At 34.0% G+C, this 72,089-nt stretch overlaps 4 protein-coding genes and 1 non-coding gene across 10 annotated transcripts; all 5 read right to left on the reverse strand.

The window, feature by feature from the left end:
• Window positions 1-11,345: 11,345 nt before the first annotated feature.
• LOC113743119 (small nucleolar RNA R71) lies at window positions 11,346-11,452 on the reverse strand. Its single transcript, XR_003461004.1, has one exon. It is a non-coding gene; the product is annotated as a small nucleolar RNA R71 (small nucleolar RNA).
• A 15,624-nt stretch (window positions 11,453-27,076) lies between these two features.
• LOC113741080 (cytosolic sulfotransferase 12-like) lies at window positions 27,077-34,188 on the reverse strand. 2 transcript variants are annotated; one of them, XM_027268565.2, is made up of 3 exons: window positions 33,620-34,188; window positions 29,984-30,039; window positions 27,077-28,311 (listed from the first exon to the last, which is right to left on the reverse strand). In XM_027268565.2, exon 3 carries the CDS (start codon window positions 28,283-28,285, stop codon window positions 27,227-27,229), a length of 1,059 nt encoding a protein of 352 aa, XP_027124366.1. In that variant the 5' UTR covers window positions 28,286-28,311; window positions 29,984-30,039; window positions 33,620-34,188; the 3' UTR covers window positions 27,077-27,226. The 2 variants fall into 2 exon arrangements, with proteins under 2 accessions (XP_027124366.1, XP_071904070.1); XM_072047969.1 differs by having other exon boundaries at window positions 27,077-28,203; window positions 33,620-34,181.
• Window positions 33,470-33,952, reverse strand: LOC113741081 (cytosolic sulfotransferase 13). The gene has a single exon (XM_027268566.1). It carries the CDS (start codon window positions 33,950-33,952, stop codon window positions 33,470-33,472), a length of 483 nt encoding a protein of 160 aa, XP_027124367.1.
• Window positions 34,189-43,451: 9,263 nt separating the features above from the next.
• On the reverse strand, window positions 43,452-49,744 carry LOC113742694 (cytosolic sulfotransferase 7-like). Of its 2 annotated transcripts, none has more exons than XM_027270601.2 (2): window positions 49,589-49,744; window positions 43,452-44,762 (listed from the first exon to the last, which is right to left on the reverse strand). In XM_027270601.2, the coding sequence occupies exons 1-2, from the start codon at window positions 49,614-49,616 to the stop codon at window positions 43,771-43,773; spliced, it is 1,020 nt and encodes a 339-aa protein (XP_027126402.1). In that variant the 5' UTR covers window positions 49,617-49,744; the 3' UTR covers window positions 43,452-43,770. The 2 variants fall into 2 exon arrangements, with proteins under 2 accessions (XP_027126402.1, XP_027126403.1); XM_027270602.2 differs by having other exon boundaries at window positions 43,605-44,720; window positions 49,589-49,739.
• Window positions 49,745-62,036: 12,292 nt separating this feature from the next.
• LOC113741203 (uncharacterized) lies at window positions 62,037-67,747 on the reverse strand. Of its 4 annotated transcripts, none has more exons than XM_027268692.2 (5): window positions 67,595-67,747; window positions 66,134-66,349; window positions 64,728-64,966; window positions 63,858-64,006; window positions 62,037-62,530 (listed from the first exon to the last, which is right to left on the reverse strand). In XM_027268692.2, the coding sequence occupies exons 2-5, from the start codon at window positions 66,310-66,312 to the stop codon at window positions 62,294-62,296; spliced, it is 804 nt and encodes a 267-aa protein (XP_027124493.1). In that variant the 5' UTR covers window positions 66,313-66,349; window positions 67,595-67,747; the 3' UTR covers window positions 62,037-62,293. The 4 variants fall into 4 exon arrangements, with proteins under 4 accessions (XP_027124493.1, XP_027124495.1, XP_027124492.1 ...); XM_027268694.2 differs by having other exon boundaries at window positions 66,134-66,305; window positions 67,595-67,745; XM_027268691.2 differs by having other exon boundaries at window positions 67,477-67,604.
• Window positions 67,748-72,089: the final 4,342 nt, after the last annotated feature.

Below are 72,089 nucleotides of genomic sequence, written 5' to 3' on the forward strand. Positions count from 1 at the left end.
AAGAGATGAAGGTTGTTGTTGATGACCTCTCTGTCTCTTCCGATGTATGTCTCCTTGATAAAAAAAGCCCACCTAGAGACGCTCAATTAAAAGAAAATAATTTCAGTAACTTGCGGGGTAAGTTGTTTTCCGCCCTTTTGAAGGAAAATATTTTCCCCTGCAAATATTTTCCCCACTTAATTAAGAGCCAAACAGCGGAAAATGTAGAAAATATTTTCCGGAAAATATTTTACATCCAAACAAACACACCCTAGGCCTCTAAAGTTTGCAAAGGAAAATATACATTTAAAATTCTGGGAAACAAATGATTCTGATAGCAAAATATTAGTCCTGGTTAAATTGTACAGTACAACACTTCTAGTACGTTACGAGCTACTCATTCCTGCCCTCCAAAGAACAAAATGTAGGACGAATACACTTTAGTTCTAAACTTGAAATCATTATAACCTATTAAAAAGCAGAGATTGAACGCAAATCTTGAAAGCTTTACCCAAACTATGATCGGATGACTAAAGCCCGGTCTTTAATCCATGGACAAGCCAATTTCTATGACGAGCTTTGCTTCTGATATGAAGAAATTAGCTACCAGGGTTTCCTCTTCGACTGGGGAAGAAAGTGGAGCAAGAGGGTAATAAAAGACACCATGTCTATGAATTTTTATTCTAGAAAGAAAGATCCCAAGAATGCTAATTAATTAGTTAATACAATAATTAAACCTATTCTTTTGGCTTTAGTGTTTTGTCATTAGGTAAAAAGGAATAAAAAATTCTGCAAATAAGTTGTTAAGAGTTCCCACTTAAAAAAATGAAAAATGCGTTTTTAAGTGATGGGACAATAATCCATCAATTGTCCTCTTTCATGCAAAATTGAATAAATTGGACACTAAATTTATTCTGCACAATATATTACAAACTAATCACACAAATGTATAGATTGGTACTAAAACTACAATTCTCCCATTAAAAGAAAATTACCAAAGCTATTCAATCTTTTTGTGTCGCTGTAATCAAAAAATTAAAATTTTTAGTTCACGTTGAAAACCATATACTAGATTAAAACTTTTTTTCCTTGTTATTCTACATGACAATCAAGATAACTAAATGACAACAATAACACCATTATGAGAATAAAATTTGAAAGTGAATCACATTGAAAATATTTTTAAAAAGAGTGTTATTTTAGGAAAAAAAAAAAAAAAAAAAAACTACCCAATCGTCCCCATCACCTAAATAGTTTGCAATCCAAACAAGATTACACCACCTCATAGCGCAGCCATAAACCTGGATTCTGCAGGTTCACTGATCACTACAAGTCTAGAGGTGGCAAATCAACCCATTTAACTAAATTTATCCATACCCGCCTATGAATAGATGGGTATGGGTATCTTAAATTTTTGTATATGGGTATAAATGAGTTACCCAAGTATTATTGGGTAACCCATCAAATCCAATTAACCCATTTAGAATTCTCTTCCCCCAAAGTCTCTTCTTTTCCCCCACCTTTTTTTTTTCAAATTTTTTATTTTGTTACGATGTTAACTAGTTTTGTTTCATTATTATTATTATTATTTGTTGGTTTTATCTTATTATTTTATTTTCTCTTAGTTTGTTAACTTGCTCATTTTTTAGCATTACCAATTTATGATAAATTTTATAAATATATTTATTTCAATATTTAAAAAAATATTTATTTCAATACATATAAATATATATTAATATACATATTATAAAATAAAATTGAAATAAAAAATATTATATATATAAATAAATAAATATTAATATATAGAAATAGAGCCAGTATATATTTAAAAAAATCCCAAAAATAAATTTTTTTTTTAAGATTTGGGAATCAAATGTGGGATTCATCAAAACCCTCCAATCTATTTGGGTATTGAGAGTGACTGATTTTTCATGAATCATTCCAAGATTTCAAAACCTATACCCATTACCCAAGCAACAATTTTGGGGTTCAATCCAATTCTTGATTTCTATACCCTCCAACCAAGCACCCCCTTAGTCTTCTAACTTGGAAGGGAGAAAAAAATTTAAAAAAAATGAACACACGACTTTTCTGCAAAGTTCCCGCACCATAGATGGACTCCCAACAAAAGCTAGAAAAGACTTAAAATGTGCCGTCCAACAAAATTTGATTGAAAAAAGGGCCAAATTTTTACTTCTTGTTACAAATAAACCCTAAAAGCCCTGTGAATCTTAGACTGTAAAACAAAACTTACACAGAACATCTAACAAATTCGTGTACATCAAAACCCATCAAACAGAAGAACCCTGAAACTATAGGTGCAGGTGGACCATAGTGATCACTAGAATTCTAATTACATAAACCCAGATAATAATTCAATTTTGGGGAAAAAACCCAAGAAACAAGAAGAAATCCAGAAACAATGAAAACCAAACGGAAGTAGAGAAAACCCAGATTCTTTTTTTTTCAGAAAAATAAAAAAAAAACCTTGGTTCTTGACAATTTCGGTAGAATTTCGATGAAGAAACAGATAAACAGATTAATTCAACTATCATACCGCAAAAATTTCCACAGAAATTGGCGCCTCGAGCGTTCGAGAAGCTTTCTGCTGTTACCTGCTCTGCTAATTCAGCAATTAACCGAAAATCGAATGGATTGGAGGTTGGAGAGTGCGTGGTGCTTGTGCCTTTTGGGCAAAACCCGGTTTTTGTTTTTCTTTCCTTTTTTACAGCGTCGGCTCCAATCGCGAAGCTACTAGAATTTGGTCCTTGGCACGTTAATTTGGGTATCCTGCTATTTAGTATTTGCCCCTCTTGAAGTTGTGATGATTAGTGTTTTGCCCCAAAAATTTGCACCAAGGGGCTTCATACCCTCAAAATGCAATGTAGTTTACCAAACTAAACATCTAGATAACCTAATGGATATTGGACGGTACTTTTTTTTTTTTCGAGTAGGAGATCGATGAGATTTAAGAAGTGAAAAGGGAAAGGAAGAATTTCAATCTAAGATAAAACTCTAAATCATGAACACCTCAACTTTGGTTTTCGAGAAGGAGATGAGTGAGATTTAAGAAGTAAGAAGGAAATGAAAGAATTTGAATCTAGGATAAGACTCTAAATCACGAGCACCTCAACTTTAGTCACTAAATCAAAGTTTCTTCCGTAAATACTAGATAGTATTTTTTTTAATCAGCAAACCCCTTGCATGGGAAGGGGATGCCAGTCCCAAATTTTATTAATCTCAAAAAACATTCAAGTACATTGGGGAGGGGGGCAAAAACCTATCCTCCATTATATGAAAGACTAGCCAGCCGACATCTCTAACGAGTCTTAACATAGGGGAAAACTTATACTATCCTGATGAATGACAGTTTTACGAGTCAGCAGCCATGTTGGCTTCTCTAAAAACTTGAATTAGAGAACTTTGCATCCTGTTAAACTTGGGATGTTCAATAATGAGTTACAAAAAGGCCATTGGCTCTGTTTGGATTCTCCGTTTTTTGAAAAATAATTTTTTCATATACAATGTTACAGTATATCTTATTCTTTCATCTATCACCACTACCCACCACTACCACCATCCCCTTCTTTCTCCTCTTTTCTCTCCCTCCCTCTTCCTCCTTCCCCTCTTTCCTCTCCTCCCCTATTCCTCCTCCCCTCCTCTCTTCCGTTTCCCATCCCCTTTCCTAGCACACCCATCGAGGCCATATATTAGAGGAGGGGAGGGGAGGGGAGAGGTGGGGTGTGGCAGGAAAGGGGAGGAGAGAAGGGTAAGAGAAGGAGGAGGAAGAAAGAGAGAGAGGAAGAGGAGGAGGAGGAAGGGGGTGGTGGCGGTTAGGCTTGCTCACGACTCGGGAAGGGGGTGGTGGCGGTTAGGCTTGCTCACGACTCGAGAAGGGGGTGGTGGCGGTTAGGCTTGCTCACGACTCGAGCTGCTCGCGAGCAGCTCGAGTGAAAGCTCGACTCGAGCTCGATCAACACGAGCTCGAGTAGAGCTCGAGCCGTTCGTTAATACAAACGAGGCGAGCTCAAGTCTTCGTTTCTTAGGCTCGATAGCTCGACGAGCCGCTCGTTAGGCTCTAGTAAATGCGAACATATAAAAATACCCCTGAATCAATTAAAATTTACAACTTATTCTGTTTCTCACTTCCTTTATTAGGTTACCTAATTTTCCTTCCTCACTTTCTCCAATCGAACTTCTTCCTCGACCGAGTGTCCCAGCTGCCAAACTCCTAATTCGTACTTCCGCCACCACCATCTCTGCTAGCTCCACCTCCACCACTTCCGCCAGCTCCACTTCAGCAACCTCCATGCAGCACAAGAAGCTGAGTTTCTTTGCTTTCTTTCATCACAAAAAATGAAAAAGTCAAAGCAGCAGACCTGCGCAGGGCTTCTTCCTTCAATAGCGGAGAGCAGGGCCAAAGCTCTACTTTGTCTCACCACCTGGAGAGGCTTCGTCACCCGGTCTCAGATATCTAGCCGATGTCTTCTCACTCTGTCTTGCTTTTCTTATTTTCCTTCTCTTTAACAACGAAGTTGCAATGTCCAATTTGCCTATTTTTGATGTGCTAGGAAAAGTTCTAGGTCCGGGGCGGGCTGATGGCTCTGGTGAATATGAGTGGAAGGAATTTAGAATCATCTTCAAAGAAGTTAGGCAAACCAAGTAGTGGCAGACAAATCAAATAGTGGACTATTTTTTTGCTGGTTTCTTTTGCTGGACTATCTTTTGTTTCTTTTGCAGACAAACTCAAGCTGACTTCGAGCTCGAGCTCCTAACAAGTTAGAAATCGAGCTAAATTCGAGTGAAACGCGAGCCAGAAAATCGAGCGAAACTCGAGTTGCTCGCGAGCCAGAATTCGAGCTAGACTTGCGAGCCATAAGCGAGTCGATCTCGAACTTGTCTTTTCCTAAATCGAGCCGAGCTCGAGCTTCATTTTACGAGCTCGAGCTCGAACTCAAGCTGGCATATAAATAAGCCTAACTCGACTCGATAATTTTAAAATTCGACTCGGCTCGACTCGTTTGCACCCCTAGTGGCGGTGGTCAGTGATGGTGATGGGTGGTAGTGCTGATTTTTCAAAAATATTCTAAAAATTTTTAAATTTTAAAAATACTCCAAAATATATGCCAAAAACATCCACAGTAAAAGTTTTTCATATATGTTGCTATAATAAAATATTTCAAAAATATTCCTGACTCATTGAAATTTAGCCTTGTTCCTCTCACACCATGAAAACCACAATACAACAAATGGCATCGCACATCTAGTGTGCGTCAATGAGATCATGGGTATAGAGTGAAACCAAGATTTCAATAAAGTCAAGACAGAAGAAAAGGCCTGCTCAGGATTTCCGAACACTTTTTAGAGTGATTCCATACTTGAGTTGCCAACCGGCTATCTTCTAATAAATGCCAAACTGACTCAGCAGAAGAACAACACAAACATCTTGAAGCTAAAACCATCCCTCAGTCTTGAAGATTGTCATCAATGGGCGAAAAATTGTGCGAACTCTCCAAACAAAAAAGGACAACTTCAAGGCACCAATGGATTCCATAAAGCCTTATAAACTAAGGAGGTATACTTTTTTGCCGAACATTTTCCCAGGTGGAGGAGGTTGAAAAATTCCCATCAGAAGACAAATACCAGACCTCCTATCACTCTAATTTTGCTGGAAAGCTAGATTAGAAACCAAAATCACAAGATCTTAAGGTAACCACTTGCAAAAACGGCTCCGTTTGGATTGGCCATTTTTTTAAAAACAAGTTTTTCAAATACAATACTACAGTAATACACAATAACTCAAAAAACATTCCATCTATACAATATATCAAATATTTCAAAAAAAATTTATAGTAAAAATTTTTCATATACACTGTTACAGTAAAATTTTTCAAAAACACCCCCCAAAAACAATTAATCCAAACAGAGAAAGGAATACCTTTATTGACAAAAATTTAACTACTTATAGAAAAAGTGGATTATGTTTTATTAAATCCTCTAATGTTAAAAATCATGATGTTATGTGTAATTATTGTTGTCAATATGATTATTTGAAAAATAATTGTAATGTGAAAAGAAATGTTAACTTAGAAATGCAAATTATTTGGGTATTGAAAAATACCATTAACCCCTTTGGACCCAAGAAGAAATGGGCACCAAAAATAATTTCTCTTGTATAGCTACACCTTGAAGAAATTAACCAAGTGAAGACTAAAAGATGCCACAAAATGTTACTTGGTGTCAAAAGTATGAAGAATTTGAAAGATTGAAAAGAGTGGAAAGGTATAAGAAGAAAGAGTGGTAATGAGGTCTATCTTAGATTACAAAGGTGATAAACTCTTAAATAAATATAAATTCTGTCCATAGAGAAGATGGCAAGGAATGGGTTTGCTCTGGAAGTCATGGGTGGGGCCAGAAATAGAACAGTCAATGGGGCCGGACTCGCCCGAACTAGACTCGTTTGGCTCGAGAAAAGCCCATTGAATCCGACCACTCAATGAGTCAGTTTGAGTTTGGACCTAAAAAATAGACCCGAATTAAATATTAGCCAAGTTCGGGTCTCATTAGGTTCAAACCCGATATAGACCTGATTTTTTAATTATCTATATATATAATTATATATATAATATAGTTATATATCCAAATATATTATTACTAATTACTAAATATATACAAATTACAAAATACAAAAATACATCTGAAAACTCTCTACTAGCTTTCTTGTGAGCCAATATTGGTATTGCATAACTGAAGTTTTAACTTTTCTTATTAGTTGAGTAAATTTTTGTGTTGGTATAATATTGGTTGATTTTTTTTGGTCTAGAATTTCTAGCAAAAACACAAATCATCAAACATGTTTGGATTCAAGTCACAAGGCTATAAAGAAGTTCAAACCTTTGAAAACGTATTGGCTTATAACAGCATGTTTTATTACTATTTTTCGTTTACTTTGAGCAAATTAAATATAAATATTGTTGAAAAATTCTTGGTTTATATACTGTTTAAGAACTACTACTTGTTCATGTTTAGTTTTAATGTTGTAGCCTTGTGAATGTTAAATTAGTTTTACAACTTAATAGTTATAGTAATTATATTAAGAAAATTGAGGGGTAACAAGTGAGTTTGGACTAAGTTCGAATAAGGCTCAAAACTCGAATATTTTGTGAGTTGAGTATAATTTTCATATTTATTAATCCGAAACTCATGGTTCGGAACCCGAAAGTGTTACAAATTAAATGAGTTGAGCCTGAATTTATGAAAACCCAACTCATATGGCCTGATTGACAGGTCTAGCTAGAAAGGAGGAAAGTAGCAGGTGGCAGGTTAAAGGGCTAGGAAAATGGTTAGAGGGGGTTATATTTACTTAATGATATTAATTTTACTTAAGAAAAATATTAAATTTACATTTAATTATCATTTTATGAGATTAAATTTAGTTAACAATATTAGTTTCAGATTTCTACTTTATTTATTAAACTTATTCAACAATGTTGTCAATATTTTAGTTCATAAATTTAGGAAAGCTACAGGTGAACGCATTTTCACTAAGTTATTTTACTGTCACAGGCATAGGATATTTATTGTATATGGACATATTTAGACTCAAAATTAACCTTGATAATAAAACAATAAGATTCATCTTCTTCTCTCATGGTAATTTTTTTGGTTTTTTTATGTTCTTAAAATGTAGCCTACAGCTTTTTTCTTTTTATGATAATATTAAAACAGCATACGTTAAGTAACATGCTCTATTGGATTTTTTTTTACTTTACTTTTGCGTACTAATCATATCACGCAACTAAACGAAAAAGGTAAAATGTAAGATGGTATGTGACCATATTGTTGTATACGCAAGTTGTGCAACTCAAACATCTGTTTAGAGCTAAGAAATGGATATGTAGGCGGACAAGCAAGGGAGAGGGAGACGCATGATTCTGAATTCCTCCTACTTTTGTACTCTTTCTGTTCTATTGAAAGTATTATACTTTTTATTTTTGAAATGTTTCAAAATATTTGTTATGATGAGAAAGTTAAAAACACTTTTTAGTCTTTCATTTTGATATATTTTCTCCCTTTAATCATATGCATATTATCATTCAAATTCAAATTTGAATTTGTAGTGGTAAGATTAGAAAGAGAAGCACAAATATTACAATTAAATCCTTATTTTTAAAAAGTTGAATTTTCAAAACATAACAAAATAATTGGAACAGAGGAAGTAATTTTTTTAGTCCATCGACCGGCACCTTAGTCTAATCGAGCTAGTGCGGACACTTCTAGATTAGACAATGCTTTTGCTCGAGGACTCCAAAGAAAATAAAATACCATATAAAAAAATGAAACTGGGATAGGTCGTGTAGAAGCTAGTGGAATAGATTTGAGTGAGCGTAGTTTGGATGCCAGTGAAAATTTGCTGATTCGCTGGCCTTACGTACACAGTGCCAGTTAATGGAATTGTCATGTTGTGTTTTGAAATTGTGAGAAAAATGTAATAAATTTGGATTAGTACGATTCATATTATAACACATTTTGTGGAAACTGTAGTAAAATTGGATTAGTACGTTTCATATTTGATACAACATTTTGTGTAAAAGTCCCATATGAAATTTGGAATTCGCTATTAGGCTTATGCTTTCTTTGCTATGAATATACAAAGACATAGGTCTGTTTACAGTTGCAAACGTATTAAATCAATTCGGTCAAAACTCAATTCGAATCCAGTCATCAAACTCGAGCCTACCAAACTGGAGTTGAGCATAAGACACTCTATTAATTGCTCATCGGGCAACTCGAGTATGTATTTTTTTATTTTTAATAGCAGAATTACATGTATGTCTTTAATATTTTTATTATTATTCATTTGCAAAAAATCATAATAATTATTTCTTTTTTTTTTTAAGCTCGAACTCAGCGTTTTTTATTGAGAGTTTATTGAGTCCAAACTCGAGTTTAAACTTTCATAAGATTGAGTCGGACTCACCTCCATTAGACTAAGACTCGACTCATTTGATTCATTTGCAACCATAGATGGGTGCACATGTAGAACCCACCTCTAGAGCCCACATATTTATCTCATGGTTACATAGGTGCATCCCGGTTCATAACAGGAAAAAAAAACATATATAAACAACGATGATAATGGCTAAAATTGTGATATTTTTAAATGTGTTTTGTATTGTTTTTGAGTCAATTTGTAAGCTTAATTGGTATAAATTGTCTATTTGATGTCACTAATTTGCACCTTAAGTTGATAAATGAATTAATTGTGATTTTTGTGCAAAATCTCTTTATTTTTGTAAGTAAAATGATCAAACTCAATTAGAGGCAAAATGAGTGATCAGATTAGAAGCTTAAAAAGTCACAATAATAGTTAAAAGAAGTGGTGCAAGGAAAGGATGAAGTTGAATAAAAAAAAAAGAAGAAGAGGAAACCGCCCGCGGTTTCTCCAACAGTTTGTAGCCAGTGAAGTCATTTCGCACTGCTCTGCACAATCTCTGGGAGAATTCCTCCAGGGATGGATTCGTCTAAGGGATTCATGGTGGCTGCAACTTGCCAACTTGCATGTTTCTTGTTTCTTTCTTTATCTTGGACAAGACACAAAAGAACATTTTGTACCAACTTTTGGAGGATCTAGGAGCTTAATTCTTTTGTTGACTCTTAACAAGAAAGAAACACATTATTGAGGAGAGAGATTACCTCGTGACAAGAAGGAGAACTTTTCTTTCTTTTCTCTCTAGTTTTAGTTTTAGTGATAGTTTCAAATCTAATTTTCATTTCTCTTGAAAAATTTGAAGAACTCTTGATGTAACAATGTATTTTTGATGGCAATGAAAATGATGAAACTTGAAGATCTTGTTTCTTCACTTGAACCAGCATTTATTTCTCTTTACTCTTTTTATTGTTTCACTAATGTTTAGTTACATTGATGACATGAACTTTGTTGTTAAATCTACTATGTCTAGCTAAATCTTCTTGTTCTAGGGGTAGGTGAAGCTATTTGTGCCTTGATTATGGTTAAATAAAGTTGATTATTGCTATATCTTGTACTTACTAGTTAATTTATTCTTGTTTCAACACTTGTGAATGCTTGATCACCATTTACAAGCCATGCTAGTTATTGTTAATCTATGAGAGTAGTCAACAATGATGGAAATGGAATAGATGGAACCTAAGAAATAGGCACACGAAAGTAGTAGTACACTTAGGTGGATGTTCTTGGCATTTCTTGACCTAGATTAAGGCTTCACTTTAGATTTCACCATGATAGTAGGGAAATTATAGTGTTGGCCAAGTTCGATTCATTGGTGAAAACGAGTTCCGATTAGAAGCAAATGCATATTTAGCAAGATAAGAGCATGAGTGATAATTGGCTATTTCATCCATAATTAGGTACATTTAGTGGATTCTAAACTCTAGAACATTTGTGTTTAGTTGAATTTCACCAAGTTGTTAATTTTTCTTGCACTAGTTTTAGCATTTTGATGGTTTTATTTAATTAAAATTCTTGATTAGTTTAGATAATAGAGTGAATGAAAAAACCTTAGTAGTTGATAGTGATTCTCGTGGGATCGATCCTAACTCCCTAGTACTATGAACTACGACCTGTATATTTGCAGTGAATGAGGGAATTAGATTAAAATTTAGAGCATAGGTTTAAATCTAGTCAAGTTTTTTGTGTCGTTGTTGGGGATCATGGCAATATTAAGGCTAAGCAACCTTTATTAATCTAAACATTGTGTTATATTGTGAATATATTTAGACCTAATAGATAGAGTAGTTTAAAGTAACTTAATATTTAGTTTTAGTTTTGGTAATCTTTGATTGTGGTTTCTTGTGGTGCATGCAAAGAGTTCTAAGAGTCACTGTTCTATTGGATCCCAAAATTGAAAAGACTCTATGGCAGCAATGAAGGCAAGCACTATGAGAAGCTGTGGAGACTTAAAGTGAAGGAGAAATAACAATTGAACTTCCACAAGTCAAACCTATGGCGGAGGTGGCGAATAGAAGAGCATTACAGGATTTCGCATTGCCCGGAGGTGATGGTTTGCAAACGAGCATAGTGAGACCCACGGAAAATGCTAATAATTTTAAAATAAAACCTTCACTAACACAAATGGTGCAACAATCTCAGTTTGGAAGTAATGCAACTGAAGGCCCGAATTCTCATTTGTCTACATTTCTAGAAACGTGGTACAATTAAACTTAATGGTGTTAGTGATGATGCAATTCGGCTAAGATTGTTCACATTCTCATTAGGAGACAAGGTCAAGGCTTAGTTACAATCATATTTTCCTAATACCTTTACCACCTGGGCCGATTTATCAAAAGTTTTTCTCAATAAGTTCTTTCCACCTGGCAAGACTGCTAAATTTTGTATGGATATAACTAGTTTTTGTCAACAGGAAGGAGAGACATTGTATGAGATTTGGGAGCGTTATCAGGAGCTACAATGAAGATACCCTCATCATGGTTTATCTGATTGGTTCATAGTCCAAACGTTCTACAATAGACTCACCTACCCGATGAAAACTCATGTGGATGCAGCGGCTGGTGGAGTTTTGATAGGTAAGTTGGCCAAGAAAACTCAACAATTAATAGAGGAAATGGCTACAAATAACTACCAATGGACCAATGAACGAGATAACATAAGGAAACCTGCAGGTATGCTTGAAATTGATAGTTTGACTTCCTTGAATGTTAAGATGGATAATGTGGTCAAAATACTTAATAGGGTTCAAATTCGGCTTCTAATTTGAACACAGTTGTTGCTTGTTGTACTCTATGTGGAGGTGATCATGATGAATCTATTTGTGCTAGTATTGAATAGGTACAATATCTCAACAATTACAATAGTCAACTCCAAAACAATCCATATTCTAATACCTATAATGTGGGGTGGCGAAACCATCCTAATGTTGGATGGAAAGAACAAGAAAATCAATAAACACTGACAAATCCACCTGATTTCCAACCAAAGCAATCACCACAGGAGACCAAGCCTTCTTGAAAATTAGCAATTGAGAGACTAGCTAATACGACAAATGATAGAATGGATAAGTTAGCTAGTGCTACTACACAAAGAATGGAAAGCATAGAAGGGAGGATAGACCAACTTACAAGCATGTATAGGAATGTTGAAATCCAAATTGGGCAAAAAGCCAATGCTATAAATAATAGGGGACAAGGGGAACTACCTAGTAAAACTGAGGTTAATCCAAGAGAGCATATTAAGGCTATTACCCTACATAGTGGTAGGCAATTGAGTGAACCTTAGATTATTAGGGAAGAAGAAGAAAAAGAAATTGAGAGAAAAGAAGAGGAGAAAAGTAAGGAATTAGTAACAAGTGAAGGGGATAGAAGTGAAGGAAAAGACTCGATGAATGAACCTTCATATTCCAAAATCATTCCTATTCCACCACCTCTGAGAGATTGAAGAAATCAAAGGTTGATAAAGAATTTGAAAAGGTTATGAAGATTTTTAAACATTTGCATATTACTATTCTCTTTATTGATACTATTTTGCAGATTCCTTCCTATGCGAAATTTTTTAAAAAAATAATGACCAAGAAGAGGAAGTTGGAGGACTATGAGATAATTGCACTGACTGAGAAGTGCAATGCTATTATCCAGAAAAAATTGCCACCTAAATTGAAGGATTCGAGAAGCTTCTCTATCCTTTGCACCATTGATAAGGTTGAATTTTCAAAAGCTTTATGTGATTTAGGGGCTAGTGTCTCTTTAATCCCTTTGACAGTGGCTAGACAATTAGGATTGAGTGAGTTGAAGCGCACTAACATTTCATTGCAGTTAGTCGACTCTTCTATCAGGCATTCTAGAATATGTACTTATCAAAGTATAAAAATTTATCATCTCGATTGATTTTGTCGTTTTAGATATGGAGGAGGATATGAACATGCCTATTATTCTGGGTAGACTATTTTTGGCAACTACAGGTACAATCATTGATGTTAAGCATGATAAACTAAAATTTCAAATTGATGAAGAGGAGGTTGAATTTGACTTGAGGAAAATGGAAAAATATCCCTCTTATTCTGATCATGTTCAACTATTGGCATTATTGAAAAGTTAACCAAAGAGATAAGTCGAGTAAACCTTGACTATGATTCTCTTGACTTTTATTCAAATGGCGTGGGTGTGCAATAGGAAGAGATGGAAGAGATAGCCAAGTACTTAGACGTTTAAGTACCTTACAAGAGAGGCAATTCATATGAGAGTTTAGGAGTTAATAAGAGACTTCCACCACCATCAGAGGAACAAGCGCCAAAGTTGGAACTCAAGCCGCTTCCAAAACACCTTAAGTATGCTTTCCTTGGAGAGAATGAGACATTGCCGATAATTGTAAATGCTAAGTTGAATGCGGAGCAACTTGAGATGCTTCTTAGAGTTTTGAGAAAACATTTAAGGGTTATAGGATGAACCATCTCTGATATTAAAGGTATTAGCCCCACGATATGCATGCACTGGATCTTGATGAAAGAAAATTACAAACCAGTGATCGAGAGTCAAAGAAGGCTAAATCCAAATATGAATGAGGTAGTAAGATTAGAAATTCTCAAATGGTTGGACGCAGGTATAATTTTTCCTATTTCAAATAGCATATGGGTAAATCTTACACATGTTATGTCAAAAAAAGGTGGAATCACCATAATTTATGGTAAAAATGATGAATTGATTCCTTCTAACTTGTGGTAGGATAGAGAGTGTGTGTAGATCATAGAAAGCTTAATTCTACTACCAAAAAAGATCATTTTTCCTTACCTTTTCTTGATCAAATTTTGGAAAGATTAGTGGGTTATGAATTTTATTATTTTCTTGATGGTTTCTCATGTTATAGCTAGATAGTCATTGCTTCTGAAGATCAAGAAAAGACTACATTCACTTGTCCCTATGACACATTCGCATTTAGCAGGATGCCTTTTGGATTATGTAATGCCCCTACTACATTTCAACGTTGCATGATGGCGATTTTCTCAGATTATATTGAGAAAATTATGAAACTTTTTATGGATAATTTTTCTGTCTTTGGATCAACTTTTGATAATTGTCTTAATAATTTGGATCTAATTTTGTAGAAATGTGAAGAAACAAACCTTGTTTTCAATTGGGAGAAGTGTCATTTCATGATAAGAGAAGGGATCATTTTAGGGTACAAAATTTCTCCCAAGGGTATTGAGGTTGATAAAGTTAAGGTTGAAGTGATTGAAAAGAAACCCCCACCTAGCAACATTAAGAGAATCCGGAGCTTTGTTGGACATGTAGGGTTCTATAGGCGATTCATTAAAGATTTCTCCAAAATAACTAAGCCCTTATGTGATTTATTCAGTAAGAATGTCCCTTTCAATTTTACTGATGAATGTTTGTTAGCATTTAATAGGTTGAAGAAAGATCTGATATCTGCACCAATTATATCATCACTTGATTGGAACTTGCCATTTGAGTTGATATATGATGCTAGTGACTTTGCTGTAGGAGCATGTCTTGGTCAAAAGCGAGAAGGGAGGTTGCATGTTATCTATTATGCAAGTCGACTGCTCAATGAAGCGCAACTCAACTATGCAACTACAGAAAAAATAGCTCTTGACAGTTATTTTTGCATTAGATAAATTTAGATCTTATTTAGTAGGATCTAAAGTTATCATTTATATGGATCATGCAGTTTTGAAATACTTATTGAGCAAGAAGGATGCAAAATCACGACTAATTCGTTGGATTTTATTATTGCAGGAATTTGACATAGAAATCAGGGATAAGAAAGGATCAGAGAATCTAGTGGCAAACCATAGTTCTTGTCTTGAATATGTCTCACAGAAAGATCAAATTTCTATCAAGGAGGAGTACTCGGATGAATTCTTGTTAGCAGTCAAAAAGTCGTCTTGGTATGCCGATTTAGTTAACTATGTAGTTAGTGGAGTAATTCCAAGGAAAATGAACTATCACCAAAGGAAGAAATTCCTTCATGATACTAAGCATTACTTCTAGGAGGAGCCATTCTTTTACAAACACTGTGCTGATGGGATAATAAAAAAGGGTATATCCAAAGAAGAGGTACATGGTATTTTATTGCATTATCATAGTCTTGAAATCGATAGACATTTTAATACATAAAAAATAATGGCAAATGTGTGGTGATCAAGTTTTTCTTGACCAACTATGTACCAAAATGGTAGAAATTTTGTCAAAAGTTGTGATGAATGTCAAAGAATTGACATTATTTTTAGAAAGAATGAAATGCCTTTAACTATTTATATGGAGGTATAGAAGTATTTGATGTGTGGGGTATAGACTTTATGGGGCCCTTTCCGAGTTCTTATAATAATAACATACTTGTAACAGTTGGTTATGTGTCCAAATGGTAGAAGCTGTTGCATCACCTACTAATGATGCTAAAGTTGTACTTAAATTAAAGAATATATTTTGCAGTTTTGGAGTTCCAAAAGCCATTATAAGCGATGAAAGTAAGTATTTTTGTAATAAATAATTTGACACTTTATTGTTTAAATATGGTTGCAGGCATAAATTTCACTTGCTTACTACTCTCAAGCAAATGGCCAAGTGGAGTTGGCCAACCGTGAGTTTAAACTCATTTTAGAGAAAACGGTGAACAAATCGAGGAAGGATTAGGCGAGAAAATCAGATGATGCATTATGGGTTTACAGGACGGCTTTTAAGACTTCATTGGAGATGTCGCCGTAACGGTTAATTTTTGAAAAAAAGTGCTACTTTATAATTCACGCTTTAGATTGTTTACGGGCAAACTGAAATCTAGGTGGTCTGGTCCATTTGAGATCACAAGAGTTTTTACTTATGGAGCAGTAGAGATTTCAAATGGTAAAAGTGAGCCATCTAAGGTGAATGGACAGGGATTGAAGGCTTGTTTAGCAGGTGAAATAGTTCCGAAAGGGGTAGTTTACTCCTTTGGAGACTCATTTCTTCATTTAAAATGAATGGTAAAAAGTCGAGTTTACCAACTTTAAACAAAGCGTTGGTTGGGAGGCAACCCAATAATTTAGTATTTTTCTTATATTTTTGTGTGTTTTCATATTTACATAATGTAATTTGTGTTTTATCTATTTTGTAGGTCACAATATCAAGGAGAGTCGCAAACATGGCCAATATTCCGTCTGTGCTTTTAGATTAAGCATTGAGAGAGTTTTCATGTTTATATTATACATTTTAGACGTTACATGCATTTTGAACAATTGATGTTAATACTAGTTTATAATGCATGTATATGTGTGTCTTGAGTTAAATATGGTGAGTGAAGTGTAAGTGCATTGTTAAGGGTTAAAATGACCTTGTTTGAACAAAAGGAAGTTGATTTGGAGGATATTTTTTCTAAGTGTTGGACAAAGAGACTGATTCTGAGCCACTGCCTACAATCCCTCAGAGAAACCCTCGAGGGATTCGATTCACGGTGTCACCAGGGCAACTAAAATTCTTTTCCAAACGCACTGGATAGAAACTACGGAAGTAACCGTGCACGGTTTCACCAGGGCAACAAAAAAAAAATCTTTTAGCCACTGCCCACAAGCTGCAGTAGTAACCATAGAGAATTCGCCAGCGGTTTCGCGTCGAACAGCAATTTTAAGAAGGTAAACTGCAGGTTTTCTCTTCATTCTCTTCTTCCTTTCTCACAAACAAGTTCCACATTTCAAACCTACTTCCTCAAATTCCAAATTTCCACCATATAAACTCCTTAAATTCATCACACAATCACTCAAAAACAACTTGTGAACAACATTCTAGCATCATCACTCATCGAAAACACCAATTTTTAGAGAATTGAGTCAAGAAAATTAGGGTTCTAGGTTGTCATTTCTTCAATTTGGCGTTGTTTGGAGCTTAATTTTTAGGAATTCTTGCACTAATTGCTTTGCATTTCAGTACTCTACAAATCCCAAGCATGTTCTTTGACGTTATTTGGCTCATTCTAATTTCACCATATTGAACTTTCTTGTATTTGTGGACAAATTCTTGATAAATTTTTGGTGAAGCTCGTTGTTGTTTTGATATTTGGTTAAGCTCATTTAACTTTCATAAACATGTTAATTTGCCCACTTTGGTTGGAGTTGGTGGAATGTTGGGAATTAAGAAAAATGCCATTTCTTAAGTTTTTTAATAAATAGGTAATTTTCATGAGCAATTTGTTAAGTTTCATTATGCTTTTTGTTGGCCTTAATAGCATTTTTATGATGTATAAGTGCTTAGTTTTCGATATATGAAACTTATTGTGAATTCTGACCTTATGGTATAATGGTACATGCAATTTCTAACATGCAAATTCTAGAATAATTAAGGAACTCATGAGTTATCTTGATTATAATGTTTTGAGGGTATAATGCATATTATTAGGATTATTCATGCTACTTGGTGATGATTTCCTTTTGAGGAACGTGCTTTTCTTAATTTTTGAAATTTTTTTTGGCGAATGTTCCAAGCTCCCTAGGTCAATGGTTCGTTCTAAAAGATCCGTTGGCAAATCAAATCCTCCTAAACGCTTGAAGAACTCTTGATGTAACAATGTATTTTTGATGGTAACGAAGATGATGAAATTTGAAAATCTTGTTTCTTCACTTGAATAAGAATTTCTTTCTCTTTACTCTCTTTATTGTTTCACTAATGTTTAGTTACATTGAAGACATGAAGTTTGTTGTTAAATCTACTATATCTAGCTAAATCTTCTTGTTCTAGGGGTAAGTGAAACTATTTGTGCCTTGATTATGGTTAAATAAAGTTGATTATTGCTATATCTTGTACTTGCTAGTTCATTTATTCTTGTTTCAACACTTGTGAATGCTTGATCACCATTTACAAGCCATGCTAGTTATTGTTAATCTATGAGAGTAGTCAACAATGATGGAAATGGAATAGATGGAACCTAAGAAATAGGCACACGAAAGTAGTAGTACACTTAGGTAGATGTTTTTGGCATTTCTCGATCTAGATTAAGGTTTCACTTTAGATTTCACCATGAGAGAAGGGAAACTATAGTGTTGGCCAAGTTTGGTTCATTGGCGAGAGCAAATTCCGATAGTTTGAGTGAAATGCATCCTTAGCAAGACAAGAACATGAGTGATAATTGGCTATTTCATCCATAATTAGGTACATTTAGTGGATTCTAGACCCTAGTGTTGGGGAAATCGGGTAATTTCCCACTCAAAAATACAACTAGTGATTAAATCGATTCAGTAATTCCCAGGAAAGATCGTCGAAACAATTTCCTTAGACAGAATTACCATTCCAAGTAAATTCCCAGGAAAGGCTGGAGGGGTCACAAGCGGTCCCACTTAAAACCCAGTCTCCTAGACAGAACTTACGTGCACGGTGTATTATCACAATATACCCGTGTATACATAAATAATACGTACACACGAATAAGAAAAATACACCCAAATGAACCGTATAATATACTACAAATATACCCGACAAATATAGACAAATATATTGAATACTATACTACAATAGAAAAGAAACTAATAAATAAATGCGGAACAAATAAAAGAGATAAGGAAAGAACGCACCCGAAAATTGATAACGGAGTTCGGCCAATTTTGCCTACTCTCCGAGCACCACTCAAGCGACCCGCTTTTATAAATTTTGGGAGAGAAGAAAGAATACAAAGAATTACAAAATCCTTTTTGGTGTAATTCTTTTGTTTTCTTTTCCTTTTGGTACAATTTAATTGGAAGGACTTGAGAGCTATTTATAGCTCTCAAGCTAAGGTTCTTCCAATAATCCCACCGATGTGGGATAGACATTAGGCCACCAAATTCAACAATTGTTGGCCTTAGAAAGGTCAACAATTAAGGCTTGAAGAATTCAAGACTTTGAATTCAACAAATCTCCACCTTGGCATAATTTCTAATCCCACCCAAAAAATACAAATCTTCTCCCTCAAACAAAAAATCAAACGGTCCTTGTGGCGCTTCCAAATTTGCGCCGTCAGGCGCCAACTCAAATGTGCAAGATATTGACCAAGTTTAAACAATGTTCAAACTTGGACCTTGTTACCACCTTGGTCAGCATATCTGCAGGATTCTCCGTAGTCCGAATCTTCTGGAGAATAATCTCCTCTTCTTCGAGAATTTCCCGCACATAGTGATAGCGAACATCAATGTGCTTCGTTCTTGCGTGCAAGACCTGGTTCTTTGCTAAGTGAATAGCACTCTGACTGTCACAAAACACGTCAATGTGTTTTTGACCAACTCCCAAGTCTTCAAGCAATCCTTGAAGCCAAATTGCCTCCTTCACAGCTTCTGTAATCGCCATGTACTCTGCCTCCGTTGTTGACAAAGCCACCGTTGACTGTAAAGTAGACTTCCAACTAACTGGCGCCTTGGCAAATGTGAACAAGTAGCCAGTCGTAGAACGTCGCTTATCCAAATCACCTGCATAGTCAGAATCACAATATCCAACTACACATTGACCAAGTGATTTATCCTGCTCAAATACTAATCCAACATCTACGGTATTTTGGATATACCGTAGAATCCATTTCACAGCTTGCCAATGACCCTTGCCTGGATCATGCATAAACCTGCTTACCACACTAACTGCCTGTGAAATGTCGGGTCTCGTACACACCATTGCATACATCAAGCTACCAACTGCATTAGCATACGGGACTTTCGCCATATATGCTCGCTCTTCATCCGTCTTTGGAGATAATAGGCTATTAAGTTTCAAATGAGGAGCAAGCGGAGTACTTACAGGTTTTGAATTTTCATTCATGCCAAAACGTTGTAGTACTTTCTTCAAATACTGCTTTTGTGTCAGACAAAGCTTGTCTCTCGTTCTATCCCTACTTATCTCCATGCCGAGAATCTTCTTGGCTTCTCCCAAATCCTTCATCTCGAACTCTTTACTCAACTGAGCCTTCAATTTATCAATTTCAACTTGGCTCTTTGATGCTATCAGCATATCATCAACGTACAAGAGTAAGTAGATGTAGGAATCATCTCGTAGCTTGCTCAAATACACACAGTGATCGTATTTGCTTCTTGTGTACTTCTGACCCATCATGAACTGGTCAAATCGTTTGTACCATTGTCTCGGTGATTGTTTCAATCCGTACAACGATTTGCTCAGCTTACAAACCCAATTTTCTTTACCAGCAACTTTGAATCCATCTGGCTGAGTCATATAGATTTCCTCCTTCAAGTCACCGTGAAGGAACGCGGTCTTCACATCAAGTTGAGCTAGCTCCAAATTCAACTGCGCTACCAAGGCCAACAAAATTCTAATAGAGGAATGTTTAACAACTGGAGAAAATACCTCATTATAATCAACTCCCTCCTTCTGAGCGTAGCCCTTAGCCACCAATCTTGCCTTGTAGCGAACATCAATCTTGTCAGGAAATCCTTCTTTCTTTGCAAATATCCATTTACATCCAATTGCCTTCTTGCCCTTCGGTAGTTGTGTCAACTTCCACGTATTGTTCTTCTGAAGAGATTGCATCTCTTCTTCCATAGCATCTTTCCATCTACCATCTTCTGTACTTCGAACTGCTTCAGAAAATGTGGATGGAACATCATCAACAACTGGAAGTGCATAGGCCACCATGTCAACAAAACGAGCAGGTTTATGAATTTCTCGTCTTGCCCTATTGACGGCAATTGACTCTTGCTGCTGTTGAGGTTCTTGGGTTGAAACCTCTTCCTCATCTGACTCTTCTTCTGTCATGGGAGAGTCACTGAAGGTGCTGTTTGTTGGGCTCACCATTATCTGCTCAAACTCCACCTGCTTCGGCGTACACTCCACCTGTTGCGGAGTACCACTGGTTCCATCTTGTGTTACCTTATTCAACATGGCAGTTTCATCAAAGGTAACATCCCTGCTGATAATGGTCTTCTTTGCTTCTAGACACCACAAACGGTATCCCTTAACTCCAGCATTAAAGCCCATAAAGAGAGCTTTCTTTGCACGTGGATCCAACTTTGATTCGTTTACATGATAATATGCAGTAGAACCAAAAATACGCAAAGAATCATAATCTGTTGCAGGTTTTCCAGACCATACCTCTAATGGAGTCTTGCCACCGATTGCAGATGATGGCAAGCGATTGACGAGATGTTGAGCGTATGTCACAGCCTCAGCCCAAAACTTTCTGCCTAACCCAGCATTAGACAGCATGCAACGTACTTTCTCCACTAGTGTCTTGTTCATACGTTCTGACACCCCATTCTGCTGCGGTGTTTTTCTAACTGTGAAGTGTCGAACTATGCCACATTCTTGGCATATCTTCTGGAAGGGATCACTCTTATATTCTCCACCGTTGTCTGTTCGGAGAATCTTGATCTTTCTTCCCGTCTGGTTTTCAACCTGAACTTTCCATTTAAGGAAAATCTCTAGCACCTCATCCTTACTCTTCATAGTAAACACCCAAACTCTTCTGGAAAAATTATCAATAAAAGTGACAAAATAATACCTGCCACCAAGGGATGGAGTCTTGACAGGTCCCCACACATCTGAGTGCACATAATCCAAAATACCCTTGGTATTATGGATACCAGTGCCAAATTTCACTTTTCTTTGTTTTCCCAGAACGCAATGCTCACAAAATTCTAATTTGCAAACTTTCGTACCTTTCAATAATTCTTGTTTGGCAAGATTTTGCAAGGATTTTTCACCAGCATGTCCCAATCGCATGTGCCACAACTTTGTTGCTTCCGCATCCTTCTTGCTACTGGAAGATGTTGCTGCTGCTGCTGTCCCAACAACTGTACTACCTTGGTAGTAATACAGATTATTCTTTCTCACACCTTTCAACATCACAAGTGCTCCCGAAGTTACTTTAAGAATTCCATCTCGCATCTTCACTTCCAAGCCTTTTGACTCCAAGAGTCCCAAGGAGATGAGATTCCTTTTCAAATTCGGCACGTACCGAACATCTTTCAGGATTCTGGTGGATCCATCATGATTACGCAGCTTGATTGAACCTATCCCAACTGTTTTACATGGATTGTCATTTCCCATGTACACAACTCCACCTTCAAATTCTTCAAATTCAAAGAACCACTCCCGCATGGGAGTCATATGGTAGGTACAAGCTGAATCCAAAATCCATTCATCTGGATGGGATGTTAAAGGTGATACAGCCAAAGAGAAATCTGATTCCGCATCACTTTTGCATTCTGCAATATTTACGTCTTGCGGAGCTTTCCCTTTTTTCTTCAACTTTGGACAGTCTTTCTTCCAGTGCCCTTTCTCACGACAGAAAGCACACTCATCTTTGGCAACTCTGCTTTTCGATTTGGACCTTCCTCTTCTCCCCTTTGATTGGCTTTGTTGACGACCTCTTGCCACTAACGCTTCATCTGCTGCAGCTACTTTCTTTTTCATTTTATCCTGCTTTCTCAATTCACGACTATACAAAGCAGAACATACAGCATCTAAAGACACATTTTCCTTCCCATGAAGTAACGTAGTTTCCAAATGTTCAAATTCATCAGGAAGGGATGATAACAACATCAAAGCCAAATCTTCATCTTCAAAATTTACATCTAAATTAAACAGGTCTGCTACTAATTGATTAAACATAGTGATGTGTTCATTCATAGTAGTACCTGGTTGGTAATCGAAACGGAACAATCTTTTCTTCATTAGGAGTTTATTCTGACCACTCTTCTTCAGAAATTTTCCCTCCAATGGCCTCCACAATTTCCATGCAGAAGTCTCATTCTTGAAAGTATATTTTTGCTCTTTGGACAAACACGATCGAATAGTTCCGCATGCCAACCGATTTATGGTACTCCACTCCTTCTCTTCTATGTCATCTGGTTTCTTTTCTTCAATGGCAATGTCAAGACCCTGTTGGAAAAGGGAGTCCATGACTTCGCCTTGCCATATGCCGAAATGGCCAGTACCGTCAAATGTCTCCACTGCCACCTTTAAACTTGACATTGGAATTCTCGACCATGTGGACGAGGAAGCCGATGCCCCAGATACAATTCTTGACGTGGAATTGTCAGATGCCATTACAGACTCAAATGATAGTATTCAATATAACAAACTACAGACAAGCCAAAGGACGAACCTTCGGCTCTGATACCACTTGTTGGGGAAATCGGGTAATTTCCCACTCAAAAATACAACTAGTGATTAAACCGATTCAGTAATTCCCAGGAAAGATCGTCGAAACAATTTCCTTAGACAGAATTACCATTCCAAGTAAATTCCCAGGAAAGGCTGGAGGGGTCACAAGCGGTCCCACTTAAAACCCAGTCTCCTAGACAGAACTTACGTGCACGGTGTATTATCACAATATACCCGTGTATACATAAATAATACGTACACACGAATAAGAAAAATACACCCAAATGAACCGTATAATATACTACAAATATACCCGACAAATATAGACAAATATATTGAATACTATACTACAATAGAAAAGAAACTAATAAATAAATGCGGAACAAATAAAAGAGATAAGGAAAGAACGCACCCGAAAATTGATAACGGAGTTCGGCCAATTTTGCCTACTCTCCGAGCACCACTCAAGCAACCCGCTTTTATAAATTTTGGGAGAGAAGAAAGAATACAAAGAATTACAAAATCCTTTTTGGTGTAATTCTTTTGTTTTCTTTTCCTTTTGGTACAATTTAATTGGAAGGACTTGAGAGCTATTTATAGCTCTCAAGCTAAGGTTCTTCCAATAATCCCACCGATGTGGGATAGACATTAGGCCACCAAATTCAACAATTGTTGGCCTTAGAAAGGTCAACAATTAAGGCTTGAAGAATTCAAGACTTTGAATTCAACACCTAGGATATTTGTGTTTAATTGAGATTCACCAAGTTGTTAATTTTCCTTGCATTAGTTTTAGCATTTTGGTGGTTTTACTTAGTTAAAATTCTTGATTAGTTTAGATAATAGAGTGAGCGAAAAAACCTTAGTAGTTGATAGTGATTCTCGTGGGATCGATCCTAACTCCCTAGTACTACGAACTACGATCTGTATACTAGCAGTGAACGAGGGAATTAGGTTAAAATTTAGAGCGTAGGTTTAAACCTCGTCAAACGACTTAGCAGTTGCATCAATTTTTATCCAATCAGAAAACCAAATCATGTCATTGACTTTGTCCCAAGGATTTATATGATCCTTTGGCAGAAAAATTTTCCCACAACATGATTCCATCCCTCCGGAGCCCAATTTTCAATGCACCCACAGACCCTACGGAAGTTGCCTGAGTCCATCAAAACCTTAGGGTGTAATATTGTCTACATATAACCCGAGATCTCAGAGATGTCCTGGTGTCGCTTTGGCGCTTCCAAATGCAGATAGGAAAACCCAGGAGGAACCCAATCCATATGGAAGATGCCTACAACAATTTCTGCAAAGGAAATTATGTCCTTGGACCTTCCATGATCATGTTCGACCACTGGATTTTCCTAGCTGTGTTACGGAAAGTACCATAACAAGCCTTTTCAGGCCTAGCCAAGCTTTCTCTCCAGAAAAAGTTTCATGTCAGGCTTCCAAGATCTAGTTTGAATGGATACTATCCTTAACCTAATCAAACTGGAGGTATGGAACATTACTATATCTCTTATATATATACTGATAATATTTATTCATTTGCCTTTCATGTTTGATTATATGAATGAGGTTTACAAAATTTTGTTAAAATACTGAAACTTTTAAAAATTATCGAAATGGGATCAGGTAAATTGTTTGCGGTATCTCTGTTTATTATATGAGGTGATGAACATTTTATAGGATCAAGTTAAACACTTAAACTGCTAGCATATTGTTACTTTCGGAAAAGCAAATTGGTGTGAGGAAAAGTTTTTATATTGGTCACGCTTTACAACACCAATCTTGTTTAGTTTTACATTAGATCTTGAAATAAACATACCAATTGGTGGTATTGTGCAAATATCAAACCCCCTTAAACTAGAGTTAGATTTTAAAATGTGATTACGATTCTCAGAAAAACATATACCTACCTAAAATAGTTCGATCTTGCTTACTCTTGGACTTCTAAAGTTTTATTTTTGGTTTGGAAAGTAATTGTGCATAATCCTAACATTGTACATGTTCACAAAAGGGGTGGAGTTCCAGAATCAACGATGGTAAATCCAAGTCAATGAAAATTTGTTATAGTTATAACAACTAAAATAGTGATTTTTTTGAAGTTAAAAGATCATTGTAAGTTTAAGTGAAAAATACCACAGTCGAACATTAATATATACTTTCTAATAGTTTTAGGTAGAGTTATCAAACATTTCCAAGTAAAATCGTACCTTTGCAAAACATATGGTTGGTACTCGACTAGAATGCATTAGTAAATTGCCATAAAAAGTATATACATATCGAATAAATTTTTTATACGTTGATAATATATGTACTATTACCGTTAAATTCATAATACATGTGCAAAAATTAGATTTCAAATTTAGATTTTATATAATTATCATTCATCCAAAACTGATAAAATACTGTCAGTTTATAAAATTAATCTTATACATATCCAAGACATTTTGGCTTTATTACATAATAAATTGTGTATACGGGCTAAAAGACAAGAATATGGAAAGTACCTCAAGAAAATCTAATCATTTTTGTATTATTTGTGCCATTTTTTTTTATTTTTCTTATATTAGGCAATGTACACTGGTACTGGTTGTGGGAATATGAAGCCAGTGTACATTGGTATTAGTTGAGGTACTGGTTGTAGGGATACGGCAAAAAAAGGAGTAAATAGTGGTTTAATCAAGATTCTTGGCCTGTTCCAAGTAGCCGCGCCTAAGTCCAGCCTCAAGTCCGAAAAGATCGGGATTTGGCGCTCGAGGCAGTTTCCGGTTCAAATTGAAGTCCTTTTCCAAGATATTCGGTTTCCTTTTGTACTGGCTTACCTTTTGTCGATTTGGGGAATCTCTCTTTAGTAGGAAAGTAGTATTAGTATTGGTTGGGAACAGAGTAACGTAAGTAGCAGGGATTTTTGCTTTTCCTGAATTTAAAATGTTTGTTCCCGATCGCGAGAGGCTATTGCTAGTTTCCGCACCAGGCAAAAAGGATTGCGAGAGGTTATAAATGGGTTGACCCAATTATGATCTGTCCAAACCTATCCAAGTCATTTATTTTGACACTTCTATGAGTTAGGGAACTTTTTACAGTATTCGGCATAAAAGGATACCGCAATGTTAGTTTTTGCTATTTTTGTTACAACTTGGTCCAAACCAAATACTTTATTTTGTCATAATTTCCAATGGTATTGTTTGATTTTACATCTAATCTTGACCCCAAATGCGTAATTTGTAATTGTAAACTTTCAAATAATATTTTGTAAACTTTCTCTATCAAATGATATTCTTTTGTGTACGATGCATAAATTTTCACAAGCGAGATACAACAATTAAAAAAAGGGCTATGAAGTAGACAATATTCAAAATTTCATATAAACTATGGACAACTATATATCACTGGCCTTTATATAAGTTAATTAGAGGAAAGCATTTTTCTCAAAATAATAATCTGACTACATAGTATGTTGAGCTAAAATTTTATCATAGAGTTCCCTACTTGCAAGTAGAAGAGGACATAGCAATGCCATCTGTAACTCCCCTAGTGTCTAATTATCAATTATAATCATCAAACGGATTTTTTATTTTTAATGTTTTCACTGTAACAGTTTCTTGTTGCAATATTAACATTAAATAGAAAAAAATAAAACTCAATCACTAATTCAAATGCTCGACGAGAGTTGTACTTAGAAATGAATGGGTTGATAACTTATGACCTCCTTTCTTCTTCTCCTTCTTTTATTCTTTTTGTTTTTGTTTTTGTTTTGCAAAGGATTTGCTACTGCAATTTCACACTTTTCCCCCTTTCTTTTACATTATATAAATTTTCACACACAGTCATCAAAATCTTAAATAGGTAATATAACCATTAATACAACAAGGTATTTGAAAAGAAAAATGATTTTGACATCATACTGAAAAGATAGCTTTATTCAAGTCGTTGATTTCCTTCCAAACCACTTGCGTAAATCCCTTCGGAATCATACTCAATGCTTACAATACTTTGTATATGTGATCGGGAAAATGACATTAATTTCCATGTCAACCATGAATTGGTACTAATTGAGGATATTCAATTAATAATTTCTTTGGAATGAACATTAAAACATCAAATTGAAACAGAAAAAAAAAAAAAGAAGCACCATCAGCGGTTCATGTATGTAAGAGAAATTGGTGTTGCATGCCTTTCTAGTTTGATTAGATTAAGGATAGTATATATCCAAACCAGACCCTTGAAATTTCTTGCGAGTGATTTCATCGAGACGTTCCTTCATTTCTGGTGTAAAGAGATTTTTCCAATCCCCAACAACACCACGCCTGAAGAAGGAACTCCTAGGCATCCCATTGAATGTACATCCTTCCTTGTTTACCTGCATATTTTTGAGCCTTTCAAGACTGCATCTCGATATAATCCTATCAGCCTCATCATCATTAATAAAAGGGCGACCAAGAAATGAAGCCAGCTTAGTCACTTCACCTCTGGGGTTCATTTTCATGTCCTCGTACCTCAGAAAGAGTATCTTATCAGGCCTGGCTAAGCTTTCTTTCCAGTAGCCAAGAACATGATCATGGAAAGGTCCAGAGGCGTGAACTCCTTTACGGAAACTATCAAAGGCATCTTCCATAGAATATGGCGGCACCTCGGGTTTCTTAGCTGCATTGAGGAAGTGCCATAGTGACACCAGTACATCTTTGGGATCTCGAGTAATGTATACAATCTTACAACCTGAGTTTTTGACCGATTCAGACAACATTGAATAAGGTACATGAGTTTGATGTAATCTTGGTTGACCTTTTAAAGTTGGGCATTGTATTGGGTTTTCTGATGCTCTTAATGGGTTCGAAAAAATTTCCCAGTGCCATAGTGACTCCAGAGATGGAATCAAGTCGTGAGGAAAATTTTCTTCCAAAAGGTCATACTGATCCTTGGCATCATTGATATTGTTGAAAGTCTGAGCAGCATGACTGCCCATAATGGAGACCATAAGAGCTTTAAGCCAGGTAGTCCCTGATTTTGGTTGAGATGAAAGCAAAACATCATTGTCTTGAGCCTGCAAATTTGATTTAGCAGCTATGGCTCCTTCCAACCAATCATTTCTGTACCAAAAGCCATCGTACTCATAAAGATCAACAAACCCCCACCATTTTTCCACCTTTGGCAGTTCGTCTTTTGCATGGCCTGGAGACAAGGTCGATGATGTAATTTGGTCGTTGAGCTCATTTGTTACCAAATGCAAGAGATACCGGTGAATTTTGTACATTTAGACTAATGACACAACCAGCATTTCTAGTTTTGGGAGGCAAACATGAAATTGATAATAATAATACCATTAGAAAACCATATTCGTAAGTTTGTAGGGTAAAGACTAAATATCAAAGTAGTTGTTGAGTTAAGAAGTTTATTTTTGTAAATGAATAAGATTTTTGAAATATTTAGGAGGCAAAAGTAAAATGTATGATGATAATATCAACTTTACACCTGTTTGCTAAATGATGGACTTAGCCCAAACATTTTTGTTATTCTGTTTTTGCTCTTTTCCCTTCTTTTTTGGCTAAATGATGGCCCCTACTGAATGCTTTGGTTAAGGTTTACTTATCAATATCTTTAAACTAACCAATACAAAAGTTCTTGAGATTCTGGATTCAAATATCCCTTCCTCCTCCTCGTTTCTTTAATTATACCTCCTCCCTGTTTACACTAAAAAAAAAACTAAATTAAACTTACCAATACATAGGGCCTGTTCTTAAATGATTTTAATTTTGTAAAATTGAGTTTTAAAAATTGAATCATTCATAATAGCTCGTGCTCTCATTTACTATTATAAAAGCTATTTCGATGAATGCACTGGTGTTCTCGGAAAAGGTTGAAAAGCCATCTTTGAAAATAGCATGACCAAATTGGGGATCAAAGACATATTTAGAAGTAGGATGAGAATCGGAGGAAGATGGAGAGAAACATATGGCAAAAAAAGTTATCAAACGTTTAGGTAGTTTAGTATTTATGTTAAAATCTAATGGATATTTTTTTTGGCTCAAAAAAAATAGGTCAAAATCACAATCTAAAAGTAGCTCAAGACTTGTTTTGGATTTCCAACATTTTTGGGCCTAAAATATCTAAATAAAGATATCAAAATAAGTCGAGAACACAACAAAATAATTTTTTAAAAATAAGAAACTAAATGAATTTTTAAAAGTCACTTGAGGACCCGCCCACAATATTTTACTAATTAATCAGTTTCAAACCAAACAGAAATATGTCTCACCAATGAATTATGATCATCACAAGTGATAGGTCTTTGTTTTCATATAGCATCCATGAACACATAAAGATTGTGAGATACAGCATTTGTGTATTAAAGTCAGTAACACATTAACGGCTCAGTCGCATGCTTATGATCTAGTTTTTAATGTACTAGCTACAGTACTAGAACATTTAGCTTGATTTTATCAACCACTCCAACTCATGTGTCTGGAGAACATTTGGCTTGATTTTATCAACTACTCCAACTCATGTATCTGGAGCATTCCAAAAGGGTGATATGGATCATTAATGGTCCATATTTGTGATTCATGATTTAAGTGATTTAATCCACGTAAATCCAAATAGTAAATCGAATGGACTTTAATGGGTGATGAATATCAAGCTATTTGGATCTTGTCATTTTTTAAGGTCATTATTTTATAAAGGGATTAGCAACTTAAAACCAGTCAAAACTCATAAGGATAGAATTATATGGATATTCATTAGTATTCACTTAAATTTTTTTTAGTGATCCAAAACTATTTAAATGAGGTGGATATGCATGGATCATTAAATGGATTTAGATGGCGCCTCTACATGCATCCTACTTGCAGGAATAATAAAAAGATTCAGCGCTTAACACTCAATAACATGAATATATAAGCGCCATAAATTTACAGGAAGCATGCTTAATTTTAAAGAAAGATTGTAAAGTCACCTGTTTGATTAACTCCTTGGTTCTCCATCTTTCTGACTCCTGGCCTTCTTCTTCTCCTAATTGCAAAAGGATAACAGGTGAAAGGAAGAGAAGTTCGAATTGAAATGTGAAACTGTTTAGAAGATTTAGAGTTGCAAGATCAAGACAGGTGGCCAAGCTTCATGCCCTACATTTGTAACAAGCCTCTAGCTCTATATTTTTACATGGGATAATTTCAAAAACATCCCTCGAAGTTTCTAACAATTTTACCTAGTATTCTTAAGTTTTTCAATATTACACTTACCTCGCTTGTCCCTACAAAATGACCATAATAGCCTTAACATATTAATATCTTTCATGCAATTAAGCAATCTAGTCCTAATCTTGTTTATATGAATGCATCATACAATTAGATATTTAATGAAAACAAAAATAAAATTCACTCGTGGAGTAATCAATTATGTCCTAAATGCAATTATAACATATTATAAATTAATTTTAGCTTTACTTGGAGGATCTAGACATGAATAGAAGAAGATGTAAGTTGGGTTTTAAAAGGTTAGGGCTAATACTGGTACTTCAACATTTGAGGGATAAAATGTTGTATTAATGCAATTATTGTAAATTTTTGAGTTTAATAGTGTTTTTTTTTTAATTTCAACTGAGGTTTTAAAATTTAGGGATCGATGATTGTAATGGTCATGGTTTTAATGGTACTAATTTAAGATATGGTAACAGGAAAGGTTTAAAATAATAGAGATGAGGGTTAAAAATAAGTTTGAAATTTTGTGCATATTCCATAGTTTTAAATAATTTTATAAGATGGAAAAATGAATTTCACAATTTCATGAGGACATTTTGTGTTATTCATTCAACATTTTGACCATTAAATAGTTTTGTTACCAAAATGGTAAATTCAGGAGAGGTACGTGAAATTTTTCAAATCTCAAGGAATTAGGTGAAATTGTTAAAAACCTCAAGCAACGTTTTTGAAATTATCCCTTTTTACATTTGTGCATTTGTATATCAATACATCTATAACTACATTGTTTCTGTTTTTCATTTTTTCTCTTTCCTTCTCTTTTTTTTTGTCATTTTCTAATTTCTTTTTCAATTTTCGAGAGATAGACGGGCTTGAAAAGTTTGGACCATGGCTAACTCACTGGACTTATTGGACTATATTAACCATTCTTTTTTATCCAATAATATATGTGAGTACCTAACTATGTTTTTGTTTATATAATATAAACATTTGGAAAAGCATTCATGGTTTTGAAATTAAAATTAAGCTGGTAAATTTAAACTAAATGTTTGCAATTAAAATAGCTTTTAATTTCTTATTACATGTTTTTGGCCACGTACTAAAGCACATGCAAGGAGAAATTGACGTGAAAAAAGGGGAAAATGTGCTACAGAGATAGGGTGTGTTTTTCGTTGCATATATAAAGGTAATATAGCAATTGAGGAAAACAAAAAAAATCATAATTTTAAAGTTAAAGATATGTTGGGGACTTAATAGCAAAAATTAGAAAAAGTTTGGGGTAGAACTAAAATGTTTAGGAAGTTTAGAAATTAAATAGCAAATGAAATTAGGGGCTCAAATTAGCAAATGGGAAATTAGTAGGGACCTTTTGACCAAGTTACATGAATGGAAAACTTTAAAACTAGAAAATACTAGAAAAGAAAATTGCAGGGATAATTTCTTTTTAGTTCCCTTGAAGTTTTAAAAATTACATTTTTCTGCCTTAATTTGACACTTCGGTAACCAAACCTTAAAATAGGGTAAAAAAATTTAATGAATGCCCTAAAATGCCCTTATCTTATAAAGTTTAATTTGCTCTTCTAAACAATTATAAAATAATGTGGCACAATTATAAGAGAAAAAGAGTCTCAAGTATTTCATGCCAATATTTGTTATTTGATAATCAACTATAACAATAAATCTTTTGCTATAATAGGCTATTTTTTATAGTGTTTTATTGGGGATATAGATTCTTTTTAAGATAGAGGAAAAAGTGCTATCTTTTTTTTTTAAGTTTATGGACTATATTTTTAATAAAAATTTATGGACTAGTTTAGTGATGGAACTACCACAGTTTGGCAGAGATTTTGGGCCATTTGTTTTTAATTATTCTGGATTTTGATACTAAAAAAGAGCTACTAAAAAATTGGGTGACATTAAAAGTTATCAAAAAATATTATTAGTTTAAGTTTGATCTAGATAGATACTTGGGATAACATTGATAGTTCTTCTATACTTCTATTGAAATATTAAAGAAATGAACAAGAAGGAAAAAGGAAAAAAAATTATAAAATCCATCCTTTGTATAAACATGGCAACAAGAGAGTTTTATTAAAATATTAAGGTTAGTATTATCATTTTAAATGGGCAAAGGAGGTAGGTGTAATTTTTAAAACCTTAAGGGAGCCAAGTGAAATTATTAGAAACCTCAGGGGAGGTTTCCAAAATTATCCCAAGAAAATATCCAAAATGTGGCCGTGTTTATTAGATATCAAATCAAATTAGTTGACATAGTTTCAAATTCTTGAATTTTTGGGAAAACAGCACACATACCCGCACACACATATAGTGTATATGTGTATATATATTGTTCAAAAATTATTAAAATAGATAAAGAAAACAAAACATGTAAATTAGAGAGAAGGTGCGGCTTGGCCCAACATAGAAGAACGGATCTAGGTAGCTGGTCCAGCACAACAAACAACCGAACCCGACCTATATTCGGGTGGTCTGCCCATGTTGATTTCGGAAAAGGACGTCAGAAAAGTGTTGGAATTCATTCTAGAAAGTTTTGGAACAATTTTTTTTTTTTTTTTTTGATAAAATTTACTCTAATGAATATGAGAATGACAGTTACAGCATCAATTTCTGCTTATCAACAGATAAAAGTAAGGAATCAAATCGTCTCAATTGAAACATAGACCCTAAGCCTAAAATCAAGGAACTTTGATTACTTGCAACCAAACCACAATAAAAAGGATAGAAATGTTGAGAACGGTTCAAAAAACTTATTTGAAAATCTTATTAATGCATGAAATTAACCAGATAAGTCGGACTTGGACATTAATCAAATCCGAAAACACAAGCTTTGAATTTTAATTTTCTTGATATTTTTTGGTCTAATTAAAACCCATGAGTGTGTTCTTTGGACCATAGAGAAGCTGTTTCAATCACCAAGTTGGGTCGAAATTGTACAAACAAGCAAACCCATCCTTTTACAAGTATGTGCAGTAGGCATCCTTAATATTTCCATGCCTTAGGGATAGTATCTGTCCAAGCCAAAACCTGGAAATTTCTTGCTAGTGATTCCATCAAGACTTTCCATCCCTGGTGAGAGGTGATTTGCCCAATTCTGTAGTGAAGGGGATTGGACAAATCACCTCTACCAGAGATGAAAGAGCGTCTTGATGGAATCACTAGCAAGAAATTTCAAGGTTCTAGCTTGGACGGATACTGTCCCTAAGGCATGGAAATATTAAGGATGCCTACTGCACATACTTGTAAAAGGATGCTTGCACAAGTGTCATAATGACGCCAGCACATCCTTGGGATCTCGAGTAATATATACAATCGTACACCTTGATTTTTTTGATGGAATCAGGTAGCATTCTGTAAGGTCTGTGAACGTGATATACCTTTGGTGGACTGCTTGATGAATTGATGATTGGACTCCAGATAGAAGGAATCAGGTCATGTGGAAATGTTTTTGCCAAAGGATCATCCTGATACATGGCATTGCTATTTATAATGCAGAAAACAAGGCTTTTAAGCCAGGCAGTTCCTGCCTTGGGTTGAGATGCTAGCACCACATGATCATCTTCAGCTTGGAAACTTGATTTAGCAGCTATGGCTGCTTCTAGTGTATGAGGTCTATACCAGAAGCCCTCCCACCGGAAAAGAATAGCAAATCCCCACCAGTTCTCCACCTTTGGGAGTTCATGAAGGTCAGAAGGCACAGGTGATGACATGGTTTGGGTGTATGACATGAGAAGAACAACCGAGTTCTGAAGCATGCAACGGCATCTGCTTGTTGCTTATGGACTTGCACATATATATATGTGTGTGCAGAGGCAAGAACATTAACTAGTTAGAAATTCGTGTACTCTGTCTAACCAGAAGATGACTTTTTCAAATTAAACAAGTCCAGAAAAGGAACTAGCCTGCATATTAAACCTTAACCTTGATTGAAACCTTGATTGAAGTAATTTCCGTATGGATAAGAGTACAACTTTGTGGGAAGTAGACTTTGTCAGAAGTGATGTCTTTCGTATCGTATTAGAACACTCCTGATGAAGTTTTAGTCACAAAAAAATTGTCTTTCCTTTTTATCTATAATTAGAAAAATATGAGAATCAATAATGCTATCCAGAATGTGGTGCAAATGTTAAAACTTACTACAAGGAACAGCATAGACTTCGAGATTTCGTCCAGCCCACCACGATTTTAGGCTGTAATTAAAAATCTTTTATGCTGTTTTTAGATATGATTAAAATTTTCAAAAGACAGCGCATGTGAACATGTGGAGAAGAATGAATGTGCCTCAATCTCGTGAAACAGATACAGTTTGTTTGGTGGGCTAGGTAAAGTATCTATGGTGTTATTAAATTGAAGGTTCTTCTCCATTCTTCTTCTTCTTTTTATGTGTTAGTATAATTTTTTAAGGGATAATTTCAAAAACCTCCCTTGAGGTTTCCAGCAATTGCAAAGAGCTCCCTTCAAGTTTCAAAAATTACACCTACCTCTCTTACTTTTAAGATTTATGTAACAATATAGACACAATAGCCTATAATTTTTCACAAATATCCTAAAATACCCTTCTTCAGAGAACAAGACAAAACAAAACAAGGTTTTAATCTTTAATTTCTTGTACGTGTCATACTAACTAAAACAAACAAATTCCAGATACTCCAACTCATCTCAAAATTTATTATTTGCTAAATTTTGTCTAATGCAACTCACTACCACCACTACGAATACTAAACTACGAAATGCCCCCATGTCCCTAAGATATAATTCATCATTGCTCTAGCACTCTTAGAAATAGAGACAAAATTCTACCTTTATAATAAAACCACAATCAATAGGTAAATAAAAAAGAGAACCAATGAGTAATTGCTAGACTTTTTTTATTAACAAACATAATAGTCACTTCTTTATGTTCCAACTCTCAATTTTATTTTTTTCCTCATATCACTGCCACCTTTTTCATCTTCCCCTAGTTTGACAATAAAATCCACAATCTACACCTTGTTAATTTGGTAACTTCAACTAGCTAACATTTGTAAAGAGTAAAACTATTGGAAAAAAAAAAAAAGAAAGGGTCTAAAATTTTTATGGTAAGAAAGAGATAGGAAAACAAAAAATACAAATAAATTTTGGAGATGGTAAAAAATTGATAGTGGTATGGTTGGTAACAATGGAGTGAGACATCTGGTGGGAGGGAGAAGTGGTTGTAGGAGAAAAAGAGAGAAGAATATGATAGAAAGAGGGAGGGAGGGAGGAAGAGATGAAAATTAGAAAATTGATGGAAATTGCTTTTTGAGATTAGGAAATGACAAGTAAAATAATAAGAAATATTTTTCGGCTTTAAATGTCCCTTTATAAATTAACTATTAAGTGGAGAACATTTTAGTCATTTGATTGGACCAAAGGAGGTTTATGCAATTATTGAAACCTCAGGGGAACTAAGTGAAATTATCAAAAATCTCAAGGGAGGTTTCTGAAATTATCCCATTTTTTAAAGAAGGGAATAAATTAGTGTTAATGTTGCCATTCTTTAATGGAAATTTCGCCAATTTGGTCCCTAAACATTTTCACTTAAATCAATTTCGTCCTTAATGAAATATTTTAACCAATTTAGTCCTTCAACTAGTTTTTTACTTCCAATGTAGGACTTTTACTCAATTTGCGTGGACCAACAGGGGTATAATTGTCACACTAGTTTAATCTTTTACAATTTACCAGCGAAACAGATTAGAGATGATTACAAAAAAGGGACGGCATCTGGATTTGAAGACATTAGGACTCATCACAATTTCTCAATACTATTTGCAAAAGCACTGGTTCTTCTTGGAGATGCACGTGCTACATCAGAAGCACACGGTCTCTCGGATGCAATTTATCGTGCTCATCGTTACATCGAGGCTGGAGCTGATGCTTCCTTAGTGGAGACACAAGATCCCATGAGGGGCTCATAGAAATTGGAGAAAAAAAATATAAAGAAAAAAATGAAAAACAGAGATCTGCAAAGGAGATAATTGAGGAGCTAGATGAGGAAAAGAAGCTAGTAAAGTTTTAAGCTCTCAAGTCCATTGAAATCATCAACGTGAAAGATTACAACATGCGGGTGGTCTTGATTCCTGACACACTAAAGTATCTCCTACGGCCTGATTGGAGAAGAAGGATTTAAAGGTTCCTGAGCCAACCAGTGCCTGCAACTACTTGGGTTACTATTCTACAGTTACTACCTTTCTGTTCTTCGAGAGGCTTGGAAAGGGAAAGGAAAGAATAGCCCTATCGGCCATTGCTTGCATTCGGCCGACTGCGTGGCTTGCTAAAAATAGAGAAACCATCAGCAGCTTCAGCCCTTGGAAACGACGATAGTGGAGGAAAAAGAGCCCGTATTGAAGTCCCTGTTGGATGTAAATTTGATCCCACTGATGAAGAATTGATGTTTTATCTGAGGAACTCCAACTTTCGGTACCTGAGAGCACTACTCTTGGTATCTATCCTGTGCCATCCAGCCAAAAAAATTTGCTATCAGATATGGGAACGGTTCAGCAAAATGTCATTATCGAAAAAACAACTGGTAATCATCTTCCACCAACTTTTGATGATGTGATTCACGTCATTCGGCATAGCAGCTTCCGAGTTGGAAGTGATCAACCAGTGATTGATACACTGGATAGAAACTTAGATGTGGGGAAGCTAATAAATGTGGTGACAGATGATGTTGATATTAAAAACCTAGCCACTGCACCAAAATCTCCTGGTTGCTCTGAGACTCTGAGTTTAAAATCAAACCTCTCAGATAATGCAAACACTAAAGAAGTGGACGTGAAAGCTCCGACCAATCACTTCACTCCAGCTCCAAAGTTAGATTCTTCAGAACCAGCAATAATGAATTCTCCTGTAGCAGAGGAGGAAGCCCCAACAACACCAGCAAAGGAAACTTTGGATGTCAAATCTTTCCGGCAGAGGGCAGAGGCACTAGAAGGGCTCCTAGAATTGTCTGCAGATTTGCTTCAGCATAATAGACTAGAAGAGCTTGATGTTGTTCTAAAACCTTTCGGAAAAGACAAGGCTTCTCCAAGGGAGACAACAATCTGGTTAGCTAAGAGTCTCAAAGGGATGATGCTTGAAGACTCAGGACGGATGTCATGAACAATTAGCCAAAACCCTGCTGGTAGGAGCTTTTTTTTTTAATTCCTTACATGTTCATCGGGCTCCAAAGATTTGGCTAATACTTCCTTCTTTCCACCTACACTGCAAATTTGTCTCTGCCCCATTCCACTCCATACCATGGAATTCAATCCCCAAGAGAAGCAATGCCACTTCTTTAAGTTCAAGCTCCAGTTCTTCTCCTCCGTTCCATTTCTGTGCATTCACCTTTCTTCTTCAGCTATTTTAGCTCCCATTCTCCAGGATCCTTCCACTCAGCTTCACTTTTTGTCACTTTACTTGAGAACCCCTTACCAGCAGCCCACAAAACTACTCGTTGACCTCACTGCCTCTTTCAATTAGGAGGAATGCACCTGCAGCAACCCCTCTTCCTGTACGTACCGCTACCACCCGCTTCCCTGCACTTCTCCTCTTTGCAATTGGCTCAATTCACCTACTTGTTCAAACTGTTCTTTTGAACCCACTGATCCCATTTACTCCGACGGTTTGTGCCATCTCTTCCTCGCAAGACCAAGGAACCGGAAAAGAGTGAGGGTGCAGGCACTAGCTGACATCAGGCTCTCTTCTCTGTTTTGTCAGCTAATGATCTCTTCCTCGTAATGATCTCTAATCTGTTTCACCGGTAAATTGTAAAAGATTAAACCAGTGTGACAATACCCCTGTTGGTCCACGCAAATTGAGTAAAAGTCCTACAGTGAAAGTAAAAAACTAGTTAAGGGACTAAATTGGTTAAAATATTTCATTAAGGACGAAATTGATTTAAGTGAAAATGTTTAGGGACCGAATTGGCGAAATTCCCTTCTTTAATCAGCTTTAGTACCTTAATCATGGGCTTAAGAATTTTCTTTTTCTTTTTCACTTTTTGGTGTTTTTATCCTCTTTCTTTTTTCTTTGGAAGCATAGTCATTAGACTGATGAAAACAAAAGGAGATCGGAAAGACAAATCACGATCGGCATTTTTTTTTTTCGTAAACTCTGATGTTACATTCTCTATGTATGGATGTGATTGCATGTATATGCTCTTTGCTTATGGACTTGTACAGAGCAAAAAATGATAAACTTGTCTAGAAACTTTAATCCTTGCAGTTTTTCTGAGTAGAAGGATGATTTTTTCAAATTAAATATGACTAGAAAAGGATGTTGCCTTCATATTAGAACTCAACATTTGTTGGACCTTGATTTAAGTAAATCTCCTTATCAAAAGAGTGGAAAGACAATTGTTTGATAAGTAAAACTTCATTTCATTAGGGGGAAAACAAATCTACCCCAAGAAGGTTCATTAATGACAACACTCAACTTTTGGAGTAGTTTTTTGTTTTTGTTTTTGTATTTTTTTGGTCCTTCGACAATTCCAGTGCGGACAATTCCAGTGCGGACAATTCCAGATTAGACAATCCTTTTGCTTGAAGACTCCAATGAAAATAAAATACCATATAAAAAATGAAACTGGGATAGGTTGTATAGAAACTAGTGGGACAGATTTGAGCTAGCGTAGTTTGGATTCCAGAGAAAATTTGCTGATTCAGGAAAATATTTGCTGATTCGCCGGCCTTACGTAGCCAGTGCTAATTAATAGAATTGGCATGTTGCGTTTTGAAATTGTGAGAAACTAAATGCAGTATATTTGGATTAGTACGTTTCATATGATAACACATTTTGTGGAAAATGTAGTAAATTTGGATTAGTACGTTTCATATCTGATACAACATTTTGTGGAAAAGTCCCATATGAAATTTGGAATTCACAATTAGGCTTATGCTTTCTTTGCTATGAATATATAAAGACATAGGTCTGTTTACATTTGCAAACGTATTAAATCAGTTCGGTCAAAACTCAATTCGAATTCAGTCATGAAACTTGAGCCTACCAAATTCGAGTTGAGCATAAGATACTTTACTAATTGGCTCGTCGAGCCAACTCAAGTATGTATCTTTTTTATTTTAAATAGCAAACTTACATGTATGTCTTTAATATTTTTATTATTATCATTTGCGAAAAAAACATAATAATTATTTCTTATTTTTTTTAGCTCGAACTCAGAGTTTTTCATTGAGAGTTTATTGACTCCAAACTCGAGTTTAAACTTTCATAAAATTGAGTCGGACTCTCCTTAATTAGATTAGGACCTAATTCACTTGACTCATTTGCAACCCTAGATTGTTGGACATGTAGAACCTCTAAAACCCACATATTTATCTCATGGTTGCACAAATGCACCCCGGTTCATAACAGGAAAAAAAAACATATATAAATAACGACTTAGTAGTTGCATCAATTTTTCTCCAATCAGAACACCAAATCATGTTATCAACTTTGTCCCAAACAGAAAAATTTTGCTACAACATGATTCCATCCTTTCGGAGCCCAATTTTCAATGCAACAACAGGCCCTATGGAAGTTGCCTAAGCCCATCAAAACCTCAGGGTGTAATGTTGTCTACTGACAGGTTGTCGATGCATGTGCAATAATAAAAATAAACCTAGTTGTCAATTAAAGTAATCAAAACCCAATTCTTAGTACTGGAACAGGGACTCTAGGTGTGCAATGGGTTATTTGATTCACCCTGTTCCCATAGAGTTTGCTTAATCCGATATACCAAAATGGGATTGCTTATTCACAAGGAATTATTGATTCGTATAAAGGGCAAGTAAGGTCGTCTCCTCAGGGACTGGGGATATTTGTCTCTTTTGAAATCCAAAGTAACACGGGAGTGTTTTCGTATAAAAGATGACGATTAAAGCAATTCAACTAAAAACAAATAGTTAACTAAAAATTAAATATCAATTTACTAAAATCAGATTAATAATAACTAAAGGTCTAGCCAAGAAATAACTTAAGCAATGGTTCACCTAATTTATCATCGATACAAAGGTAATTCCAATTATTTACCAATAAATAAGTTATAATTGCCAAACAAGCGATGATAGTCAACCTCTCCTTACTATGTTGGTGACTAAGGTACGCCCGTTAATCACTGCTCTAATTGAGAAATAATCCTAGATACGCCCGTCAGATTTAATTCCCCAATTGCCTTACGTATTAGAGGAGCCCTATTCTAACCAAATAACGCACTATCAGGGTTATTTTAGATTAGTCTGCGTTTTCCCCCGACACAAACCCAATCATGCCAGTTGTCACTATTTTAGGACAATTAAACAATTACGGATTTAATGCTCTAATTGACAATGGGTTACCAAATTAATTCGACATCCAGATTTAAGATAATCAATTAATAAAATAACCATAAGCACTACAATCAGAGAATATGCAAATACCAATAAACAAGAGGAATAGATAAAGTTAATTCGATCTCACAATTTTTATATGAACCAAAACCTCCGTTATTTCTTGACTAGAAAAGGGATTTAGTTGATCCCGATGAGAAAAACCCACACAAAGTTGTATGAACAGTTGCGGCCATTGTCTCCAATTGAGAATGAATCAATTCGTTGGAATCAGGACGAAAAGCAAGCTACAGAGAGTGATTGCTCGTTTCCACTTCGTCTTGACATGCGAAGGGAGAAAAGCTACTAAAAGACGAATAGGAAAAGTCAAAGAGGAAAACTAAAAGTAGTCTCAGTTGTCTGCTATCTATTCCTATTTAATTCCTACTACTTCTACTAGGCGGCGCTCCAGAGGAAAAGGAAGACTCTCCAGTCTGTTTCGGTCCTCTCTCTCTTTGGAAACTACCGAAAGGAGAAAAGTTCCGATCTTCCAAAAGTGCCTCTTGCCGTATTTGCTCTTGGAATAAGGAAGCAGAGTTGAATTATTTTCCACCGTGTTGACTGCTACTAAAACTCTTTTCCTGATAGTTGTCAAATTGGTACTTGTTATGATATTTTTGTTCTACTCCCTGTAATAAATACAAGTTTTCAAAGGTGAGTAGAATTTAACAATTAAACCACATTTGGTAAGGTAATAGGGGAAATTAATTATAAAATAAATGATAGAGTTGCAACCTATCATCTACGTATAATCTGGGATCTCAGAGATCTCCTGGTGTCGCTATGGCGCTTCCTAATGCAGCTAGGAAAACCCAGGAGGAAGCCAATCCATATGGAAGTTGCCTTCAACAGTTTTTGCAAAGGAAATTATGTCCTTGGACCTTCTGTGACCATGTTTGATCACTGGATTTTCCTAGTTGCGTTACGGAAGTACCATGACGAGCCTTTTCAGGCCCAACCAAGCTTTCTCTCCAGAAAAAGTATCTTGTCAGGCTTCGAAGGTCTAGTTTGAATGGATACTATCCTTAACCTAATCAAATTGGAGGTATTGTACAAATATCAACCTCCTTTAGATTTTAAAATGTAATTACGTTTCTCAAAAAATATATACCTACCTAAAATAGTTCGATCTTGCTTACTCTTGGAATTCTAAAGTTTGATTTTTGGTTTGGAAAGTAATTGTGCATAATCATAACACTGTACGTGTTCCCGAAGGGGATGGAATTCCACAATCAACGACGATAAATTGGATCAGGCAATGTAAATTGGATTCTCAAAATTTTACTTTCATGAAAGAAATTGTTATAAATCAGGGAATTTGTGTCAAGTTTGGTTTATAGTAGTATATTAGGCTCTCCATGACTTAATAGAGGTGTTAATTATAACCCAATTATATTGACCTGTCCAAATTTGCCCACTAACTGGTGGGTAGTGAATTGGGTCTAAATGTTTACCCAATTAAGCACATTTAGCTGGTGGGTAGTGAATTGATTCAACTCACCCATTTTTACCAATTTAAAAATAATTATACATTTAAATTCAATTTTAGTAAGTGTTAAGGAGATAAATTTGAATTTTCTACCAATCTAATAACAATAAATTTCTTGTCAAACAGCATGCGAAATTTTTTTTTTTTTAAAAAGTAGAATTTCAAATGAATCATAAGTGGATAATTGAGTATACCCATACTCATTTATTTAAATGAATATAAATAGGTACCCATTTATACCCATTAAAATAAATGGGAGTAAATAATTGGTTGACTCAATTATTATACATATTCCTAATTATGACCTGTCCTAACCCAACCAAGTCATTTATTTTAACACCTCTGTAACTTAATGAACATTTTACAGTATCCGGCATAAAAGGATACCGTAATGTTTGTTTTTGCTAATTTTGTTACAACTTGGTCCAAACGAAATACTTTATTTTGTCACAATTTCCAACGGTATTGTTTGATTTTACATCTAATCTTGACACCTAATGCATAATTTGTATTTGTAAACTTTCTCTATCAAATGATATTCCTTTGTGTACGAGGCATAAATTTTCACAAGCGAGATACAACAATTAAAAAAAAGCTATAAAGTAGATAATATTCAAAATTTCATATAAACTATGATAACTACGTATCAGTTGCCTTTATATAAGTTAATTAGAGGAAAGCATTTTTTTTCTTCGAATATTTGTCAAAATAATGATCTGACTACATAGCTTGTTGGGCCACTGGCCATTTGGTCCAGTGGTCATCCCCTTCTTTGGAGATGCTGGAGGTCAGGGGTTCAACCCCTGCCTCCCACAACTTGCCACTCTATGTGGCTGGTCTTTGCCCCCGCGGGGTAGCTCGAGCAGTCCCCTCCCTCTTCTTAGGGTATGGCGACCTTCCTGGCATGTTGCGCTAAAATTTTTATCATAACGTTCCCGACGTGCAAGTAAAAGAGGACGTAGCAATGCCATCTGTAACTCCTCAAGTATCTAATTATCAATTATAATCATCAAACGGATTTTTTATTTTGAATGTTTCGCTGTAACGGTTTCTCCTTGCAATAGTAACATTAAATAGAGAGAATTAAAACTCAATCACTAGTTCACAGGCTTAAAGAAATTTATGCTTAGAAATGAAAAGGATGATATCATATGACCTCCTTTCTTCTTCTCCTTATTTTATTTTTGTTTTTATTTTTTATTTTTTATTTTTTTTTTGTTCTGCAAAGGATTTGCTATTGCCATAATATTGCAATTTCACACTTTTTCCCTCTTTCTTTTACATTATATGGATTTTTGCAGACAGTCATCAAAATCTTAAATACGTAATACAACCATTAATACACCAAGCCTCTTGTAAAGAAATATGATTTTGACATCATACTGATAAAGTAGCTTTATTCAAGTGGTTGATTTCCTTACAAACGACTTACTTGAATGCAATGTTTCGCACTTAAATCATAAAATACAAACTTTAACTAGAAATCTAGTTAATTAGCTATAAAAATAGCTAAAACACACAAAAACTAAATAATAAAACACACAGAATACGCACATGTCAAACATTAAAACATCACATTGAAACAAAAATAAATAAATAAATAAAAGAGCACGATCAGCGGTTCATGCATGTAAGAGAAATTGGTGTTGCATTCCTCTCTAGTTTGATTAGATTAAGGATAGTATATATCCAAACCAGCCCCTTGAAATTTCTTGCGAGCGATTTCATCGAGACGTTCCTTCATTTCTGGTGTCAAGTGATTTTTCCAATCCCCAACAACACCACGCCTGAAGAAGGAACTCTTAGGCAGCCCACTGTCTGCACGTCCTTCCTTGTTTACCTGCATACCTTTGAGCCTTTCAAGACTGCATCTCGATATAATCCTATCAACCTCATCATCATTAATAAAAGGTCGACCAAGAAATGAAGCCAGCTTAGTCACTTCACCTCTAGGGTTCATTTTCATGTCCTCATACCTCAAACAGAGTATCTTATCAGGCCTAGCTAAGCTTTCTTTCCAGTAGCCAAGAACATGATCATGGAAAGGTCCAAAGGCGTGAACTCCTTTACAGAAACTATCAAAGGCATCTTCCATAGGATATGGTTCCTCCTCGGGCTTCTTAGCTGAATTGACGAAGTACCATAGTGACACCAGTACATCTTTGGGATCTCGAGCAATGTATACAATCTTACAGCCTGAGTTTTTGGCCGATTCAGACAACATTGAATAAGGTACATGAGTATGATGTAATCTTGGTTGAGCTTTTAAAGTTGGGTTTTCTGATGCTCTTAATGGGTTGAAGATTCTCGACTCCATACATGGAATCAAGTCGTGAGGAAAATTTTCTTCCAAAAGGTCATACTGATCCTTGGCATCATTGATATTGTTGAAAGTCCGAGCAGCATGATTGTCCATAATGGAGACCATAAGAGATTTAAGCCAGGTAGTTCCGGATTTTGGTAGAGATGAAAGCAGAACATCATCGTCTTGAGCCTGAAAATTTGATTTAGCAGCTATGGCTCCTTCCAGCAAATCAAGTCTGTACCAAAAGCCATCGTACTTATAAAGATCAAAACGACCCCACCATTTTTCCACCCTTGGCAGTTCATCTTTTGCATGGCCTGGAGACAAGGTCGATGATGTAATTTGGTTTTTGAACTCATCTGTTACCAAATGCAAGAGATACCGGTGAATTTTGCACAATTAGACTAATGACACAACCAGCATTTCTAGTTTTGGGAGGCAAACATGAAATTGATGACAATAATGCCTTTACAAAATCATATTCGTTAAGTTTGTAGGGTAAAGACTAAATATCAAGAGTAACTGTTGAGTTAAAGCAGTTTATTTTTGTAAATAAATAAGATTTTTGAAATATTTGGGAGGCAAAACTAAGGACAATGCTACAGTGCCTATAGTTATGGTAACGATATTAGAGAAACCTACTATTATAAGTTTCTATTACCTTTAGTGACAGATCAAGTTTTTTAACGACTTTTTAAATATTATATTAAACTAATTAATATTAACTTTAGTAAGTTTTTAATTAAAACTAGTAAGCATATGCCTGAAAGATAAGTTTTAGTTAGAAATACAAATTTACACTTTGAGTAATTTAATTTACTTATTATTTGACAAAATTTACTTTTGTTTAAATTAAACTTACTAATACTAAAAGTAAAAAATTTCCATATTTAAGTAAAAAATCACCGATTTCTGAAACAGTTTTGCCTCTCCAAAGTTGGTTGCCTTCTTTTTATTTTCTCACCTCAGGACATGATGGAATAGAAATTTTTTCCTTGCAAAATTTTGCTGTTCAGTCCACATTTTCCATCTCTACTTCCTGGTCGATCGGGCATATATGCAGACCCAACAAAAAGGTTGAGAATTTTATTAAGGCTGGGTGGTGGTATCAAGCAAGAGAGCGGATAAAAAATAACAGCCAAAAGGTTAGACTATCATGTTTCTTGAAAATCGCTTCATTATATTGCTTTAATTTGTTTATCTTTCATTTGATTTGATTGTCAACTTGAAAAATGTTTGGAAAATGACTTAGACCCTGTATGTGAAACATAGTAGGGTGTCAGCATTTATGGGAAAAGCAGTTAATTCTGGAATGCATATAAGCTGTTTGGTGAAATGTCAAAAAGAAATTTGTATGATATGATTGATGCATGTACGGGGTTAAAAGCACAGAGCAACAAGCCTTTTAACTTCCAAATCCACCGAATCCATTCAACTGAATGCTTTATTGAATTCAAATCCACCGACCCAAATAGAGTAATTTATTTGTCAAATGCAACAAGCCTTTTAACTTCTAACTATGTAGTCTTTCATTAGGCATACAAAAGTTTGATCTTATGCATAATTTAAGAGGACAAGTTGACTGCACAAATTTGTTCGGTAATTTCTATTTCTTCAAGACTAAAAGAAAAATCAGATGATAAAACTATTAAATAAATCATTTAAATCCGTGGTTTATTAATTTTAAACTTTTACATATGAAACAGGGATTCATAATTTTAACAGTTTATATAAAATTCATCTATAGAAAATATGGTGATGTACAGATTAGTGCAATTCTATATATAACTCGAAAGATTTGTTGTTACTGTCATCCAAACTTTCTAACCTTTCACAAATTCAAAAATAATTCAAAATTTATAATATGACAAATTATTCTTACATATTTTATAAGGTCATATGCAAAAAAAAAAAAAGTTTTCATAGTATATTTAAAATACTTAAAATATATAACATTTATAAATGATACATACAATTGTGTATCATACATTTACATTACGAGTAATTATTAACTATAATACTAAGCTTCAATTATTAATAAAAAAAATCTTAGCATTATTTCAAATAAAGTCCCTAATACTTGTTTCACATAAGTTTCTTTAAGTAAAATAGTAAATTTATGCCACAAACTAGTAAGTTTTGATGATTAACCAAATTTACTATTCTATCAACAATATTTACTATTAATCTATAAAAACTTACTATTACTTGAACTAAACTTACTCTCCAAAAACTAAGTTTCAGATATAGAGTAGTAATTTACTTCAAAAAAAAAAGTAAGTTCCATATTTATTCAAATTTACTTTTTGAGACATAAAAGTTACTAAATTATTGAGTTAACTTACTATTTTTTATGTAAAACTTACTAACCAAAATTTTAGGTACTATTTTATTTAGATTACCAGTATAACAGGTAATCAAATAGTCGCTAAAAGTATTTTTACCTGTTATATCAGGTAAAAACAGTTTCGTTATCATAACGATCGTTACTTCAGACTTTTCCCAAAACTAAAATGTATTGTGATAATATCAACTTTACACCGTGTCCTCAAAAAAAATATTTTTGTGTTTCCCTTGAAATGTCAATTACTTTCAGGCCTGGACCATAAAATAACAAAGTTGAGAAGCATCATCAACTCAAAACACATACGCTGGTTATGCAACATCAAGGCCACTAATTGTATGGAAACTAAACAAACGTCTTCCACTTCTGATTAGGCTATGTACCTACTAGGTTAGTACCACCACTCTTGGTAAATAATACAAAATATAGTCTCTTCCTCCACCATAAACAGAAAATGAGGCTAGAAAATTGTACTTCAACATTAAACTTCTTAGATATCAACTACATTTCAACGAGGCAATCGAAAGAGAATACATCTAAAAATTCCCGAGTAGAATATCAAACTACAAAACCATATCTTACCCACCTATTTACTTATCATGTGAAGGTCATGTTTGCATGTCCAAAAAGAAGAGGAACATTACATGTTTGGATGACTCATCCAAACAACCATAAATAACACACACACACTACCTAAGGGAAACCCACAGCCCAATCCAAAAGGCATGCTGACTTTCAGGTTACATTGAGGACCTTAAGTAGTACAGACACACACCACTCACAATCGATGTGGGATAGAGAGAAAGGGGGAGGGAAAACACCAAGACTCTTGCCAAAGGCTCACCAACGGCTTTTAACCACTCCATGATTTTCCTTATCCAAACAATCATAAATAACACACACACACACACTACCTTAAAAAAGTTTGGATGACTCATCATCTTGTACAATTTTGTTGATAGACGTAGGACCTTAAAAAAAAGGTCCCCTCCCTCCCTCTTTTCTTTTTTTCTTAAAAAAAAAAAAACAATTGTAGGGCACACGGGATCCTCGGTGCCACTTTTTCAGTGACAATTTAGTGCCACTTTTATACTTATGTCAAGTGTCCTATTTATTTAATTTGTCATGTATTGTTTATTTAAATTTCTTCTACCATCACGTGATAAGTGGGATGAACACTGAATTTGACATCAAATAGTGGCATAGAGGATCCCAACTGATTGTAGGGTGGCGACCTAATATGATCCACACCGCAACTGTCGAGACTCGAGACTGGAACTCCGGCCTGGCTACCGATACGGATACTGGATGGTTGTCGTGGACCTGTTTGCTAAAAATGATGGGCCTAGCCCAAACATTTTTGTTATTCTTTTTTTGCTCCTTTCCCTTCCGTTTAGGCTAAATGATGTCCCCTACCGAATTCTTTGCTTAAAACTTACTTATCAATATCCTTAAACTAAACAGTACAAAAGTCCTTGAGATTCTGGATTCAAATATCCCTTCCTCCTCCTCATTTCTTTAATTATACCCCCTCCCTGCTTACACGGAAAAAAAGCTAAAGTAAACTTACCAATACATAGGACTTGTTCTTAAATGATTTTAATTTTGTAAAATTGATTTTTAAAAATTGAATCATTCATAATAGCTCGTGCTCTCGTTTACTATTATAAAAGCTAATTTGATGAATGCACTGGTGTTCTGGAAAAAGGTTGAAAAGCTACTTTTGAAAATAGCATGACCAAATTGGGGATCAAAGACATATTTGGAAGTAGGATGAGAATCGGAGGAAGATGGAGAGAAACATATTGCAAAAAAAGTTAATCAAACCTCTAGATAGTTTAGTATTTGAGTTAATCTTTCCTACATCGGTTTACACTGATGGTGTAGGAAAGATTAACTCTTAGTATTTATGTTAAATCAATCTTTCCTACGCCATCAGTGTAAACCTAATTTACACTAACGGTGTAGGAAAGATTAACTCTTAGTATTTATGTTAAATCTAACGGATATATATTGTTTTGGGTCAAAAAAAAGGGTCAAAATCGCAATCTAAAAATAGCTCAAGACTTGTTTTGGATTTCCAACATTTTTGGGCCTAAAATATCTAAATAAAGATATCAAAATAAGTCGAGAACGCAACAAAATAATTTTTTAAAAATAAGAAGCTAAATGAATTTTCAAAAGTCACTTGAGGATCCGTCCACAATATTTTGCTAATTAATCAGTTTCAAACGAAACAGAAATATGTCTCACCAATGAATTGTGATCATCACAAGTGATAGGTCTCTGTTTTTAATGTACTAGCTACAGTACTTGAACATTTAGCTTGATTTTATCAACCACTCCAAGTCATGTGTCTGGAGCTTTCCAAAAGGGTCATATGGATTATTAATGGTCCATATCTGTGATTCATCACTTAAGTGATTCAATCCACTTAAATCCAAATAGTAAATGGACTGGAGTTTAATGGATGATGAATATCAAGCTATTTGGATCTTGTCTTTTTCTTCTCCTTCCACCACCATCGGCCTTTGCATGAATTTTTACTCTTTTTTTTTTTTTTACATTTCTTTGAAATTTTTCTAAGGTCATTATTTTATAAAAAGGATTATCAACTTAAAACCACTCAAAACTCAAAAGATTTATATGGATATTCATTAATATCCACTCAAATATTTTAGTGATCCAAACCCATTAAAATGAGGTGGATGTGGATCATTCAATGGATTCAGATATGCATCCTACTTACAGGAATAATAAAAAATTCAGCACTTAACAGTCAATAACATGAATATATACTCTTAAAGTGCCATAAATTTTAAAGAAAGGTTGTAGCGTCACCTGTTTGATTAACTCCTTGGCTCTCCATCTTTCTGACGCCGGGCAATCCTCTTCTGTTAGTTACAAAACGATAACAGGGGAGAGGAACAGAAATGTTTTATTTTTGAAAGGAACAAAAGTTTTGAAAGGAGCAGAAGTTCGAGTTGATATCTACCTACTATTATTATATCAAGTGGCTCCCATCTACTTTTACATGTGCCTTGTTACTCATTTTTTAGAAAGTTATCTTTTTATTTTTTTCCTTTTTCTTTTGGCTTTCTTTTTCCCCTCATTTCCTCTTTTCTTTCTAGCAAAAGACAACCACAAGAACCCTCATCCTCATTTAAACTATCACTTGCACGTTCAATTTTCACTCTGTACTCTTTTCATTTTTTCTCTTTTTTTCCTTCACCCTTATTATTTACTCTTGCTTTTTTTTTTATTGAATTAGTTTATCCATTTTTTTTCAATTTTTTCATAATTAACTAAATGAATGATTTTTGTTGTTAGAGTGGATGAGGGAAGGTAGCAATTTTTGTTGAGGGAAGATAACAATTTTTCCTCAACTTATATTCATTCCAATTTTAGTTTTCACTTATTAAAATTGTTATTTGATAATAGGCTGATAATGCTGGGATGGAGGAGGAAGAATTTGACAAGTGAAGATCCAAGGTGAATGATGACTAGGAACGAAATAGAGAGGTCTGTTGAATTTAAAATTAATCAAAATCTCTTATTTTATAGATAGACAATTATATTTCCATATTTTGATTTATTTAAAGTTTCTTAATAGCAAAAAATGGTTATTTACTAGCTGAGAAGGATGATATGTAAAGGAATTGTTGGGGCTAGCAATTTAGGATATGAATAAAATATTTCGTATAATCTCTTCATTTTGGGTTACTGAGTTGTATCTATAATAGGTGGTTTATTTTCATGATATGATAGTTTGAGAAGAAAAGAAGTGTAAAAATAGATTTTAAAATCATTTGCTTAAGTTGGTTCTTTGAATTTGTATTTTTATCATTTTTATTGTCCCTAATGATAATATAAGCTAGATGTGGAACTGGATATATCATGACTATTTGGCTAAAGGAGTTGATAAATTTTTATAAACTCAAGTTGCTGAATTGATTGCTGTTGTTAGGGAATTGCAATTGGTGGTGGAAGTCAAAATTGAAACTTTAAGCCTAGAGTGTGATTCAATAAAAAAATTTGTTAAAAAATTCAATCTTGATTAAGAAGACATTTTTGCGATCAAACAAATGGTTGGTTTCGAATTTATACATGTACATTTGCAAACATGGCTGTTCATATTTTTATCTAATATCACTATTTGTATTCGTCGTTTGGCAGATAATGTTATCACTTGTTTGTAATGCTATTAAAAAGGATTTAAATGGATGAATTAATAACTCATTTTTTTCTTTGAAAAAGACAAAAAAAAAAACAATGTGTAGGTTTGTATGTTTTGAAAAGGATAGAAAAATGTGCAAGTTTGTATGTTTTCTTGATGTTGAAAATTGTGACATATCTTGGCGACTTTCTAAGTCTATGTTTGGATCCTTTAGTTTTTCAAAAACTAGTTTTTCAAACACTATAAAATTTTTTAAAAAATACTCTAAAAGATACTCTAAAAAATAGTATAATTTTTTTTAATGTTTAAAAAATATCCCAAAATATATTTTAAAAACTCTACTACTCTTAAATAATTCATAATATTTTCTAAAAATATCCCAAAATATGCTCTAAAAACTCTGCTACAGTAAAATTTTTCAAAAACATCCCCAAAAACTGCTAGACGTATTATGACTACTTTTGGTTTTTTCACAATTAAAGCTATACTACTATTAAATTGGCAATGTAGTGTACTTATTATTTCACCTTTTTTTGGTATTATTATGCACACATAGTATTGGTTCAAAAATTTTTGTCCAAATCACGATAATAGGGGACTAACTTCATAAACGAAATTTCTCTTTATAGCAAATTTTAATTGTTTTGATGCTCAAATTTTCTCCTATATTTACCGAAAAGATTTATTGCTATGTGTTTAACTAAACTTCTAAGGGGCACAAAGCACGGGCAAGATACCTCTGGTGTGAAACTACTTGAAGATTTAGAGTTGCAAGATAAGACAGGTGGCCAAGCTACACACCATACATTTGTAACAAGCCTTTGGCTCTATATTTTTACATGGGATAATTTCAGAAACCTCAAGGAGGTTTCTGACAATTTCACCCAGCACTTTTAAGATTTTTAATATTACATTTAACTCCCTTAACCCTAGAAAATGATCATAATATTCTTAACATTTTAATATTTTTTTCATGCAATTAAATAATTTACTCCTAATCTTGTTCATCTGAATGCATCACACAATTAGATATTTAATCGAAACAAAAATAAAATTCACTCATGGAATAATCGATTATGTCCTAAACACAATTATAACATATTACAAATTAATTTTAGTTTTGCTTGGAGGATCTGAAAATGAATAAAAGACGATGTGAGTTGGGTTTAAAAAGGTTAGGACTGGTATTGGTGCTCCAAGATTTGAAGGATATAATGCTGTATTAACGTGGTTATTGAAATTCTTTGAGTTTAACAGTGTTTTTTTTTTAATTTTGATTGAGGTTTGAGGATTTGGGGATTGATGGTTGTAACGGTCATGGGGATTGATGTAGTAATATGAAAGGTATAAAATACTAAATATGAGGGTTAAAAATGAGTTTAAGATTTTATGCATGTTTTATAGTTTTTAATAATTTTATAAGGTAAAATGAGTTTCACAATTTCATAAGGACATTTTGGATTATTCATTCATAAGTTTGGCCATTAAATAGTTTTTGTTACCAAAATAGTAAATTCAGGGGAAGCATGTGTAATTTTTTAAATTTTAAGGGAAATAGATGAAATTTAAAAAAAACCTCAAGAGAGATTTGTGAAATTACCCCATTTTCTTATGCAACTACTTGAGTGTGGGTCCCCACTTGCTACGCAAGCGATCTTCTATCCTACCCTCCGTACCATCTTCTATCTCAATTTTTATTATATTACTATTTCTCTTTCATAAATATCATGTTTTAGTTCTTTTTTATTTTTTTAAAATCCAATAACAATTAACCGAATAAAAACTAAATACAACAGTGTCAAAAAAAAAGTAATATAAAATCAAAAATTAAATTTAAGCAAAAAATTTTTAAAAAATCATTTTTTGATTAATACAAAAAATTTAACAAGCTCAAACAATAAAAAATGCTTAAAAAATGAGATTTTTTTTAATGAATTTTCTACTTATTTTCTAATTTTTTATTTTATATTAATTTTTTGAGACTGTTGTATTTATTTTTTACTCGGTTAATAGTTATTAGATTTTAAGGAAATAAAAAGGAACTAATATATAATATTTATGAAGAAAAAATAGTAATATAATAAAAAGTAAAACAGAGAACGGCACAAGAAATGAGATAGAAAATCCGTTGCAAAGAGTACTATCCCACTTGCCTTCCAAAAGATGATTCTATCAAGACTTGGGTACTGCAGAATTATTTTTGTCCTTAGGAATGACGTAAATACTTAAATTAACAAAAATTCTAAAGATTGGTATAGCAGTTGGTACCAATGGAGTGGTAAAGATGTGGTACGGATGAGTTGGAGTAAAAACACGTTACGACAACGAAAGTACGAAACTGAAAGGATTGCTGTGATGCTGGGGTCCACATTGAAAGCAGCCATGACAATCTGTCGGTGCAGGGGGACCCAAGCGAAAGGACTCGAAGAAGACTTTTTTTTGTGAGTCATTTCGTGAACTCGAGAAACAAAATGTAACAAAAAAATTGGCTAGCGTCGTGCAAGGTATAATTATCGAGAGATTTAATGAGGGATATTAATCTGTACAACTACTTCCACCTACATTTCGCCCACCATTGTTGGTGGAAATTCCTTATACTATATATAAAAATGAGTTATAATCAAAGTGGAATTTGAATTTCAACGACATGAATAGGAGCTTTTTGAAAATATGGAATATTATGTAATTTTGTTTAAAAATTTTGGTACAACTGAGATCAGCATGTATTTAAATATATTTATCGAAATGTCCTCATTTTGGTACATTTAAATATTTGATTTATGGATACATATAATATTTTTGGAATATGAAATTATTTTTCAATCTTTTTGCATCGAGTACAACTCATATACGCTTATATGTTGATATAATTACTGAAATAGAGTTATAGACACATTTAATTGAAATATGACTTTTGTTGTGCAATTAACACAAAGACATATTAACACATTGTGCAATTAACACATTGCTATAACTAGCCGTTGGAGGGTATTTCTTTATCTGAAACAACTTGTATCTTCTATTGAGCGATTTCCAACTGATATTTGTAGGGGACTTTTGGGAATGATAAAATTGTAAAAGTATTAATAAAGCGAAGTGTACAAGTGTATGTTGCAATTAGAATGTACTATTATTAATTTTGTCATATTTGATGACTATTTATTTTCAGAATATACTATTATTTATCTAATGAAAAATCCTTTTTAACTACAGGCATCAATACACGAGCACTCCCCTAGTAATATTCAAGGTAATTAATCAAGATGGATGGATTTGTATGAAATAATTGTAAAAGGAGCAAACAATTCAGCAAAAATTTTGTGAATAGTGGAGAGACAACACTTGAGAAGAAGAAGGCCGGAGTAGATAGAGGTGAAGGGGCAGCTGCTATGTGGATAAAGTAATATGTTGTGTAACTATGATCAATTATTGGACATAGTTTTAAAATATATTTTTGTAATAGAGGGAAAAAATTGAAATGCGGAATAAATTTGCACCTGAATTATTGTTTGTAGTTGGTTTGAATAGAAAGAAAGAACATTTTGATTGTAGGTAGGAAAAAAATCAAAATATGTAAAAGAATATGCTTTCGAATTATAATTTATAGTTCTTGTGGATAGAAATAAAGAACTGAGAATTCTCAAATTTGATTCCTATCATGATCCTATGATTCCACATAAGATCCTAAATTATTTAGAGGAAATTTAGATCCTATATACTATCCGAATTGTTTACCTGAAGTGGTATCATCGGATCGTAAGATCCCACGATACTTTTGCTTCAATGTGGATCTGAAATTTGTGGCAGCAATTATGCAGGCGACAAAGAGGGGCCGCAATGATGCTGCTTTTGGAAGACTGTAGGTAAGATGGGATACCTTTATGGTAGGAAGCCTTTGACCCTTTCTACCGTAGGCAGCTACTCAAAGTATGATACGTGTATTTGTAAAATAAGGAGCTCACGGACCATTATGTTGCAATGGTAACACACGTGGAGATAAACCAAACAAGACATGTCTGGATGCAGCCTTTTTTCCCTTCCAATCTCTCCATTCACTGTGCATTGTTTCTCCACTGCTTTATTACATTTAAAAAATTATGAAACTATAATTTTTTGCACCTAATATACCAAACAATTTAATAAAATTAATAACAACATACCAATAATATATACCTATGACATAAATATACTAAGTAATTATAAAAATTATTAGAATTATATAGTTACTTTAGAAGTTGCTCCCAAACACCGTGCAACTAAATTTTTCATTCAAACTAACGATGGTACAAAAAAAAAGACTAATTAATGAAAATACGATCTCGAAAAATTTTTAATTCACAGTCACAATATGTGAATTCGTGATAAATACAAAAAAGTATGGTACTTTGATCATATAATGAAGGAAAATCATAAGAGCATGCCATTTACGGGAAAAGTTTCATTAATAAAAATACCAACTCTTTATGGCTTTCTTACCTGTCCTCCAACGTATGAGCAAAGTACCAATAATTAAATTAGTAACTTTTTCAATTTATGCATAATTAATTTTTTTTTTTGCATTTACACAAAAAAATGATTTTTTTTTTATCAAAAAGCACAAAAGTCAAAATGATTGGTCTAAAAGGGAAATCAATAGCAGAAATGTACAGTACTTGTATTTCACGTTCGAAATGCTACAGTGCTGTTTTTGAAAAATACCCCCAAAAACATCTAATCCAAACAGAACTAATCTTCATTATTTAAAATACCGAATCTGTGAATGTGTTTTAACTGTTATCCATTGGTATCCTAAAATATCATTTTTTTCATCAAATACCAGCTCTTTAACACCCATTTTCCCATAAACAAATTTATTTATCGGATAAAATAAAAATATACCCATTTTCCAATAAATAGCTGGTGTTTTATTGAAAAACGGGATTATTTTTATTTTATCCGATAAATAAATCTGTTTATGAAAAAATGGGTACTCTGTCCTTATAATAAAGGAAAGTGATAAAGAACTAGTGTTTTATGAAAAAATGGGTACTCTGTTATTATAATACAGGAAAGTCATAAAGATCTGGTGTTTTATTGGAAAACGGGTTTATTTTTATTTTATCCGATAAATAAATTTATTTATAGAAAAATGGGTGTTAAAGAGTTTATATTTGATGGAAAATAATACTTTAGGATACCAATGGATAACAGTTAAAACACATTCACAGATTTGGTATTTTAAATCACAGTCTTCATCATTTAAAATACCAAATCTTTGAATGTGTTTTAACTGTTATCCATTGGTATTCTAAAGTATCATTTTCCATCAAATACTAGCTCTTTAACACCCATTTTCCCATAAACAAATTTATTTATCAAATAAAATAAAAATAAATTCGTTTTTCAATAAAACACCAGTTCTTTATGGCTTTTCTCTATTATAAGAACAGAGTACCTATTTTTTTCATAAAACACCAGTTCTTTATGGATTTCCTCTATTATAAGAATAGAGTACCCATTTTTCCATAAACAAATTTATTTATCGGATAAAATAAAAATAAACCCGTTTTTCAATAAAGCACCAGCTATTTATTGGAAATAGATGTTTTATTGGAAAATGAGTATATTTTTATTTTATCCGATAAATAAATTTATTTATGAGAAAATGGGTGTTAAAGAGCTGGTATTCGATGGGAAATGATACTTTAGAATACTAATGGATAACAGTTAAAACACATTCACAATTTGGTATTTTAAATAAGGGAAAATCGTTCAAAACGTCCCTCACATTTTGCAAAATAACTTTTTTCGTCCCTCGCTTTTAAAAATATAATTTTACGTCCCTTACAAATTTACATTGACCAAATTTAGTCCCTACTTAGGTTTGCGACTAGTTTTTTTATCGAAATTCACCATGTGCCTTGCATGTGATCATATTTTAAGGGCAAATTTGTCAAAATCAAATTTTATATAATTTGATCCATAATCCCTCACATTTCATAAAATAAATTTTTTCATCCTTCACATTTTTCAAAATAAATTTTTTCATATTTTATTGATCATATGTGTGAATAATTTTTTTAAAATCCATGTATATATTTATTTGATTTCACCTGAACAGTACGAATAGCATGTGAAATCAAATAGAGATATATTACACACTATTCGTATTGCTCAAGTGAAATCAAATAGATATATACATGGATTTAAAAAAATTATTAGTTTTTCACTTATATTCATTTTCTTTTACTCGAAATTTGAAAATAAAGAAGACATTTAATCCAAAATATTATCGAGTGTTTATATCAAATTAAATTTGGATAGAAAAAGTAAACAAAAGAAAAATATGACAAAAAAAAAGTGATTAGGACTTTCAAATTTTAACACAATTACAAGGTAAGTAATTCAACTGTTGGTCTTAAAAGTGTCGAGTAGAAATTTCAAATTTAAACTGAAATTTGTTAGCACAATTATAGAATTCGAGTTAGGACCCATTAATTAGATGACCTTATTATACAACTCAATAAATAAATTATTACCAAAAGAGAAATGTCACAAATATTGAATAGGTTCAAATGGTGAAATCATATAAATATATGGGCAAAAAACTCCGGCGGCCATTAAACTATTGGCGGGATCATATTTTGGCCATCGAATTATTTTTTGTCAATAATTGACCACTAAACAATTTAATCAGTTAATTCGTGGTCATTTCGTCATTAATTGCTCTTAAGTTCTAAAATTAGCATTACATGTGGCAATATTCGGGGGCAATTTTGTCCAGCAATTTGCTGACCCTAAAAGTCCAATATGGCTAATTTCAGAACAATAGAGGAGTTGCTGGACCTTCAGCATCTTCCAGCGAGTCGCCAGCCAAATCTCAATTCGCATCCCTCAGCGTTCCTCACACCGCTGCCAGAGGAACCGCCACCACCCGCCGGAAGGCCACCATGACGGTCTAAGAAGATGAATCCGAAACTACTTCACACCCTTCCACCAGGACTCGCCGTTCAACCAGAGGATTGCCGGTTGCTGCAGCCGGAGGAGACGTCCCCCAAACTCCACTCCCGCCTAGCAACGTAGCCAAGGCTGCTTCGGCGTGCCGCAAAATCGAGCCCCACTTTAATCAAATTGAATGGGAGGGACACCCGGAGGATAATAATAACATTGGCAAGGAAAGTGAGCATATTTCTGAAATCCCGGCTATTGTGCCAGCTACCTGGCAACGAGGTCTCAAGCATACACACAGTTGTTATTTACGAATAAACAGAGGAGTTGAGTTGTAAGGTCAGTAAATTGCTGGACAATGAGCAGCTGTTCACGCACTTTTCATAAGCCCACCTGCTCAATCTGGAAACTCTTTTGCCTACCTCTGTTTCTCTTTGCTGCTCTTGTTTTTCAAGAAATGGGGAGCTTTGAGCATAAAGTGAAGGAAAGGGCCAAGGAATTGAAGATCCTTTTCCAGAAAGGGGTGAAGATTGTTGGAGATTCATGCAAGAAGGGATGGTACAAGGTCAAGGACATTAGGAAGTAGTGATTTCAGGGATTTTGTTCTGTTTCAGCAAAAAATTGTTTACGTTTTCTTTTTCTGCTTCTGACAATTTTTTGGGCTAATTTACCAGTTGAGTTTTGTTTAGTTGTGGTAGGTGGTTTTGTTACCTGTAAATTGGGGTTGGGTAATTCTTGTGGCTTCTTTTTTTACACGTGGTTTCTTGTGACAACTACTCTCAATCCTTGATCAAAAAATAAAAAAAAAATTGATGGACAAAATTGCCCCCGAATATTGTCACGTGTAATGCTAATTTCAGAATTTAAGAGCAATTAACGACGAAATGGCCACGGATTAACTGATTAAATTGTTTAGTGGCCAATTATTGACAAAAAATAGTTCGATGGCCAAAACATGATCTCGCCAATAGTTTAATGGCCGCCGGGGTTTTTTGCCCTAAATATATACATGGGTTTCAAACAAAATTATTAGTTTAAAATACCTATATATATCTATTGAATAACATGTGTATAACTATGATTAGCATGTTTAGATGAAATTCAATAGAGATAAATTACATGTTATTTATACTGTTCTAGTAAAATCAAATAGACATATACGTGGGTTTATAGAAAAAAAGCTATTCGTATACATGATCAATGAGGGATGAAAAAACTCTTAATTATTTAATTCGTATACATGAAGACTGTGATTTAAAATACCAAATCTGTGAATGTGTTTTAACTGTTATCCATTGGTATCCTAAAGTATCATTTTCCATCAAATACCAACTCTTTAACACCCATTTTTCCATAAATAAATTTATTCATCAGATAAAATAAAATTAAACCCGTTTTTCAATAAAATACCAGTTCTTTATGGCTTTTATTTATTATAAGAATAGAGTACCCATTTTTGCATAAAACACCAGCTCTTTATGGCTTTCCTCTATAATAAGAACAAAGTACCCATTTTTTCATAAATAAATTTATTTATCGGATAAAATAAAAATAAGCCCGTTTTTCAATAAAAGACCAGCTATTTATTGAAAAACGGGTATATTTTTATTTTATCCGATAAATAAATTTGTTTATGGGAAAATGGGTGTTAAAGAGCTGGTATTTGATGGGAAAATGATACTTTAAGATACCAATGGATAACAGTTAAAATACATTCACAGATTTGATATTTTAAATAATGAAGATTGGTTCCATTTGGATTAGATGTTTTTGGGGGTATTTTTCAAAAACAGCACTGTAGCATTTCGAACGTGAAGTACAAGTACTGTATGTATCTGCTATTGATTTCCCTTTTAGACCAATCATTTTGACTTTTGTACTTTTTGATAAAAAAATTTCATTTGTTTTTTTGTGTAAATGCAAAAAAAAAAAATTTAATTATGTATAAATAAAAAAAAAATACTAATTTAATTATTGGCACTTTGCTGATACGTTGGAGGACTGGTAAGAAAGCCGTGAAGAGCTGGTATTTTTATTAATGAAAACTTTTCCCGTAAATGGCCTGTTCTTTATGGTTTTCCTTCATTATATGATCAAAGTACCATACTTTTTTGTATTTATCACGAATTCACATATTGTGACTGTGAATTAAAAATTTTTCAAGATCGTATTTTCATTAATTAGTCTTTTATTTTGTACCATCGTTAGTTTGAATGAAAAATTTAGTTGCACGGTGTTTGGGAGCAACTTCTAAAGTAACTATATATTCTTAATAATTTTTATAATTGCTTAGTATATTTATGTCATGGGTATATATTGTTGGTATGTTGTTATTAATTTTATTAAATTGTTTGGCATATTAGGTGCAGAAAATTATAGTTTCACAATTTTTTAAATGTAATAAAGCAGTGGAGAAACAATGCACAGTGAATGGAGCTATTGGAAGGGAAAAAAAGCTGCATCCAGACATGTCTTGTTTTGTTTATCTCCACGCGTGTTATCACTATAACATAATGGTCCGTGAGCTCCTCATTTTATAAATACACCTGTCATACTCTGAGTAGCTGCCTACGGTAGGAAGGGTCAAAGGCTTTCTACCATAAAGGTATCCTAGGTAAATGTCTAAAGATTCCCAACCTTTTTTTTTTGGATCAAAGATAGCCAACTTCTAACAGATATTGATTCCATCTTCCAAATCATGGTGAGTAGGTTTGGGCGAAAAGATACTTTTGTTTTGGCCACTTCTGCCCTCATCATAATTGATCGAACTCGTAGGCCACTGGAATGAAAGCTACAAGTTGGCAGTTGCAGGGAAATTGAAAAGAGAAAAAAAAATTAGAGAATACATATTGAAGTATTGGTCGATTACACTAAATATAAACTTAAGTTTCATCATTCCAAAAGAACTGGTCAATATGGGACTTCCGAAAAAATCAGGTAAACTATGTTTATAAGATCGGTTTTAGTCATTGTTATATATGGAAACAAAGCCAATATGCTTTTCCCAAACTCTTAAATACACAAAAGTTTTTTTTACTAATTCTATAGTAAGTTACAAAAAAATTTTTATACAAACGCTCAAAAAACAAACCTTTCAAACAGATTTCTTATAATGAAGACGCGCGTTAGTGCATTTGAGGAACTAGCACATTGTCACTCTGAACAGTGAACACTACACACACTGCATATGTGTGTGTGTTTTGTTTTCCCAAAAATTCAAGAATATGAAACTGTGTCATTTGATTTGATTTGAATCATTTGATTTTGAATGAACACTGCCACATTTTCGATATTTTCTTTTCTAGTATTTTCGAGTTTTAAAGTTTCCTTTCATGCTGCTTGGTCAAGTGGTCCCCACTGATTTCCCATTTGTTAATTTGAGCCCCTAGTTTCATTTGCTATTTAGTTTTTAAACTTCCTAAACTTTTTATTTCAACTCCAAACTTTTTCTAATTTTTGCTATTAAGTCCCCAAGATATCTTTAACTTTTAAATTGGGATTTTTTTTTTGTTTTCCTCCATTGCTATATTGCCTTTATATATGCAACGAAAAACAAACCCTATCTCTATCGTGCATTTTCCCCTTTTTTCATGTCAATTTCTCCTATCTACATGCACAAAATCTCAAATTTATTTTAACCCTAATCTCTACTATTTTAAACTTTTCATATTACTATATCTCAACCATTATCACTGTGACCATTGCAACCATCAATCCCTAAATTCTAAAACCTCAATCAAAATTGTATATCAACTATAATCTCCTTGATTTCTTTTCCTAACTATTTTACATCACAAGCAAATATAAGAAAAACTCTAGTAATTTTTTTTTTGTCATTCGTCGCTATTTTATTTATATCCTACTCTATCCTAATCTATTTAAGGGGAGGCCCAATTGGACCTATGGGTGGCAAATGAAAACTGAACCACCACCGGATCAAATGGGTGCACTACGCACCCGTCTAACTTTTTTAGAAGAGCCACTTATTGAATTTTAAGAGCTTGGTGGTGGCCACCAGTCCAAAGGCTCTAGAAAAACTCTAGTAATAGAGTATCAATTATAATGAATAAGATAGCAATTAGTAGTACTATTATAGCTAAATGCACCATAGTACTATTTGCTGCATTTCATTTCGCAGCACTATTCAAATCCCAATCACTTGGGGAGTCCAGCTACAAGTTGTAATAGAGCATCAAGACTTTTTCTGTTGTAATAAACAAGAGAAAATTGGAGATCCATAAGTACAAAACATTTAAGAATAAAGATGATACAGCTTGACATTTCTGAAATCCCTGAAGCGTAGAGCAAGCCTTTGGTTCATCATAGTGTATGGCAAAAGAAATAAGATGAAAGAAATTGGACTCTGATAATTGGGATACAAGTTGTGAAAACCTATTACACTTGGAAATCAGGTTTCTATAGGATATTATACTGATTTAACATTATGCTGGTTGATAGACGCTCTCAGACTGTAAACGACATGCTGCTTCTTCAAGTTCCTGCTTTCTAAGTGGTCTAGATGTGGGTTTGAATATTGTGTTTGAGGCAGGTTCAATTTCCTCCATTTTCATTGACTTCAAAGAGAAATGGTTGCCGAGTGCACGTACGGTCCTGTCTATAAAGTTCAACCTCGGAAGATAGTCCTTCATACAGCATAAGAAATCCAGATGACCCCTTGCCTAAACAGGAATGGTAAGACCTCGTGAGTGGGTTGACATATGAGTTGTTCAATAGAGTGCATGAAATGAAAATCAACTGTAATTAAATAAGATAATCCAGCAGTACTAGTATTAGATCTTATTAAACAGATGAGCTCAAAAGACTGCAATTATAAAGTAAGCAGTGTATGTATATTGGCATAATCATGACTATTGTCACATAGCTTTAATACACAATCATCATAATAGCTTCTTTAACAAGCTATTTAGATCTTTAACAAGCTACTTAGAGGATACAAGGCATGACCGCATGAGTACGATATATTCAGTCACTAATGAACAGAAAAATATACACTAGGACATACTCCAAAGAAAAAGATAGAGAGACAGAAAGGACAAAGGCAAATATAAAAACTCAAAGCCCTGTGGGCAGGCATGGAGGAAGGGAAATTAATTCCACTTCAAAGCTTTTTCTATTTAGTCAGAACAAAGTACAAGTAATTTGTGCAGGAAAGTCACCACCTGCTTAGTAGAAGTACATGGACATTAAGTAGGATACTGAAGGATGCACTTTCCAAACAGGTCAGTACCACAAGAATATACTCCTTCACACTAAGGCATCACAATGCTGTAGGCAAGCTCGCTCAACCTACTTGTCAAACCTCTATAAACATACTAGCTGATTATATTTGGCATTTTCAGACTCCGAGCAACATCTTTCAGCCCAACATAGGTGGCTGCTCAGTTCATCTACAGATTTTCATAAGTTGCAGAAATCAAAAAGGAGGCAGGTTATGTCAAAAGGTCCACACTTGGCAATTTATCAATTTTTCCTTCCATCTGTAAGTAAAAGTTGGCATAACTTCATAATTAATTTCATCTACACAAATCAAATGATGATCACTAAGTTTAAGTGACTCATTCCATATATTATCACAAAATGGATGCCGTACTAAATCTATATCAACCTTATCAAAACCACCAAAGAAAGAACAGCCAGTCTTGAAACATCTATTCATAGTCTATCCAGTTCACAATATATCTGGTTTATGATCTAATATTCCCACTTTCCAGGGTTACATCTTGACACTTTCTAATTCAAAGTAATCTAACATAAAGAATAACTTTTACCATATTCACAAAAATTCAATTATGCTAACTCCACTTCAGATCTCTCATACAAGAACCCAGGTTTATGTGTGGCAATCCCAAAAAACCCCACAATTTCTGCAGTTCTTAATTTCTTCTCTAGAGTATTTAAATCTATTCAACACAACACATAAAATATCCAGTGTAGAAGAACAATTATGACAGAGTTGTAAAATAAATGAGAAAGATACTAACACACCTTTCGATATTCAGGTGCTCTGGTTGGAAGTTTGAGATAGGCCATGTTATTCATATCATAATCCCATAGGAAAGATGTATGGTGTATCCACCGTGCTTTAGTAATAGATTGTGCATTTCCGCCAAATTTGCGGTTGCCAAAGACATAATCTAAAAGAAATTAAATGAAACACAGTTTGTCAGTAAAGCTGTTTACATTACATTATCAGTTAACTTGTATCAAAATGGAAAGAGGAAATCATCAGAGAGCCATTGTACAAGGTACCAACACATTATTTGCATTAACAATGAGAAATCAACATGCAGAAGAAAATGTAAACTGAAGTTTTTTAGCAAAATGACTGCAGAAATAAAAAAGAAACGAGCCAAAGAGTGAAAAACAAGTGCCAAAATGTTTTTGAATCAAAGACATGGCAGTACTTGTTTTGTTAGAGGGGGATTAGTGAAAACTGCAGACGATGAAACAAAACCCTTCAGATTTAGCATAGACATGAATGCCAAGGAAAACCATTAAAATGTCTCGTTTTTCCTATCAATGCATTTACTGTTCATGGACAAAATAAAATTAAGCATGAAAAGAAAAGTTTTGGATGGTCAGTTACATGTTGAGACAAAATCTTATGAGGTAAGTGGCAATAAGTATTATCATGCAAATGATGAACTCTAATAGGAAAGAAAGTAAATGACAAAATGAAACACCAGTTTGGACATCCAATGTAACGGCATTAATATGGTCATGGAATAAGCAGCAAAGAAAGTTTAACCATCCAGAAAATCAGCATATTGATAAATTTAGTGTGCCTGTTAAAGAACTCATGCATTATATGTTATATAAATATCAAAAAAGAAATCCAGAATTTTAGTCACAAACCATTCTCACGCAGGCTGAAATGCCCAACATATTGAAATACTTCCTGGTATAATAAGCTACTCCAGCACATAATGGGTCTAGGATATGGTTGTACATCTGGAAGCGCATCCTTATTGCATATAAAGGAGACAAATACTGTTCCATGATCAACGATCACAGTACCACCTCCTGTAAACCTTCGGATGACTGCAACCTTGTCTTGCAAGACAGAACTGATTTTGAGAAGTTCAGCAGGCTTCCTATGGAAACATATTCATGTAAAGATTAGCTTCTTGCTTCCACAACTCGAGGATGCTTAGGGAATGAGCAGTGATTGCCAGTCATATCCTGTGTTCCTATCCAGTCAGAAAATACCTGACCTGATTATAAGCTTCCTAAAATTTTCTGACATGTTCCAAAACAAAAGCAATAGGAGAAAGCAAGAACATACTACATCTGTAAGGTAACTCATCATGATGCAGATATGATGTAATGTAAGAACAGGAGATAAATACAGGAGAAAGAAGGAAGAGGCTAAAAAGAAAAGGGACAGGAGATTAGAATTTTTTGGTGAACTAAAGAATGACTTTCTCCAAACAAACAAGCAGTAATCTGCAGTTATTAAAACAAGGCATAAAGGGAAAGTTTTCCCCCCAATTCACCTATAAAACTACACTAACAACAAAGAAAACTAAAATAAAAAAGAAAAAAAAAGTTAAAAAATTCCAATCCTTTATTAACTAATTAATTCTGTTTTTGTTCTAGGCCTTGTATAGTTCCTTTCCTCAAGTAGCTCATTAACCTAATCAAATGGAACAAAAATTACACACTCCAATAGGGTGCTGTGTTCTCCATCTTAATTAAGCTGAACATAACTCTTCCCAGTATAAATTAGAAAGTTTCCAATTATTAATAAATAAAGCATATTAAGCATTCATTCTTCGTGCAAAAGCAAAATGAGAACCAAAAATCAGAAATTGGTTGACTACTTAGATTGGTATAAATTCACATTTCCAATGTTTCAGTCATCCAATAACTAAAAGTGGCAGAAGAAAAACTACCTTCCTTGAAGGAGTCAAGGAATCTAAATCCAGGGCATAATTTCAGGTGAGAAAACTGCACTTTACCCAAAAACCATACAAACTAAGATCATTAGGAAAAACATCACATATTTCTTCTTATAAAGGACCAATTGCCACTACATGTTACCTAATACAGTTACAGCTTCCTAAGTCAATCCATGGAAACAGCACAATTAAAAATTCTTTTATCAATGATACCTCAGGTGGTATAGAATGACTAAATGTTATTAATTACCAAAGGAAATGCAAAAAGGGAGAAAGATAGATAGATCGAGAGATAGAGAGAGGGAGGGAGGGAGAATCTGAATTTACGGTCCTTCATCATTAGATGGAAAGGTAGATTACCCGGAAACTCCCATCACTATATTGCGATCATTTGTTCCATCATTAATGATGCACCAATTATCTGATGAAGTACGAAGCAGCCGTTCCTCTAGATGTAGCTGTTGCAAGATGGGCAGTCCTCTTAGCAGGACAAGATTCATTAATGGAAGTCCAACAATTCTGGCTTGATGTACTGACATTGAGAAAATTTTATCAAATCTCAAATCTCCTTTTTTTCTGCATTGATAACCGCAATGAATGTGAACTGCTGTTTCAGAGTTAGCAGGATATGTATAATTAAACTTGTACTACAACCTAAATTATGTAATATCATCTGCAGGTAAGATTCTTTACATGCTTCCTAAATTCTCAGTGAAATGAAAACAGTATATAAAGGCAGGCCTGAAATCGCAATCAAGTATTTAACTAGAGTTCTAGGCAGTCCAAGAACAATAATGATTTCCTAATCCAAAACAAGAATGATTCCAAGATCAGGACTTCTTCAAGTTTATGCATTGCCTCTGCAAATCTGACTAAATTGAGAGTTAGGGAAAGAAAAAGTTCTGAAACTTTATGCAATAACTTTGATATATTATTAGGATTAACTTTTTATACACTGAAACTTTATACAATAACTTTGATACTATATTATTATGATTTCTTAATATGAGGTATCTAATTCATTATAACCTTGTTACTTGCTTGCCCCGACTACTATAACAACCCTTCAATCATCATCAACCAAAAAAAATTTAAAAATAAAACTAAACCATGGTATTAGCCCAATAAAGAATCAAGAATCAGCTAAAAAGTTGTTTCAACAGATCGCTATAAAGTCCACTTTGGATTGATGAATTTTGGTTTAATCAAGGGTTTCAAATGAATACATTTCAAATCCTCATCACATAACATAGTTTGGCAAAGAAATATATTCGGTCAAATAATGTGAAACCCACTGCTCACAACTAAATTAATCCAAAAAAAAAAAAAAATGCAACGCCACTCCTCAAACTTGCAAAGCCAAAGTTCACTCAATACGCCAACACAACTTCGCCAAAAAAGTCCAGCCACAGCTCAAAGGCAATGATGGTTTAAGCATATTCACAAACACCTCAAGGTCCTATCTCGAAAGCATCCTCAATTCAGCATTTTGCTTGTAAACCAGTCCCACTTTACAGAAATTTTAATATTCTTCACATAGCCCAGTTAAGATGAAGCAACATTTTCTTTTTTTCTCTTTTGAGGATAATTCAAGCTCAAAACAAATTTTGATTCACACAAAAAACCACAAATTTTGAGGGAAAAAAAATTCAGTGATGGGATTTCAAATCCAAATTCTCCCAAATCCACCCATCCAAACTCACCCTGAGCTGAGCTCCAGAATCGCATAGACAAAAAAAATTCAGAAAAATACCAAAAAAAAAAAAGAAAGAAATTTAAGTGACAAAGGAAGTTATAAGCAGAAATTACAAACTAACTAACCCGGTTCATCAGCTGGTCACCGGGGATGGAGAAAAGCGGGCGGAGCCAAATGGAGCGATGTAGTCAAATTGGTCGACGGCGTCGTCTTGAGCAAAACGATAAATTTTTTTTTTAAAAAAAAAATACTTTTTTTTTGTTTTTGTGGGGGCAGTGGTGGGGTGTGGGTTCGATGTGGGCTGACTTGTACTTTCTCTAAAACCCTCCCCAATTTTACTATTAATTGCGTTTTGCCCCCATGAACTCATTAAATAAGTACTTTGCCCCCTATTTGATATTTTAAGCCAAAAGTGCCATTACTATTTTATTTTATTTCTTTTTTGTTTATTCATTTCTTTTTACTATTTTCTTTTTTTCACATCTCTCATGTCACTATTTTATTTCACTTTCCTATTAGTATTACTAATTTGTATACTTATTATAATATTATAATTATCTTTTGCTTATAATTTAATTCTTGTTTTATTTTACACTCTTAGAAATTTCAAGACAAATTGTATAGTGTAGAAAAATGATATGTGCCTATCATAATTTTTTAAAAAAAGTGTATATAATTAACAATTTGACTATTTAAAAAGATATTAGCAAACTAAAATTTTGAATTACTTAATTTTTAAAATTATATCCCAAAAAATAAAGTAATATTTTTATTTACTTTTTTATGTATAGTTAATTAACCACTATATTAATATTACAATCTAAATTTGTTACTGTTATTATTAAAAATTAACTTATTTTAAGTTATAGACGTATTAATTTAAGTAATATATAAAATAGTCTATGCACATAGACAACATGTACTTTGTTGCACCATAAACTTTATTATTATTATTTTTCAATAACAAAAAGTAAAATAGCTAGAAATAAATAAAGAATTAGTTTAAAAAGATTAAAATTCATATATAGATAATAATAGTAAAGAAGAAAGTAGTTGATCACATGAGAGAAAGGAGAAAAATTTTAAAAATATAAAGAAAAGGGACAAGTAGAAAAAGGACAAAAAGAAGAAAAAGAAGAAAAAAGAAATATAATAATAATTAATATGGAAAAGATGCTTTTGTCCTAAAACACAAAACAGGGGGACAGAGTGTCTATTTATTGAGTTGAAGGGTATAAAGTGCAACTAAGCCTAAAGCTTAAGGGGTTTACTGTTTTTTAACCCAAATTAATTTTTAGAAAAATATGCTTTTGTAGTTACTTAAATATGCTCAATGGTACAAAATTTTTAGGCCTAGAAATTGTTTGATCATACCAAATTAAGAGGATCCCAAACACTTACTTTCTCCCATATTTTAGTACCTGTGATAATTATTCTAATTGACTGAAATAGAGCTTCGTCCGAATAAAAGTAAGATGCCATGTGGTAACGCGAGGAAAAGTCCGTATTCGCCTAAGATAATTACGTTTCTTAGGGTCGGATATATTGCTTGATATGAATTTTGCACCTTGGAGAATTTGTTTTACTTACATTTTAGTCCAAATTATTTTTTTTTTCAAAATTCAGTATTAAAATTGCGTTCTAGAGATTTATCATAATTGGAAAAGGTGGTTTTATCTCCGCCATGATAATCAAATTCAGAAGCCTTTTATCATTAACTACCGCAAGTATATCAATTCATAAACTTACTTATCCATGTCAATTTTTTTTCTCAATTTTTTATGTGTAAATTTTCTCCTATTTCATGTTAGAATTATGTTTAATTGCATTCTTTTAGCTACTGCAACTTGTACCCTCATGCTGATTTCTTTGGGTAGCATGTTTATGGGTAGTAAAAATTGCAAACTTAGACATACAAGTTCAATGAAAAAGTAATTAGGCATCAATGAAAAAAAAAGGTATTATATACCTTACAATAAATTTATGTTAGAATGAACCCTTGTTTAAGTTTTTGCCAGAAATCTCATAATTTGTTATCTAGCTATTCTTATGCTTTCTTTTTTTTTTTTTTTGAGATAATTTCAAAAACCTCTCCTAAGATTTCTGACAATTGTAGTCACCTCTCTTGAGATCTAAAAAATTACAAAAGTCTCTCGTAGAAAGTATGTTTTGGTAACAAATGGTGATCCAAGCACAAAAAGTCTTATGAATATCCTATATTGCCCCTATTTGATTTACAAAATCAATTAAATGAAAAAAGAAATCAAATATTAGCATTACTTGCTAAGTACAAAATTTTTTAACTTATTTTTTTCTTTGCTAAGTAAGTTGTGAAGAAACTGTTTTTAACGAATGCATCGTTACTCGTCGGCTATTATAAAACTAAGTAGGAAGTTAATTTAAATGATCTAGGAATTGAATATAATGTATTAAGTAAGATGAGATTAGAATTTTTGGATAAAGAAATATTTACAAAATGTGGTTTTCGTTTTTCTTTATACCCACTTTTTACTTAGGATTGATAGAATTGTCAATATTATTATAATCATTTCATAACACCAAAATAGATAAATGTAATTTTTCAAATCTTAAGAGAGGTGACTGTAATTGTTAGAAACCTTAAGAGAGGTTTATGAAATTATCCTATATTATATTGCAGCAAACAATTTAACAGATGATGATTACCTTTATTAATTCTAGGGGACTGTCAAAATTCAATATGTAACGCTGTCGTTTCATGGCAATGTCCAAATAGAGCCAGTAGAATGAATGAATAAGTAGGACGACGTCGTAGCTAGGCTAACAGATTCGGGGAGTTAGTTCGGTCGGTTATTTCTGCCTATATGTACTAATGTGATTGGCTGAGGAGAGTATCAAAGAATAACAGAATTTTGTTTCCCTCCTCTTTCTCTCTCTATTCTCCTTCTCATTCTCTCTCATCTTCTTCTCTGAGAATTCTTCCCCAAATCCCGAATTCTCCATCTCAACAGTTAGGTTTCTGAGATTGAGGTCAATAGCCTGACAATTGGTATCAGAGCTCCGATCCTCGGACGGAGCTTTTGGAGCCAGTAATTGCAGGATCTCTCATTTCCATTTCCTTCTTGGGAAGAGACAAACTCCATGGCAGAAATCACTGGATTCAAGAACTTGGAGAAGCAAATCCGGAAACAAGAATTCAGGCTCCAGGAAGTAATGGAAGGTCTGCAAAATTCTCAGTTGCAGCAACATCAGATGCGGAATGAGTTTCGCATCGAGCTTGAAGAGAGCAACAAAAGGATGGAAGGTTTGGTAGCTGAGATGAAGCAAGAGTTCAGCACCTTCATGAAAGCAATGATGAGCAAAGAAAAAGCTGTTCCAGATGAGGATAGACAGAGAATCGAGCAAGCACCTCTCTTACCAACACCTCTACTAAGTCAGAGATTGCAGACTGGATCAAAAAACAACAGGACAGCAAGGAAGGAAATAGGTAAGATTTAGATACCAAATCCTCCAAAGATCGATCTGCCTATGTTTACTGGAGAGAATCCAAGGGAGTGGATTTGAAAATGCAATAAATACTGTTTGAATTACCAAATTCCTGAAGATCAAAAAGTAGAAGTCATGGAATGGTACTTAGAAGGGAGGGCGGACAACTGGTTCCAGGGAGTTAAACTGGAAAGGCCAGGGATAACTTGGAGAGTGTTTGAGGAACTATTGTATAAGAGATTTGATAATAGGAGTGGGAAGGACGTGGTTGAAGAATTTAACAAACTGCATCAAGCTAGAAAAGTGAAAGAGTATCAAGAGAAGTTTGAAGAACTCAAAACTCTCATGATGATTAGGAATCCACACTTAGATGAGGAGTATTTTGTATCTAGTTTCATCAGTGGACTCAGAGACGAAATCAAAACCATGATAAGAATGCTAAGGCCTACAACTCTGTCAGATGCCTTTGAAATGGCTACGTTGCAGGAGGATGCCTTGAGGCTTCACACCAGATCCTCCAAGGAGGTTTGGAAAACTACTCATGAGAACAGATTTGGGACTTCCAGAAACTCTTCCCAGCATCAGATCCACAGTACACAATATAAAGTGCCTTCCACCAGCACATTCAGGAACACTCCATTCAAAGGCAAACCAATTACTACTACAGAGTCTGAACCTAAGAGGATCTCAACTCAAGAGTTACAATATAGGAGAAACAATGGACTTTGTTTCAAGTGTGGAGAAAAATTTGGACAGGGTCATCAATGCAAATCTGGCCACTTAAACTTTCTGATCACTGATGAAGAAAAGGATTCTGAGTTTGAAGATGCATTAGGGGAGCAAGATAAGTCTACTAAAAATCCAGGACAAGTCATGGAAATGTCTCTACATGCACTGTCAGAGGCTATAAAGAGGAAAACAATAACGTTAATAGGGAAACTAGATGGAGAAGAGATGTTGATATTGGTCGACACTGGGAGTTCAGATAGTTATATCAGTAGTGAAAAGGTAATTGCCTTTGACACTCCATATCGACTAGTTGATCATTTTTCTATAATTATTGGGAATGGAACCTGTGTAACCAGTAAAGCCATTTGCCCCAAGGTAGTGTGGGAGATTAACCAGCATAAGTTTTGCTATGACCTCAAGGTGATG

The sequence above is a fragment of the Coffea arabica genome, chromosome 4e, assembly GCF_036785885.1.
Source record: "Coffea arabica cultivar ET-39 chromosome 4e, Coffea Arabica ET-39 HiFi, whole genome shotgun sequence".
Lineage (NCBI taxonomy): Eukaryota > Viridiplantae > Streptophyta > Magnoliopsida > Gentianales > Rubiaceae > Coffea > Coffea arabica.

Bases quoted from the DNA above. Each gene is read 5' to 3' on its own strand.
- LOC113741080 (XM_027268565.2), bottom strand. From the start codon at position 28,285: ATGTACAAAATTCACCGGTATCTCTTGCATTTGGTAACAAATGAGCTC.
- LOC113741081 (XM_027268566.1), bottom strand. From the start codon at position 33,952: ATGTCATCACCTGTGCCTTCTGACCTTCATGAACTCCCAAAGGTGGAG.
- LOC113742694 (XM_027270601.2), bottom strand. From the start codon at position 49,616: ATGGAGAGCCAAGGAGTTAATCAAACAG. The intron at 44,763-49,588 runs GTGACGCTACAA...ATTTGGTAACAG, and splicing joins CCAAGGAGTTAATCAAACAG to ATGAGTTCAAAAACCAAATT.
- LOC113741203 (XM_027268690.2), bottom strand. From the start codon at position 67,501: ATGCGATTCTGGAGCTCAGCTCAGG. The intron at 64,007-64,727 runs GTTTGTGACTAA...AATTTCTTTTAG, and splicing joins TTTCAGCCTGCGTGAGAATG to ATTATGTCTTTGGCAACCGC. The intron at 62,531-63,857 runs GTGTGTTAGTAT...ATTCCTGTTTAG, and splicing joins GAGCACCTGAATATCGAAAG to GCAAGGGGTCATCTGGATTT.